General features: G+C 43.7%; 2 protein-coding genes across 5 annotated transcripts in view; one reads left to right on the top strand and one right to left on the bottom strand.

The window, feature by feature from the left end:
* Nucleotides 1-6655: 6655 nt before the first annotated feature.
* On the bottom strand, nucleotides 6656-54999 carry LOC311241772 (thioredoxin reductase 1, cytoplasmic-like). Its single transcript, XM_084330679.1, has 15 exons — nucleotides 54955-54999; nucleotides 54199-54333; nucleotides 50497-50569; nucleotides 50199-50306; nucleotides 46881-47023; nucleotides 44133-44248; nucleotides 41558-41786; nucleotides 40931-40964; nucleotides 40504-40598; nucleotides 39343-39419; nucleotides 34638-34797; nucleotides 28642-28749; nucleotides 23830-23925; nucleotides 22491-22625; nucleotides 6656-7361 (listed from the first exon to the last, which is right to left on the bottom strand). Exons 2-15 carry the CDS (start codon nucleotides 54280-54282, stop codon nucleotides 7296-7298), a joined length of 1524 nt encoding a protein of 507 aa, XP_084186805.1. The 5' UTR covers nucleotides 54283-54333; nucleotides 54955-54999; the 3' UTR covers nucleotides 6656-7295.
* Nucleotides 55000-62270: 7271 nt separating this feature from the next.
* Nucleotides 62271-72089, top strand: part of nfyba (nuclear transcription factor Y, beta a) — a 12359-nt gene continuing 2540 nt past the window's right edge. Inside the window, exons 1-6 of one of the 4 annotated variants that reach the window (XM_084330252.1) lie at nucleotides 62271-62330; nucleotides 64904-64997; nucleotides 65101-65231; nucleotides 66643-66840; nucleotides 71418-71496; nucleotides 71956-72035. In XM_084330252.1, the coding sequence (XP_084186378.1) occupies nucleotides 64904-64997; nucleotides 65101-65231; nucleotides 66643-66840; nucleotides 71418-71496; nucleotides 71956-72035 (582 nt within the window). In that variant the 5' untranslated portion in view covers nucleotides 62271-62330. Of the gene's footprint in view, nucleotides 62331-62408; nucleotides 62429-62492; nucleotides 62694-64903; nucleotides 64998-65100; nucleotides 65232-66642; nucleotides 66841-71417; nucleotides 71497-71955; nucleotides 72036-72089 lie in introns of those variants that run through there. The other 3 variants (XM_084330255.1, XM_084330254.1, XM_084330253.1) reach the window with 3 other exon arrangements.

Genomic DNA, 72089 nt, shown 5'->3' on the forward strand with positions numbered 1-72089 from the left:
ATAAAAAATGGGTCGACATAAAGTTGTCCTGCAAGCACCGGATCGCCAAGCACACCAGAGACATGCTGGCAACTGGAGGACCAGCAGGCCCGCATCTGTCCGACCTGGACCTGCGTGTCCAGGCCATTATAGGCACGTGGCGTCATTTCAGTAAAAGGCAAGGTATGGCGAGGGGGGGTGGGGGTGAAGGGGATTTCCACCAAGGGGAATTCCACCAAATTCCCCCTTGGTGGAATTTTTTTGTCAAATCAGTTGTGCAATAGTCACTTTTGGTGAGTTGTTTCTATACAATTCAGTTATATGACATTTAGGTATGACACAGGACTACACAAGCATTTTTTGTATAGAAATGTGTCAACAGACTAAAGCAGGGAACCACAATATTTAGCATACGAATTATGCAGAATGTACTATCATAACTGTCTATTACTTTTCTTGCAATTGAGCCAATTTTCCTTAGGTACGGTTTTGAGGTGTGTGTTCAACAGAATGTAGTATCAAAAACACATTCACAAAAAGTATGGGTTACTGAATGCTGAACTGCACTGTTATAATCACTAAGCCAGACCTTACCTGTGTCCCTGTATCACTTGTCTCTGCTGCCCTTTGATTAAAAAACGTCCCTATGTCCATTTCCTTTTTTTTGGGCATATTTCAGTTAGTCACAGTAAAAGTCACCTAGTAAACGTGAGATAATTGACAATATCAAATCATGCTAGGGCTGTACCGAATAGTTCGAAGCTTCGTTCATAATGTTGACATTCGAATTCTAAATCAACATAAAAAATTGTAAATAATTGGATGGATTATCCAAGGGGGGGGCCCGGGGGGGGGGGGGGAGCGAGCGAGAGCATATATGTATAGGGTATTAGATAGCAAGTATTAGGTGTATATACCTTGTATATTACATTTATTTAAATGGTAATTTCATTGGATGTGCACTGTTAATTAATGCTTGTATATCTAATTTTATGTTGTCATGTTTATGTTTATGTGTTTGTTTAAAAAATAGTAAAAAAAAATATATATAAATTTTTTTTTTTTTTTTTACATTTTTATTTGCCAAGGTATGGCGAGTGCCATACCTTGCCATACCAAATTGACGCCCCTGTTATAGGCACGTGGATTCATGCAAATCAAGTATTGAGATGCACCTGTAATATCTAATTGAAACATGCATGTGCAATCAGTGCGTCAAGCATTGCATGATCGCAACCCCCACGTCAATCACAATTAATCACCCCAATTCATTCCCAGATGCAACTGACTCCGAGGCGGACCTCCCGTCCACCAGTGCTGCACCCAGCCATGGAGCTCACATGGTCAAGTTACTCAAGTCGATGCTGGTGGAGCAGGAGCGGCAAAATAGAGTCCTGGAGTGGCTCGTTGCCGGCCAGGACCGGACCGTTGCCAGCCTGGAGCGGGTCGCTGCCAGCATGGACCGGACCGTTGCCAGCCTGGAGCGGGCCGCTGCCAGCCTGCAGCGCCTCGCCAATCATCGTCGAATGGGTCGCTACCACAATGGGGCGGCGTTTGGCAGCATAGATCTATAGATATCTATGTTTAGCAGCGCCAGACCAACAATTGCCCCCAGAATAAACATCCCTGTCTGACACCCTTTGAGTATTACTGAGTGATGTGTTTAGTTATTGGTATACATTGTAAACTGCATCGAATAATGACAGAAGCAAGCAAGTCAAATTCATAGGTCCAGATTTAATTCACCTATAAATAGGAATTAATTGCACGCATGTGAATATTCACATGCGTGCAATTAATTGCTGTCGGACTAAGACAGCATGCACGCCTATTATCCGGGCCCATTAATGGGTCAGGATGCATGTCCTGGTCAGGTGCTGGTTGAGGTGGCTGGAGGGGTAGTGGGACACCACGCTTCTCCGCGATGTTGTGAAGGACGCAGCATGCCATGATAATCGTACACACCTGGAAAGAATAAATAAGCCACAATAAATGACATGCAACATAATGATTTGTATTGGGCTGCGGTGGGCACTCATACATGTTTTAACACGGCACGGCCAAAACAATTGATCAGCTGTTGCCTTCATACACACCTTATCCGGCTTGTACAGCAGCTTGCCACCTGCTGCTGCGTCCAAACACATCCAGCGTCTCTCTTTATTGACCCAATTGTGCGCTCCACGGTGGACCGGGTGCGCGCATGGCGCTCGTTATACGCCGCCTCCTGCGCAGCGTGAGGGTTGGCGACTGTATGTCGTGTATGTCATATATGTTATGATGAATTGAAAATGGAGGACCCTGATGTAAACAAGACGAAAGTCTTTCTCTGGTCTGCATCCCCTTAACAATTGTGTGTATTGAGCCGTACTGTATTGTACCCATTCTTCAATCTGTTAATAAAGTTTTCAATTCAATCAATCAATCAAGTACTCGAGAGTTTTTTTTACCATGATGTTTTGTTTCTTCATTTCTCGATTGGTAGTATAGCCTTTTTTCTGTTTATTTAATTTGGTCACTTTATTTCTTAAAGAATGATATGCTAACCAATCTTCTGAATTATTTTCAGTTGATCTCTTTCTTTCATGTTGCTCCTTAGGTCAGTGTCTAGCCAAGGTGCTTTGATAGATCTTACAGTACGTTTTTTTATGGGCACATGCTTGTCACAGACCGAGGAAAATAACTTCATAAATTCTCCTAGGGCTTCTTCAGTATGAATACACTCAAATACACTGTCCCACTTTATGTTGTGCATGTCTTGAATAAATAAATTATCACAGAAATGTTTAGATTATTTTATGTATGATTTTAGGACCTGCTTTGGGGACTTTGACTTTTCTTGCCATAGCAATCACGTTATGATCACTAAATCCAATTGGCACTGAAACAACTTTTGAACATTTATCCACGGAATTAGTAAAAAAAAATATGATCTATACAAGTTGAGGATAATACACCTGATTTGTTGACGTTTATTCTAGTCGGTAGGTTTACCATTTTGGATAAGTTGCATACCGCGTGGCTATGTCATTAAGCTTTCTTCTCATAGAGCAGGTATGATAGCCAGTCTATGTTTAGGTCACCTACAAAATAAATGTCTCCTTCAGTGTCCGAAAACATTTTGAAGCATTGTACAGATTTTTTCAAGATATGCAGCGTCGGAATTGGGTGGTTTATAGCAGCAGCATACGCACGTCGCACGGGGTCCTGAATTGTCAGTTGGTTACTAGCCTGCCATAGCAACCACTCGTTATGGCGACATTGAATAAAGATCTCAACTTTACTCGTCCTGTCCTGAGATGATTATTTACATCAAGGAATGAACTCCAACAGTCCTTAAACCTGTGAGGCCCAAATTAAAAAGGCATTAGCAACTTCAGAGGCCAGAGGGCGGGACCTATAAACACATTTACCATCCAATAGCATTGTGAGGCTGAACAACAGGAGTCATTGACTATGTAAATGTAATTTAAAAAGTGTAAGACTTTTTTTTTTTAAATAGCTAAAAGTGATGTTGTAATTTTGCAACCGAGGGTGATGGGTTGCTTGAGATTGTCCCCTCTGTTGCAGAGTTTAAAACCTTGATCTCCAACCTTTGTCAATCAAGTTGTCAATCTAATATATATATTTTTTTGCTTAACTCTGTATGTTTTGCTTAACTCTCTCTGTATGTACACTCGACGTGCCTGTAAATTAAGGAAACCTCAGTTGCCTTTCGAGTTTAAATAAAGGTTATATATTAACTAAAGGAAATATAAATGAGTACTATTGAGTAGTAATAATACTAATCATATGTACGTGTTACAGTGTATATGTGACAATGGTCACAGTATAACGATTCAAATTTGAAAATAACAATCTAGCTTCAACAGAATCAAAATACGTGGCTTAAATATACCAACAGCATAACGTGTTATTTAATCAAATGTAACAGAACTTTACTTAATCTCTTTAGACGGGAGGTGCACCGTGCCAGGAGGTAGTGCAATACCTGGCCGATGCGTGGAGATGGACGGAGGTATATATAGCACCTATTCCACCTCCCCGTTCCAAAAACATTGTAATACAACTCTAGAAATGTATCTGGCTCGACAAGTCAGCCGATAAGAGCAGGTACTACAGTCACAATATACCGATATACTGTCAACTTCTAGGATAACTCGTGGTATATCACTAGGGATATTCAGGGGGGAAAACATGCAATGCTCCACTACGATTACTTTCATAGGATAACCCGTCACATACTCAAGTTCAGTTCGTCCGCCCGTGTGCGTCACAACGGGGGCTCTCGGAGACACGTCTGTTCACAACAGAGTAGGAGGGGTGGGTGGGTGGGGGACACTGTACAACTGTACAGGAAAAACTGTACATTTGTACAGGACGAAAGTCTTTCTCTGGTCTGCATCCCCTTAACAATTGTATGTATTGAGCTGTACTGTACCCATTCTGCAATCTGTTAATAAAGTTTTCAATCAATCAATCAATCAATGACAATGCTCCTGCAGAGGGCAGTTTAAGACAAAAAGAAAATAATAGCTACACACCATTCTTCTTAGAAAAACTTCAGAAATCAGTACAAACAACATACAGTATACACGTCACCTTAAACTTCGATGCCCCGAGTGGGAGTCGAACCCCGGTTTCAACTGTTGCCGTCTGGCAAATGCTACCTCTGCCTCAAGGCCTGGACCAGCAGACCCCAGGACCGTTTTTCCCCCTAGGCAATCAGACTCATGAACAAACAACACTAACAGCCGGCTACCGGCCTGTGAACTGAGGGAAACTATTTTATTACTGTCCCTGTTACCGGTCCCATGTTTTTTTTAAGACTTATTGATTAATCTTTGCACTAATTGTGTTGTTGCTGCTGCTAGGGCAAGGGGCCATGAAACTAAATAATTGCATTCCTCTACGCTATAAAAGGAGAGGGATGTGAAAAAATTTACTTGGAATATTCTCTGAATAGTCTCTGAATGTGCACACTGGTATGAAAAGACCCAACTCAGGCATAATAACATAACGACAAAACAGAGGAACTTTAACAACCCCTCAAGACGGGCGGCTGAGTGGCGCAGTGGGCAAGGCGCTCGCCACTCACGCAAGAGATGCTGGTATCGAGCCCAGCTCTCTGCGTTGCTACCGGCTTGGCCGGCCGTCATACTAACACAATTGTCAGTGTTAGAGGGTGGGGAAGCCAGTGGGTGGGGATTGGACGTTGTGGACAGTGACTCCTACAGGTCGGTTGGGTGACGCCGGTGCGGCGGAAACAGGAAGTATCGGGGGCAGCGTGAGCCTCCCACGCGTTACTCCTCGCCACTGAGAGTTCGAGCTGCTGCTGTGAAAAGATGCGACAGGCTGCCTCCTCGTGTACCGGAGGGGACACGTGATGCAAGGCTTCTATCCTCACTACAGCCGACCAGTGGGAGGCATAGTCTAGCAACGTTCAAGACAGGGGAGGGAAGAATTGGAAATACGAAATTGGGATGGGAGAAAAATAGAAAATGGGGAGAAAAAAGTGGATACAAAAAAAAATCAAGACTTCATGTTTACAGTGATAGATCGTCTGGATTGGGCAATATTCATATTGCTTTTCATACTGTACAAATAGCAGCAGATGGCTTCTTCTGAAGGTAAGAAAATTAACCCTGATCACTCCTGGTGCTGCCTGTGGGCAGAGCAGACACCACCAGGAATAATGGAAAGGAGAAGCAACTTAGTAGGGGTGGGAATCACCAGAGGCCATACGATTATCATGGTACTAGAGACACAATATTGTAATGTTGCGATATTGCAACACTTCGCATTTGCACATCTGCAATAAAAATATATAGACATCTGTTTTATCTAATGAGGTAACATTTTAAGTCTGTTCACCTCATTCCAATGTCAAGCTAAAAAGAAAAAAATATATATTATAAAAAAAAATATGGATACTTGTGTCAGTGTATTGATATAATATTGCTATGCGAAATATCACAATATTTTTTTTTTATCCACTTTTTTTCTCATTTTCTATTTTTCTCCCATCCCAATTTCGTATCATCCAATTCAACCCTCCCCTGTCACGAACGCTGTTTCTTGCCTCCCACAAGCCGGCTGCAATGTGGACTAAGTCATATATTTCACAAGTCCCCTCCGGTACTTGAGGTAACAGCAGTCGCATCTTTTCACCTGCGCAGCTCGATCTCTCAGTGGCGAGGAGTAGCACGTGGGAGGCTCACGCTGCCCCCGACACTTCCTGATTCTACTGTGCAGGCGCACCAACCGACCTGTAGGAGTCGCTGTCCACACCGCCCGATCCCCACCCATCAGTTTCCCACCCCCTAATACGGCCAATGTGTATTAGTACGGACGACCAGCTAAACTGAAAGCAATGTGGAGCGCTGGGCTCGAACAGGCAAGCCCAGCGTCTCCGTCATTTGTGGCGAGCGCCTTGCCCACTACGCCACGTAGCCGCCCTGCGAAATATCACAATATATCGTAATTTCCCCCCACACCCCTACAACATAGAGGACTAGCACAGACTAAAAACGATTCAAACAACAATACAAACAATAATAATAAAAAATTAAAATAGAAACACACACACAAAAGCCACTGGTATTATATTTTAAAGGCATGCATATAGACAATATGGCTGAATGATATGGAGAAAAATATTTTGCGATTTTGATGGATGATTCATGATATTAAAGGAAATTATATTTCTTGCGTCATAATTACATTTGAATTGAAAAAAGGGTTGAAATTATGATCATGCAAATATATATATAAAAACATACCTGCAGCACAATATTTCATTACACATATTTCACTTTTATCAAAGAAGCCTCCAGTGATTTGGATATCGCACTAGTAGGCTATATTGCAATTTCGGTCACATTTTTTATAATTGTTCAGCCGTAATACATTTACATTTAGTCATTTAGCTGACGCTTTTATCCAAAGCGACTTACAAGTTCTGTACGACAGGTCATCAGGAAGGGTACAACTCTATCAGCTGAGTAACAATATTCATCAAAGTGTTGCGTGTTACAGTGTATAGGTTAGTTTATTAGGACAAGTGCATGACAGTAAGGTTAGTTAGGGTTAGATTTATTTTTTATTTTTTAGACCAGATAAACAGGAGCTGAGTCAGCAGCAGAGCATCAGACTCCGCCCACCTGTCCTTCAGGCTTCAGGCAAAGTCATCATTGGACGGACAGTTGCCGTCCTGCCGCGCATCACTCCTCACCAAGGTCATCATGGCGGACTCCTCCTGCTGTCTGTGCCGTTGCCTTTGGCAATAGCGATTGACAGCAGGGGGGGGGCTAACCTCAGCAATTTCCCCTAATCATCATTGCTTCAGTGGCCCGTTGGGTTACAGTCAGTGTGGTCAGCACCTGACAAACACAGATAGAAAAGACAATAGATTAATATGATGTTGATAGCTGTTACACAATAGCCCCTGCCTAGACCTTCCTCAGTTGATAAAATCAGCACTTAAAGGGATAGTTCAGCTTTTTAGAACCCGAGCCCTATTTCCTACTCACCAACGGTGTTGTTGATCGGTGAAGTCCTTTCCCGGCACAATCCATGCTGTTCCTCAGTCTAGCTCCGGCTAGTTAGCCACAAACCGATACAAAGTCAGTGGGGTCAAGCTCCCGTCTGTACACGCTGAGTGAAATCTACTTTGTGTGCACTGTGGAGTACATTTCAGTGAGCCTCGGTCAGCTTGCAAAGACAGGAGCTTGAGTGGCTAACTATAGGCGGAGTGTTGACTGAGTCTTGGCTGAAGAAGCCTGATAGAGACCCTTCAATAGCTTTGAACTAGGGATGGCCGATATTATCGGCCGACAGGCCACGTGAGCGGATCGGCGCGGCCGAGAAATCCGCTCCTCGCTCTTTAAAGCTTGGTCCGCTCCGCTAATCGCTCATGTTGACCCCGCCCCCAAGTCGCTCTCCGCTCCCTCACCGCTCACCTTGAATCGAGCGCTCCCCGCTCCCCGCGCCAGATCGCTCGGCTTTTTTTTTTTTTTTTTTGGAGCATGGTGTAAATTAGCTCAAACTACAACAGTCTACACCCCTGGGCCCCTTAACAATTGTTTGTATTGAGCAGCATTGTAATTGTACCCATTCTGCAATGTTAAATAACGTTGTTTATCCATTCACTAGCTCTATTAAGCGATGATAGTTAGCCAAGCCACAATGCTATGGTCACTGCCATTAACGTTAGCATGTAAGCTAACGACAACAACAATGGAGTCGATACTTTTCTAACAGAAGTGAGTGAAGGAGGAGGAGTGAAGCCTGAACAGGATATCACAGGTTCACCCTTCTCAATTCTCATTGGTTGAAAATGGCCTTCATGTTTGTACATCGCCATCTGTTGCTTTGGCATTGTACTACATGTATATTATTACATCAGTGTTAAACCACTGTGTGAGCGTCCCGGAGTGGATTGGAGCGGAGGAGAACTCTCGCTCCGGACGTCGCGCCGACCCATTTTAAAAACCACTCCTCGCTCACGTCAAAACCGCCCGCTCCGCTCCCCGCGCCGCTCACGCTCCGATCCGCTCACATGGCCTGTCGGCCGACCGATATTATCGGCCGATATCGGCAGTAAAATGTGATATCGGAAAATATCGGTATCGGTAAAAAATAAAATAAAAACAATAACAATATTGCATCCAGTGAAATTATTAGTTACCTGAAATTATTCAGTTTTTTTGGGGGGGAAACCCTGCATATATCGGTATCGGTTGATATCGGTATCGGAAATTAAGAGTTGGACAATATCGGAATATCGGTATCGGTAAAAAAGCCAATATCGAGCATCCCTACTTTGAACCAATATAACATGTATAGAATAGACAGCATTGAAAGAGGCGGTAGAGTGTCTATTTATGTGAAATGGTCACTGTCATGAATGCTGTCACTGTCCCAAAATGTTCTGAGTCTCTTGTGTTGCAGGTTGATTTTGGGCCCCCCCCCCCCATCTGCCCCCAGTGTGACTTTAATCTTGATTGGTTAAGTAATGTTTCTAGTTACCCCAAGGAGTTAACTCAGCTGATTACTGAACCCACTAGTCCAAATCTGAAAAATAACTGGGTCTACGTTAATTGACTTAATTATTTCAAATAGGAGTGAAAGTATTTATTGCTTGTGGTTTTTTCAATCTAGGAGTTAGTGATCATTGATCTACATCATGTACCAGAACCCCAATCAAGGAAAACACAATCTATCACTATTACCAAGAGACATTTAAGTAATTTTAATAGACTACATAGTGGTCGTTTGGATGCAAATTTTTGCAGTTGGTTTCAGAGCTATTTTGTCCTTTCCCAGAGACTTCACTAGGAAAGCCCAAGGGATCAATCCTGGGTCCTGTCTTATTTACCATTCATATTCATGATATTGTCTCATATTATGAGTTGTATATGTTGACTGTGAATGAATCAGACATCAAAAAAAGTTACAGAATACAAATATATTGTCATCTGGCTTGATGAGAAATGTACATTTTAAAACCATATACACAATCTTGCCAGTAAATACGGCAAACATTGGTTTATCGTACAGAAATAGAACCAACTTCCCAAAGGTTATCAGAAAGAGGGTTGTTGAAGCAGTTTTTCTATTGTCCTGGATTATGGAATGATTTATAGAAGAGCTGCTCCTTCCACTCTGAAACCTCTAGAGTCCATCATTCTGCTCAAAGATTTATAACTGCTGATAGATGGTCACCACTGCATCCTGTATGATAAAGTGGTGGGTTGGTCTTCTCTGGCAGAGAGGCAACATAAACATTGATATCCGTTTATCTTTAAGGCCATTGTCGGGAAATTACCACCTTGTATCACAATGCTGCTAGATTGGAACTATGGACCCTATCTGACTCGCTCAAATGACTGGCTTATGCTTAAGTCCCCAGAGTGCAGACTGAGCTTGGAAAGTCAGCCTCTTGTTTTAATGCCCCGACTTCTTAGAATGATCCTCAACTCTCACTAAAAAGCAATACCCCACTAACCTATGGACAGTTTAAAAACAAATATGCCTATTTCAGTCGGTGATCTTCTTTGGGTTTTCTTTGCGTCTTTGTGGTATTTATTCAATGTCTAATTCATCATTCGTCTTTTTATCATTTTAATATACCAGTACAATATACCAGATTCTCTCTACATCATTGTAAATGAGAGCTTGCTCTCAATGATAATTCAAGATTAAATAATAATTTAAATAATCATAATTATTATATTTGCTTATTTCAGCATATTGTGGTCCCTTAACTCATTCAGCGCCAATCACGAGTAAAGTCGGGTTAACTCGCCAACCGTTCAGCGCCAATCACGAGTATAGTTGGGTTTTAATCGTTATTTCTTTGATTAGCTATATCCATTCATTTTCATCCATCCAGCCTGATGTTATCATTGGGAATGGGTCTGAGCTCGCAAAAGGGCAAATACCGCCGCCTACGCCAGCCGGTATTGCACTCTATTAGAAATGGTGTAGTTTCTTTTCTGGGCCGATCTGAGCCGTGCGGGTGGGGTTTAAATACTTAGGCGAGGCAGGCCTTTACAACGATGGCATGGAACACTAACCCCGCCCGCCCGTTCATGTGTAACGCTCGGTAATGTCGGGGACAGGATCGCTGTGGATAACTGGAATGGCGATCAGATAATTGGATTCTTTTTTATGCATTACATCAGAGACCAGGTAAGGACTCTATATATAAAATCTTGCGTTGATCTGATATTTCTTTCTACCGCGATCAAAGCTGTCTGTGTGTGTGTGGCTATGTGCCGTTGGGTGCAGGAGAACGAATCACCAAAACTATACTCATATTCGGTATAAAACGGAAATGTACGGATGAAAAAACAATCTGTTTTGTGCATGTTGACTGGAAGTACTGTAACTCACTGACAATCGACGGGTGTATTAGACCGATAGCTATAATATAAGATATATTTTAAGCACTCGCAAATCTCGCAATCTCCCCATTGATTAAAGCAATGGCGTTCTAGCGCCCCCTGGCTCATTAAGTGATGGCGCTGAATGAGTTAATAGTCTTGGAATTGCATACATTATGGCTGTAAAGCTGAGACTTGTGAATCCAATGAGTCCAGTCATATTTGTTGTGAAGGGCCAGATTAAACCGAATATATATATTTATTTATATATATATATTTAATTGTATTTGTATATTCTCTAATATTCCCTGATATCCCTTGTATATTCCTTGTACAATATGCATTGAATATCCATTCTAGCCTACTGAACATCCCATAATAGTCTCCATTCTACTATTGGTCGAGACCTTGGTGCCAGGCTGCCATACCCCCTAGACCCAGTTCAAACGTACCGCTCAACATGTACGAACAAGTCCTAGTTCCGCGTAGGAATCTGGCTACCGCACCACTAATGGGACTATTTGTTCATAGTGCGTATATATACTGCGCTACTAAAGTAGGACTTCCTTTTCAGTCCAGTTTCTTACCCTCCAATAGAGTTACAGACGTAAAGCCTCCCCGCGACGCCACGTGTGGGAGTAAGGCCAAGTTCGCCTACCATCGGTATTGAGACATCGTGTATATTAATATTTGAATAGTCATATTTGGCACTATATCGTCGAGTTGGACGTAGTCTATTAAGCTAATAATAGTCTGTTAATATATAGTGCTTCGTGCGGTGAGAATACTACCGTAGTCAGCACCCCATCGTTTCGGGCAGAAAACTGGCTGCTTATCCAGGGTGGTTGACCCCACGTGAAGCTGCACCCGAGGAGCCCCAGAGCCGACGAGCGAGTGGACCTGTATACCGGATTATTCTACCGACGACAGCCCGCCTTCCCAGGCACGGATTATGCTTTGTATACGTTGATTATTCCATGGATAAAGACCCCCGACACTGCCGTGTGTTGGAACCCCCCCCCCCTGGAGAGGACGCAAGGTGAGGAGACGCTCTGCAAGACGAGGTCGCTTCACGTCTCTCCTCCGTGGACCGGAGGACGCCGGCCCACAAAGAGTCCACCTGCTTTCATCTGTGGTCCAAGGATCGCCGGCGCATTGAACGGCACTACAGTGGGTTCACCTGGGATACCCTTGGCCGGATGAGGCAGCCGGATTCTACCCCCCCCCCCTTCCTACTCCTGTCGGCTTACAAGCGACCGGATTACCCCCCCCCCTAGTGCATCCAGTCTATAATCATTAAAGTACCATTGCTGTTATTCCTTAACTATTCCAGGTCGTATATGTACCACCTGCGCCTTCAGAGATTGGACATTCTCTATTGATATACCGACGAATACTCTTGCCATAAAAGTGCATACTAATTCCCATTCATAAATGTGATTGATTTGATTAAGTGCTTGCTCTACACACCATCGCTGTGTAGAAATAAAGACCTATTTCTAATTCGTACATTTGTGTTGGATCCGTTTCATCTACGTGACAGTGTTCATCATAATATATTTATGCCGAGTACTGGGTGGCCGAATATTAAGTACAAAGGTAGTGGTAGTAAGTATCATATCTAGTAATACAGTCAGGGAATTGTACCCCTCAGTTACAATTGGTCCTTCGAGCCGGAGGGTAATCAGTGTAATATTAATATAGTGTTATTAATATTGAAATGGCCTATGATGAACACTCCACGAAACAATCCTCCTAACCAACGCCCGCAGCGCGAACGACGGCTCCCTCAGTACTTAGAGGCTTACGCTGTCAGTCAACAACCTAGTCTTCTACTAACAGTAAACGCGGTAAAACTAGAAAGTAAAAGTATGTCTAACCCCAACGCCCAGACTACCCCGACCATAGAGGCCCCTACGGGCTCTAATGTAACTGACCAAGTTCACGGTGGGGACCAGTGGGAACCAGACATGACTTCACACCCCGCCAGTACTGAAGAAGTAGTCCCCGATGAGTCCCGGGAGGAATACAACGCTACCGAGAGAGAACTCGGCACGGAAGAAGACGGGGAGAGCACCGTGGAGATAGAGCTCCAAGGCTCCGCAAGGAGTACCCCGAGGGAAGGCTCCCCTATACAACCGCCTTCTCCCAGCGAGGCAGAGAGGACCCTACAGCAGGCCTTCCTCATCAGCCTGAACGCCGCTGCTGAACGCGACCGACTGCAGATCCAGCAGCGGAGCGAAGAAGAGCATATACGTCTAGAAATAAGACGCATTCAGAGAGAAGAGAATGTGGCCCGAGACCGAGCAGACAGCCAGCGAGCAGCTGCTGGTGCTCTACGGGACGCAGAGCGCGACAGACAGCAAGCGCAACTAATAGAACAGCTGATCAGACGGACAACACCCTCTCCCTCCGCCAGAGGCTCCAGGAACTCGTCTAGACACACCTCCAGGGCGGCATCCCCTAGCCGAGTAAACAACCCTGAACTTGACCAACAGACGAGGTCTATACCCCCCACAGACCACCTCCCCCCACCGGTCCAAGCGAGACCTAGCAACCGGGAAGGAGCAGCATATCCTGTGGAGAGGCTAAACCAGAGACTACAAGCACTGGATGACCTAACTGAAGACGAAGAGGAAGAGGAGGAGAACCACGCCCGACGACAGCACAGTACTCTACCGGACCAGGAGGTCCGGTACAGCCCAGGCTATACTCCCGCGGAGCTGCGCTACAGACCCCCGACTCTATACACGGGTGAGCACGACGCACGACCCGCACCGAGGAACAGCACCTGGACAAGCGGGCCATGGTACACTGCCGGTACCAGCCCATACCAAGGAGCGGGAGGAGACTCGCCTGGGAGGCCTCTCCCCCAACGCTCGCCGATGTATCCACAGTCAGCGTCATACATTGGCACGCCTATGGTACCCGACTTCACCCAAGAGAACCGGGCCCAGTATACAGAACTCCGCATGTGTCTGGAGACCATGTTGGTGGATGTATTGGATGAACGCCACAAATACGCCATCCTACTGAAGCACTTAAAGGTACCCCGCGCACATAATATAGCGCTCGCCTACGCGACTTCCACCACCCCATACACAGCAGCGCTGGTAGCCTTGGACCAGAGGTATGGGCGCATATGGGATTACGTGATCCAGGAGATCCGACACATCGACCGCTTACCCCCAGCAATAGACAATCGAGCACTGGACGACCTGTCCATCAGAGTGCAGTCCCTGGTAGGGATGTTGGGAGCGCAGAGAGAGAAGGGGAGGCATGAACTTTACGCCAACTCAAATGTGGAAAGGATCTTGGAGAAGCTGCCGCCCGCTCGACAGGAGCGTTTTAGGCGGCAGAGAGACCACCGAGACCCGAATGGCCCCGAACCGAACCTCCTCGATCTAGCAGACTTCCTGGCGAGAGAAGTCAGCATCCTACGGCTAGATACATTCGGACGGAGCACCCCTGGCTCCAGAGAAGGAACCAGACGACTAAATGATGGAAGAAGATCGGTGACTGTGATGCACCAATCGGAGTCAGTACCGAGCAGCAGGAGCCACAGTACCCCCTCCAGAACGGAGAAGTGGAAGATAGTGTGCCCCTACTGTGAGAAAGAACACTGGCTAGCGCAATGTGACTCCTTCCCCAAGCTGAACGCGGAGGAAGCAAGTCAATGGATAAAGTCCAACAAGCGCTGTTTTCGCTGTGCGCGCTCACACATGGCAGCCGAATGCCGCTTAAAGAAAAGGTGCACCAAGTGCGATGGAGCCCATCTGGACATACTTCACGACAGTAACAGACGGCGCCCTTCACCCGCACCATCCAGCAGCAAAGCGAGCGTCATGTACATCGATCCCGCCAGCAGCAGTGGAGCCCGAGTACTCCTAAAAGTAGTGCGTGTGACACTAAGCTACCAGAATAAAGTCCTGGACACTTATGCCGTCCTCGATGACGGGTCCGAGAAGACCCTTCTGCTCGCCTCCGCTGCGGCCCAGCTAGGGCTGCGGGGAAGCGAAACCCAAATGACAATTCGGACAATAAGACGAGATTTGAAGACGATAAAGGGCGAGAATGTCTCATTCTCTATCGCAGCAAGCGGCCAGCCTGAGCGACGGTACCAGATTACAGACGCTTTCACCAGCCAAGAAATAGGACTGTCGCGGTACACATACCCCGTCGCCAAGCTGATGGAGAAATATGCACATCTGCGCAAGTTACCGATCCCGCTCATAGACAATGCTATGCCGACCCTGTTGATAGGCTCCGACCATGCAGACCTCATTGTCCCGATAGACCGGGTTCATACCGGACCCCGAGGCTGTCCTGCAGCAGTCGAGACCCGTTTGGGATGGACTCTCCAAGGCCCGCTCGCCAAATCTCTCAACCGAAGTACAGCCACTAGATGTCTCCACTCCCGAGTCACGGAGGGAGAAACCGCACTCCTGCAACACGTAGAGCGGCTATGGACCTTGGAACAAATGCCCTTTAAGAACGGAAAGAAAGACATTCGCTCTAAAGATGACATTTACGCCATTCACCTCCTCGAGACAGGGACCAAGAGAGTCCCGGTCAACGGCGTGTTGAGATACGCCACGCCACTCCTGCGGCGAGAAGGAATGCCTACTTTCCACGCCAAGACAGACGCCACAGAACGGTACCTGCTGAACACGGAGCGGCGCTTAGCCAAGAACCCCGCCCAAGAGAGTGTATACCGCGCTGAGATTGAGAAGCTCATCACAGCGGGACACGTCACAAAGATGGACATTAAAGTGGCTGACCAGACCACTGAATCGTGGTACGTGCCTCACCACAAGGTCCATCACAACGGTAAAGACCGCATAGTATTTAACTGCAGCTACCAGATCGGATCCCAAAATCTGAATAAAGAGTTACTGCCCGGTCCCACACTCGGCCCCTCCCTACTCGGCGTTCTACTCCGCTTCCGCCAGGAAAAGGTGGCCATCAGCGGGGACATTAAAGGAATGTTCCTGCAGGTGAGATTAGTAGAGGAGGACAAGCCCCTGTTACGGTTCCTATGGAGAGAGAAGCCAGGAGATGAGCACCCAGCCATCTACCAATGGGAAGTCCTCCCCTTCGGAACGACGTGCAGCCCCTGCTGTGCTACATTTGCACTACAGAAACATGTAGCAGAGGACCCAGCAGCGGACGAAGAGGTCCGACACAGCGTAAAGAACAGCTTCTACGTAGACAACTGTCTACAAAGCCTTTCAACCCAGGAAGAAGCCGAGGCTCTCCTGATTAAACTCCGCGCCTCATTGATCAAAGGCGGCTTTGATCTCAGGCAGTGGGCCAGCAGCGATCCGCAAGTACTGCGCAGCCTCTCCTCCGAGGACAAGGCAGCCAGCAGCGAGACCTGGATGGCTACAATCCCGGGAGAAGCCCAGGAGATGACCCTGGGATTGGTGTGGCGATTCAAAACAGATTCGCTTCACTACAGACACAAGCCCCTGACTACGGAGCAGGGAAGGCCGGCGGCGGCGCCGACCACCAGACGGAGTGTGTACACAACACTCGCCCGACAATATGACCCGCTAGGATGTATTCTACCGTACACCACCAGGGCAAAAATGATTGTACGAGCATTGTGGGACAAGGACCAGGGCTGGGACGACCCCATTCCCGCACACCTTGCATCCACCTGGAGAGAGTGGGAGATGGAGCTCCACTCACTCCCAGGCGTTAATATGCGCCGAAGCTACTTCTCACCCACCGTGAGGCCAGAGACATGTAAAATGGACTTACACGTCTTCAGTGACGCCTCAGAGGTCGCATACGGATCAGTAGCCTACTTGCGGGCCCAAGAAAAGGGGGGAGAGATCCACACAGCATTTGTCCTCGCCCGCTCGAGAATAGCCCCACGCAAGCAACAATCTATCCCACGTCTAGAGCTCGGCGCAGCCCTAGCCGGAGCGCACCTAGCCACGCTCATCCAACGTGAGCTCACCATACCGGTGTCTAGAACAATCCTGTGGTCAGATTCCACGACAGTACTCGCCTGGATCAAATCGGACTCATGCAAGTACAAAGTCTTCGTGGGAGTCAGAGTCACCGAGATTCAAGACTTAACCGAAGAGTTAACCGGAGAAACAGAGTGGCGCTACGTTGATACAAAACAGAACCCAGCTGACGTCATCACCCGGGGAATGCCCCTGGATGACCTCACCCGTCGCAATGTCTACAGTGACGGCCCCGCATTCCTAAGACTCCCGGAAGGACAGTGGCCCAGGCCTATCCCGAGGGAAGCAAGTCCAGAGGAGGTGGAAAATAAGAAGTCTGTGTTCTGTGGATTGAGCACCGTAGCCTCCACCGACCCTAACATAGACGATTGCACGTCCATAGAGAGTGCACAACAAAGAACATTCCTGCGGTACCACCCGGAGTGCAAGTCCCCCGCTGATATGTCAGCAGCTAACTACGAGGAAGCAGAATTGCTTCTACTGCAGCGAGCCCAGAGAGACTCGTTCCCCGATGAATTGGCCTGTCTACAGGGAGGAAAGCCCGTCCCATCCGACAGCAGATTAATTCATCTGGCCCCCCGAGAGCGACGCTCATACCCTCATCAGAGTGGGTGGTCGCCTACGCAGAGCCCCCAATCTACCGGATGACATTAAATACCCGATCGTATTGAACAGCCGACACAAGGTCACAGAGCTGATTATAAAGAAATACGATGAGGATGTACATCACGCAGGAGCAGAAAGAGTCTTCGCGGAAATCAGACGTTGTTACTGGATCCTACAAGGAAGAGAGGCGGTACGACGCTTCCAGCGAACATGTCTAGACTGCCGCAAGTGGCGCGCGCAGCCCAGCATACCAAGGATGGCTGACCTTCCTCCATGTCGCCTCCGAATCGGTGACAAGCCATTCCACTCAACGGGTATGGACTGCTTTGGCCCGCTGCACATAAAGAAAGGAAGAGGAACCGAGAAGCGGTGGGGTATTGTATTCAAATGCATGACCACCAGAGCGATACACATCGAGCTTCTCCCGACCATGAGCACAGACTCATTCCTTATGGCCTTCCGTAGATTCACATCACGGAAAGGAAGACCGTCTACACTATTGTCCGATCATGGGACAAACTTCAAAGGCGGCGAAAGAGAGCTGAGAGAGAGCTTCCAAGCTATGGGCCCAGAACTTAAGACCCACCTCGCTCCAGCACAGGTTGATTTCCAATTCAACCCCCCAAACGCACCCCACTTCGGTGGCACTTGGGAACGAGAAGTGCGCTCCATAAAGACAGCCCTGTACGCAGTACTTGGGGCCCAGACTGTGGCGGAAGAAGTCCTAATGACAGTCCTCACGGAGATTGAGGGAGTACTTAACTCGAAGCCCCTCGGATATGTCTCCAGTGATGTGGCGGATATCGACCCAGTTACCCCCAACACACTCCTGATGGGGCGGCTAGATCCTGCATTACCCCAGACAATGTACCGGCCTGAAGAAGCGAACGGCCGACGAATGTGGAGGTACAGCCAAGTATTAGCCGACAAGTTTTGGAGCAGTTTCCTACTGCACTACCTACCGTCTCTACAGACCCGCCAGAAGTGGGTAAAGGAGAGAGACAATTTGACAGAAGGAACAGTCGTCATGATTATTGATCAATCACTGCCCAGAGCTATGTGGCCGGCCGGCCGCGTAAGCAAAGTGATCACCGGTGCCGACGGCAAGGTCCGAGCAGCTGAAGTGCTTGTCCAGGGTCGCACTTACACCCGTCCCGTGGCGAGGCTCATAGAACTGCCCCGACTCCCAGACACAATCGATGATGACCATGACCCTATAACCCTATGACTTTGTGAAGTTGACTGACCCCTACAGCAAACCCTTATGTGTAAATAGACAACGCGATTAATCTGTCTCTGCTTAACTGATTAGGTCTGGGACCAATCAGGGGGTGGCTGTTGTGAAGGGCCAGATTAAACCGAATATATATATTTATTTATATATATATATTTAATTGTATTTGTATATTCTCTAATATTCCCTGATATCCCTTGTATATTCCTTGTACAATATGCATTGAATATCCATTCTAGCCTACTGAACATCCCATAATAGTCTCCATTCTACTATTGGTCGAGACCTTGGTGCCAGGCTGCCATACCCCCTAGACCCAGTTCAAACATACCGCTCAACATGTACGAACAAGTCCTAGTTCCGCGTAGGAATCTGGCTACCGCACCACTAATGGGACTATTTGTTCATAGTGCGTATATATACTGCGCTACTAAAGTAGGACTTCCTTTTCAGTCCAGTTTCTTACCCTCCAATAGAGTTACAGACGTAAAGCCTCCCCGCGACGCCACGTGTGGGAGTAAGGCCAAGTTCGCCTACCATCGGTATTGAGACATCGTGTATATTAATATTTGAATAGTCATATTTGGCACTATATCGTCGAGTTGGACGTAGTCTATTAAGCTAATAATAGTCTGTTAATATATAGTGCTTCGTGCGGTGAGAATACTACCGTAGTCAGCACCCCATCGTTTCGGGCAGAAAACTGGCTGCTTATCCAGGGTGGTTGACCCCACGTGAAGCTGCACCCGAGGAGCCCCAGAGCCGACGAGCGAGTGGACCTGTATACCGGATTATTCTACCGACGACAGCCCGCCTTCCCAGGCACGGATTATGCTTTGTATACGTTGATTATTCCATGGATAAAGACCCCCGACACTGCCGTGTGTTGGAACCCCCCCCCCCTGGAGAGGACGCAAGGTGAGGAGACGCTCTGCAAGACGAGGTCGCTTCACGTCTCTCCTCCGTGGACCGGAGGACGCCGGCCCACAAAGAGTCCACCTGCTTTCATCTGTGGTCCAAGGATCGCCGGCGCATTGAACGGCACTACAGTGGGTTCACCTGGGATACCCTTGGCCGGATGAGGCAGCCGGATTCTACCCCCCCCCCTTCCTACTCCTGTCGGCTTACAAGCGACCGGATTACCCCCCCCTAGTGCATCCAGTCTATAATCATTAAAGTACCATTGCTGTTATTCCTTAACTATTCCAGGTCGTATATGTACCACCTGCGCCTTCAGAGATTGGACATTCTCTATTGATATACAGACGAATACTCTTGCCATAAAAGTGCATACTAATTCCCATTCATAAATGTGATTGATTTGATTAAGTGCTTGCTCTACACACCATCGCTGTGTAGAAATAAAGACCTATTTCTAATTCGTACATTTGTGTTGGATCCGTTTCATCTACGTGACAGTGTTCATCATAATATATTTATGCCGAGTACTGGGTGGCCGAATATTAAGTACAAAGGTAGTGGTAGTAAGTATCATATCTAGTAATACAGTCAGGGAATTGTACCCCTCAGTTACAATATTCATGTGTGATGATGATATGAGTCTCCATTGTAGCCCATTGAATATGGTGATACCATTTTCAAAAATCACAAAATAAATACCATCCTATGGACAATTACAAAATATGATTCGAAATGTATCTGCTTCAGTTTGTAACCGTTTTGAATTGAGTTCTTCTTAATTTTCCATATGTGTTTTTGTCCTATTTATTCTATATGTCTAATTATTTAACCAGAATTTTTACCTCTTTTAATAGGTTTGAATCTTGACAGAGCCGTCTGGGTTTTCTGGTGAGCTCGGCATCGTTGTAAATTAAGTTTCCCTGAGATTTAAATAAAGGTTTGAAATTAAATGAAATGAAATGAAGTTCCCTTGTTATTACGTTTTCTAATTAAAAGTTTTGAAAATGTCAAGAGAATTTACTAGATCATACCTGGCAGGGCCAATCAGAGAAGAGGCGGCTGTGTGTGTGTGTGTGTGTGTGTGTGTGTGTGTGTGTGTGTGTGTGTGTGTGTGTGTGTGTGTGTGTGAGGGACGTTGTTAAATATTGGACATGAATAATTCATGCAGGGGGCATTAGCAGCAGGAAAGTCATTACGAGCAGCCGCTCTGGGACTGACCCTGGGGAGCAAAGCTTTTTGAAGGGCTAAAGACGTGAGTTAATATAACAAAGCCGAGCTCTCAGAACCAACGTCTCGGTACTGAGTGAGATACAGCAGCGCATGAAGGAGGTAACTGTGACAGTAGAGGAAATTCAATTAAATTACATTGGTGTCAGAAGCGACAGGCGACCATTTGAAGACACACTCTAGTAAAACCTACAGTAGAGTAAAATAGTCCTCTGTTCTTTTCATACGCAGAGACTTACAGAGATTTACATACTGTAGTGATTTACCATATTATTAGTGGAATATTATAGAAATGTAAAGACCCCCTTCACTCAAGAATGTGTTGTTTTAATGGTTAGCTCCTCTTGGAGGCATGACTTTGACTATACAGATTGTTATTTGTGCGGAACTTGTCACCAGAACGTCTTTTTCCCATCCTTTCCCTGGAGAGAGGGAGAGCTTATTATTATTATTATTATTATTATTATTATTATTATTATTATTATTATTATTATTATTATTATTATTATTATTATTATTATTATTATTATTATTATTATTATTATTATTATTATTATTATTATTATTATTATTATTATTATTATTATTATTATTATTACTTCCCTGAATTTCTTTTACATCACAATTTCATTTAACCTTTATTTAACTAGGCAAAAACAGAAAAGAGACAGATGATATATACATCACAGAGGTAAGGTAAGGTAAATAATTAAAACACACATCCTAAATAATTTAAAAACAACCTGACAAATTAAATCGGAGTTGCATGTGTGATGTCATTAATAGGTCGAACCTCTCATGGTCCGATATGTGGCAACTTGACACCTTTAGCTTCAGCTACACAGAATGCTGAGTAGGTATTGACATGTCTTGAAAGAATATAAGCTGCTGACTTGGAATTCGTGGTAAATATCAATGGGTGCTTGTTGCCAATTTGCATATTTATTAGGGATGCTCGATATTGGCTTTTTTACCGATACCGATATACCGATATTGTCCAACTCTTAATTTCCGATACCGATATCAACCGATATCAACCGATACCGATATATGCAGGGTTTCCCCCCCCAAAAAATTGAATAATTTCAGGTAATTAACATTACATATCTCTTGTTGTGGAATTAACACAACATTATGCATACTTTTGACAATAAATAAAATCAGAATTTGTTCTTACTTGCTTGCCTGGGTAAATAAAGGTTATAGAAATGTAAAAATATAAAAATTAAAAATTAAATGTTTGGTATCTGTTTTGAAAACAGATACCGATATTTTCCGATATCACATTTTAATGCCGATATCGGCCGATAATATCGGTAGGCCGATAATATCGGACATCCCTAATATTTATAGATCCTTGCATTCTCAACGAGGGTAAAGGTGTAGAGATGCTGCCAAGACATTCTGATTCGTTTATTGAACAATTTGGTGAAAAATATAATATGCTATTCAATATAGAAAATGTAAGGGTTTAAATGACAACTGGAGGGGATCTTTAACCCGTCCACCGCCGCACTACCAAGCGGTTAACCCTTTCACTGTCACACAACAGCAGGTTGACCCTTTCACTGCCACGCTACAGAAGGTTAACCCTTTACTATCACACAGTGAAAGGGTTAAACAGTGGTGTGGAAACTGGGGGGGCACACTGACCTGAGCTGCCAGAGGATGGACGCCCACGGTAGCATCCAGCTGTCGTTTGGTGAAACCACACTTCATTGCGACGGCGAAGCCCTGGACAATGTCCCCGGCATTGGGACCCAGCACGTGGAGACCAACCACGCGCTCCTGTTGAGAAGACATAATATGAGAACACACCCATCAAAGATTAACTATTACGCTGTTATGGATATAAACTGTGATATTGTGGTCTTTGTAATTATGTATCTATGTATTTAACTGCATGTAGTATGTATGTATTGTAAGTGATATTATTATGTTCTATGTTGGAACAATGCAATGTAATGCACTGAAAACTAATTCAACCAGCCTGGTTGGGTGGTCATTAAAGAATCTAATCTAATCTAATATACACTAGGGATCTCACAATTAACCGATTTCACTATTAACCACAATTAAAAACATCATGGTTATTTGAAGGTGTCCAATGGAGTTTTTGACCACTAGTTGATGAAATTGGTGCTATAGCGCACAGGATTTATCTACCATGATTTTCCATAGATATCATGGTATATTGTTATCAGAAAATTCCTTCTGAATATTGTGACATATATTTCGTTCTTTTAATATCCAAATTGGCCAGCCCTAGATAGACACATCAACACAGACATAGACAGGCCCCTGATTAGGCCCCTGATTCATGGCCGGTAGGTTGAAGAACTATGTCTTCCATAAATAGACATTTTACCAGCCGTACAAAAAAAAAACTGCCTTCTTTTTTCATAATCTTTTACTGTTGTCGAAAATTCAGAGGCTGTTATTTTCCGCTGATTCACCACTGTCCTACGCTTCCATTGCATCTGAAAATGTGTCTTAAACACTACATAAACCCACAAAGTCACCACATCTGACAAAAAATGCCAGGCTAACATCCGAGGCGCATAATACATTTGTTTTGCTCTATTGTATTATGTACAATAGAGCAATGTATTATATATAACAATGGCAAAACTTTTCAGAAAACACACAAGACACATACGATGTTAGCATCATGGCATTTTAGTCAAATGTGGTGACTTTCTTCAGTTTATGTGGTGATTAAAACACATTTTCAGGTGCACTGGAAGCAAATGGCGGTGGTGAATCAGCAGGTATTAACTACCAAATCTTTCAGTAATGGTAAAAGAGTGAAGGGCCCCTTGGTTTTTGTATCGAGGCAAGAATCCCACATCCCTCAAAAAGACCGACATGGTGCTTTAAAACAGGTGCCAATATCTAACGTTAAAGCAATTCTATATGCAATGTCAGGGATCTCAATAGACTTCTAATATGCATGTTTCTGGTATCATTGGAAAGATTAAATGCTGTTTACATGGTCTGGGATGTTGCAGATGATTTTGACATAACAAGAGTTCTTATTTCTCGCAGGGACGATCCACTCCAGTGGCCAGTAGTAGCCGTGGTAAACCTGGAAAAGAAAAAACTCAATTATAAGCTACATGAAGCCAAGTCAAGTCAAGTCAAGAGTTTTATTTGTCACGGCATACAAGTATACAATGAAATGCGGGTGGTCTTGCCCGCAACGATGTGCAATACAGTAGTAACAACATATAATAGAATCCAATAAAACAACATTGTGCAGTAAACAGTAACATAGTAGGGCATATCGGTATTTGTACATAAGTTATTTACAGAGCATGGAGGACATGCTAGGTCCTGTGGTAGTGCATACACTGTTAGCTACGGATGAGGCACTGGGTCTTTCTGTACATTGCTATTTTATACAATCTCAGGTTATACTACTATTTTTAAAGTGACCTTTCCTTAGTGGCCATAAGTGTGGGCATGTGCAGCATGAGTGTGTGCTTGCTCATGTTAAAGTGGCTGCTAGTGTGTGAGCGTGTACAGTGTGTGTGCTCATGTGTGCTTGTGTGTGGAGAGTTCAGTGTTCAAGGCTCTGATGGCCTGGGGGAAGAAGCTGAGCCGAAGCCTCTCTGTCCTAGTAGCTGGGGTTCGCAGGCGTCTGAAGAAGGCGGAGAAATGGCAAGTAGGGAGGGGATACCTGCATGCAACTTGCACTTAAGATGCACTCACTGCCCAAAGGTTGACGCCAGAGAATTGGAGCGGTGGATTTTGAAGTGAGCATGGAGTGGGTTTTAAAATGGGTCAGAGCGACTCCGGAGCGAGAGCTCTCCTCCTCTCCGAGCCGCTCCCAGCCGCTCAGTGCACACGATCACACAGTGGTTTAAACTGATGTAATATACATGTAGTACAATGCCAAAGCAATAGGTGGCGATGTACAAACATGAAGGTAATTTTTAACCAATCAAAAGGGTGAACCGTCACTACACATCCTGCTAAGTCAAAGTAGAATCCGCCATCTTTAAATCACCTCGGGTGAACGCAACATTTATTTTCAGTGAGAAACAAACAAAGTGCAATAAAAAAAAATGATACATTCACTGTGTTCTGCCTCATTTATTGATGAAACGAAACCAACATCAACACAATATACCACCAAGAGCAGAGAGTTTAGTCTCTCAAAACGCGCTGTTATTGTTAGCTTACATGCTAACGTGAATGGGATCGGCCATAGCATTGCGGCTAGGCTAGCTACCTTAGCATAATAAAGGTAGTTGAATGGATAAATGTTATTTAACATTGCAAAATGGGTACAATACAATACGGCTCAATACAAACAATTGTTAACACTTTCCCCGCCAATCACGTTGTACGACGTGTTTCAAGTTCATGCGAATTCTGCCAATCCACGGCGTACGACGTTATTGAGATCATATTTCATATTTTCGCCATGGTATTCATATTTCCCTCACGCAGCCTGGTCTGATGCTGTGTGAGCTGGCACAACTCTGCAACGCTTCAATACTGCCCCCTGGTGGATGATCGGCGAGTTGCCAAACCGGAAATGGCCGGTTGGATATCGGTGCGTCTCCTAAATCCGTCCGGCCACTCGCATATCGTCGCGGGACTCTAGCCACACACCGTGGATATGGATCGCTGCCATAACTCAATAATCGACATGATTTGGGCGTGTATTAGTATTATACAAACCAGAAATGGATCTACTCGATCCCCATCAAATAACTGGGATGTTTTTGCTCCAGTCTCATCGCCCAACGGTAAGAGGAGGCTGACGTCATTTTCAGCGTGAGTGTTTATTATTATCCATACAAACTGCTCTGATCTATATATCACCCATACTACATAAAGCATTTACTGACGATCACGGAATTATAAACGACCCCCCCCCCCGTTCACCCGCGCATGATCAGTCATAACGTTTAGGACCATGTACAGTTGAAATTTTTAATATAGCGTGAATCTTTAACAAACAGCATTTGATAATCTATATATGCATTTATGCCTATATCTCACGTTCTAGGAATTACTGCAGAAAACGATAAAAACATATTTATATTCTAGACGGTATTTTCGTATGAATGTGTGAATGAAAAAGTAAAACGTTCCTACAACCTGAACGATAGATAATCGATGTTGAATGGGCCATAGTAATGTCAATTTAGCAATACAGTTTAAAAAGTTATAGCCCTGCAAAGAAGGTGAACATCTCCATACACTTACAGTACTGGCAGAGAATGGTATAAGATGCTGAAAGTGCGTGGCAGGGAATGTGTTAAGGGGCCCAGGGGGTGCAGAGTCATCAACACAATATACCACCAAGAGCGGAGTTTAGTCTCACAAAAAGAGCGCTGTTGTTGTTAGCTTACATGCTAACGTGAATGGGATCGGCCATAGCATTGCGGCTAGGCTAGCTACCTTAGCATAGTAAAGCTAGTTGAATGGATAAACGTTATTTAACATTGCAGAATGGGTACAATACAATACGGCTCAATACAAACAATTGTTAAGGGGCCCAGGGGCTGCAGACTGTTGTAGTTTGGTCAAATCAAGCTAATTTACATCATGCTCCAAAAGAAATTTTTTTTTCTGCTGAGCGGGCTGTGGAGCAGGGAGCGCTTGATGCGCAAATGAAGACGAGCGGTGAGCGAGCGGAGTGGCTTGGGGGGGGGGGCAACAAGAGCGAATGAGAGCGGAACTCAGCCGTCTAGAGTGAAGAGCGGATTTCTCGGCCGCTCCGCGCCGCTCACATGTTGACGCCCAGACACATCCCGGACGCCTGAATATTTTCCACAACAAAGTTAGTGTTTCCGCATCTCTGATTGGCCAGGTCATAGAGCCAATCAGAGCAGTCTTAGAGCAGGGCGATAGAACTCCTGCCCTGATTCCAAACTCTAACCTTAACCAACTGCGAAAGAGTCGCCTAAGCTTAACCAGTGATAAACTAGGCGTTAGGTAGTTTGCAGGCTGTTCGACCCGGAAATAGGCACAGAACTTGCCGTCCCACGATTGGCGCACATGTCACATGACCTGGCCAATCAGAGCGCAAAACTCGAACGCGGAAACACAAGTTTGTTGTGGAAAGTATAGACGCATCCCGGGCACAGCGAAATAAGAACATACAGGCAGAGGGAGGGGTCTCTGTAGATAACGTCACTGCCACACACTAGTAGGGTTGGGTACCAAACTCTGTACTTTTAAGGGTACCGAGTCGACCCAATTACATCGGTAGCAGAGTACCGATTCACGCTAGATCAATCGGTACCATATTTATACCTTTACATGTTTAGTATATACTAGACAAGAGGGAGCCTTTCCCCAAATATATATATATATTACTCTCCAATTTCCTGGGTCTTTGGAAAGACCAGACAAGGTCAGACGAGTTTGATCATATTTACTGAGGATGGCCAGATAATGTTGCTATTTAAAAACATAATACATGATCATGAGATTTAACAATAAATAACAATGTTGAAATTGAGAAGTTATTGAGACTTATCTTTTACAACTGAAATAAAATGTTATTACAGAGATAGTTAAGTACCGAAAAAAGGTACCGTTGGGTACAGATACCGAATTCCAAGAACTGGTACTGGTACCGATATCGGTTCAAATGTGAACGGTACCCAATCATACACACTAGTGGGCCATAAGTGATGATTGATTGTATCCCTCTGTTTGGTTTTAAGCATAATTCTACTCATTATGCCTTGAAGATAAAAAGAATACTTAGAACAGATAGGGTACTGTTGTATAGGCGTTCCATGGCATTTGGAATGCACATGACATACCTAACCCAAACGTGCACAATTGCTCCCATCTTTAACAGTGAATTTACACATCCCTCCAATTTATAATCTCTAGATTACAAGATTTGAAAACATCCCTCAAAATCATCATCAAAGTTAGCATGAAAAAAAAAACACAAGACAGACTTAAAGGAACACGCCAATATTATGGGAAATGTGCTTACCGTCTTCTCCAGAGTCAGACAAGAAGATAGATACCAATTTCCTCTCTGTGTGTTCAGTAGAAAGCTATCCGGCTGAAAGCTAGCCTAGCTTAGCACAAATGTATGGAAGCGGATACAGACCATTAGCCTAGCTTAAAACTCCGGGAGAGGTGTGTTTGGCCAACAGCTAGGCTAGCTGGTCCGTATCCACTTCCATTAATTTGTGCTAAGCTAGGCGAGCTTGCAGCCAGATAGCTTTCCACTGAACGCAGAGGAAATTGGTATCTACCTTCTTGTCTGAATATATGGATTTTATGGTGTTTTTTTTGTTCTGGATCTATTGTGATGTTTCTTCTTGACTTGACCTGTAAAGCCCATGGGGGCAATTCCATGTGATCTCGGGATATACAAATTAGGGATGTCCGATAATATCGGCCGACCGATATTATCGGCCGATATCGGCAGTAAAATGTGATATCGGAAAATATCGGTATCGGTTTAAAAACAAAAAAAAACAATAACAATATTTGTTATATATATATCCAGTGAAATTATTAGTTACCTGAAATTATTCAGTTTTTTGGACGGGGAAACCCGACATATATCGGTATCGGTTGATATCGGTATCGGAAATTAAGAGTTGGACAATATCGGAATATCAGTATCGGTAAAAAAGCCAATATCGAGCATCCCTAATACAAATACATTTGATTTGATTTGAATCTGGAGAAGACGGTAAGCGCATTTCCCATAATGTTGAATTCCTTTGAATTCTTCTTGGACTGAAGGGAGTTGTCCGGGGCATTCAGCTGGTCTGAGGTCTGCAGTATGTGTGATGTGATATCGTACCTCCACACTGGCCTCTCCAAACTGAATATTGGCTCTCTCCTCTGACAGGCCGCAGGCAGCGTATTCCACTGGCGTGAACAGGACAGTGGGGATGTTAGTGAAGTCACACTGTGAATGAGATGAAACACACACACACACACACACACACACACACACACACACACACACACACACACACACACACACACACACACACACACACACACACACACACACACACACACACACACACACACACACACACACACACACACACACACACACACACACACACACACACACAGAAAAAGAGAATGGCTTATATATTGATTGAAGAATAATCATCAACTATATAGTTCGTTTTTATAGTGTAACGTTTTGCTACTTAAAATCATTGAAAGTAGAGAGAGAGAGAGACAGAGACAGAGAGAGACAGACAGATAGAGAGAGAGACAGAGAGAGAGAGAGAAAGAGAGAGACACACACACAAACACACGCACGCACACACACACACACACACATACACGCACACACGCACACACACACGCACGCACGCACGCACACACACACACACACGCACGCACGCACGGACGCAACATTTGTGAACATGCACAACTCTCTCCTAAAGCTAGAAATAAGAGAAAGAACCCTCAAGTCTGTGATGTCTCCTGGATGCAAAAGTTGCCATAGACAATCAATGGGTGACTTTTGTGTGCTCTTACACCCAAATGAGGGTTAGATCCTGCTTTAGACCAGTAAGAAACTCTCATTTGTATCTGAGAACTCAACTTAACATTTTTTACGGCTCCACAAAGTACCCCATTCGTGTGAGGCAGCCCCACGCTTAACCCCCAGGTGACACCACACGTTGGCTCTCTCCGGTTTCTAGCTTCAGGAGAGAGTGGCACATGTTCACAAATATTGACCCAAGTGTCCCGTGGCACAGGAATAACACGTACGTCAATTCTCAAAAAGGTGCGGCATGCCCCTTTAAAGAAACACCGACCTGCCTTAGCCCAGTGCACGGCGACAGGGGCGTAATATGAAAAGGCGTGTGGTCAGTGGGCGGAGGGGAGGTCGTGCCCCAGCGCTGGACTCCCCAGCGTGTGTCGCTCCGTGGCTATTATTGTCCATGGGAATTCAGGGCATCCTAAATGGTTCGTGGGGCCAACTGGTGACCACCACTAAAAGAACAGACCTGGAATAACACAGCCAACTGACTTTCTCACAAACACATGCATGTATAAATCCTTTAACCTTTCAATACGGACACAAGGGCCCTTTCATCTCTGTTTAATTTTGTTTTATGGTTTGTTTTTTTGTTCTTTTAAGACATGATATAATTAGAATTGTGTTTATCACTTTAGCACATAAGCCATTATAAGCTCTTGTAACAGGGGGTTTTAGGACGTGGCGATGACAGGCTTATTATGTTGGGATAGGTGTTGTGTAGCTGTTAATAACACCATGCAAGGTGCCAACCTGCTCATCGGGAGCAGTTAGGGGTTAACTGTCTCGCCTCAAGGACACTTTGACACGCTGCCCGGGAGGAGCGGGAATCGAATGAGATGAAACACACACACACACCGAAAAAGAGAATGGCTTATATATTGATTGAAGAATAATCATCAACTATCCAGTTCGTTTTTATAGTGTAACGTTTTGCTACTTAAAATCATTGAAAGTAGAGAGAGAGAGAGAGAGAGAGAGAGAGAGAGAGAGAGAGAGAGAGAGAGAGAGAGAGAGAGAGAGAGAGAGAGAGAGAGAGAGAGAGAGAGAGAGAGAGAGAGAGAGAGAGAGAGAGAGAGAGAGAGAGAAGAGAGAGAGAGAGAGAGAGAGAGAGAGAGAGAGAGAGAGAGAGAGAGAGGTTCATCTCTCTCACCTGGTTCATCTCTCTCTCTCACCTGGTTCATCTCTCTCTCTCTCACCTGGTTCATCTCTCTCTCTCTCACCTGGTTCATCTCTCTCTCTCTCACCTGGTTCATCTCTCTCTCTCACCTGGTTCATCTCTCTCTCTCACCTGGTTCATCTCTCTCTCTCACCTGGTTCATCTCTCTCTCTCACCTGGTTCATCTCTCTCTCTCTCACCTGGTTCATCTCTCTCTCTCACCTGGTTCATCTCTCTCTCTCACCTGGTTCATCTCTCTCTCTCTCACCTGGTTCATCTCTCTCTCTCTCTCACCTGGTTCATCTATCTCTCTCACCTGGTTCATCTCTCTCTCTCTCACCTGGTTCATCTCTCTGTCTCTCACCTGGTTCATCTCTCTCTCTCTCACCTGGTTCATCTCTCTCTCTCACCTGGTTCATCTCTCTCTCTCACCTGGTTCATCTCTCTCTCTCTCACCTGGTTCATCTCTCTCTCTCTCACCTGGTTCATCTCTCTCTCTCTCTCACCTGGTTCATCTCTCTCTCTCTCTCACCTGGTTCATCTCTCTCTCTCTCACCTGGTTCATCTCTCTCTCTCACCTGGTTCATCTCTCTCTCTCTCTCACCTGGTTCATCTCTCTCTCTCTCACCTGGGTACTGCATGTCTGCTCCTTTGCAGCACCACAAACATGGGAACTCTCTAACTCTTCCCCCCCCCCTCCCCCCCCCCCCCCTCCCTCCCCCTTCTCTCTGAGTACCCGTCTCCTGGCGCTGACTAAGGTGATGGATGCCTCGGGGTCTTGGCCAAGCTTGTAGTGACTGCTCTACATGCACCTCCGAGGCCTTGGATCAGTTATTCACCGCCGTCTGTCTGTGGTCCTGTCAACTGATTAACAGACTGTTAACAGATTAACAGTCAACGCGGTTTCATTGCTGGGTTAAGTACTTCTATTCTATTCACATAATACGCTTACTTCATATATCTACTCCATTCACATATATGCCTACCACTTGTATCTATTGCTATGTCCGCCTACTACAATCTCATGAGCTGTCTAACGCCTGTCCCGTCTCCCTGTCTTCCTATGACTTGCTGTCCTGGAGTGTTGACCGGAGTGTTGGACGTCCCGTGACGAAGGCCGGGAGATTGCGACCCCCTCTGCGTGCCCCCCTGTCTCCGGAGGTCTCGTAGTGGTGACCGGAGTGCCGGATGTCCCGCGATGATGTCGGGGAGTTCGCGACCCTCTCTGCGCCACCCCCTATCTCCCTGTCTCCGGCTGTCCCTGAGCAACGACCGGAGTGTTGAATGTCCCGTGACTAAGACGGGGAGGACGTGACCCTCTTTGCGCCGCCCCTGTGCCTCAAATAGATCCGCTATCAACTCTATCTTTAATCTTTCAAAATGTTCAGTTGCTATCGCTATTAGCTCTATCTTTAATTTTTCAAAATTTACAGTTGCTATTGCATGCACTCATCTGTGTTTCACCACACACATGAGTGCATGCTTACCAACTGTCCGTCTGCAACACTACTATCACCAACATCTAAGAAGGGAGATCCCCCCTTGAATGGCCCTTCTAAGGTTTCTCTCCTCCACACTGCCTGTGGAGCTTTTTTCCCTATTGTTAGGTTTTAGTGAGTTTTTCCTTACCTTCGCGTGGGGTATGTCTGGGAGTGCTTGCATTCTTTCATTTATTTGCATTCATCTAAAAAATGTTTGGACCTTATGGTGTTCTTGTTCTGTTCTTGACTTATTGTTATGTTGTCTTCTTGACTTGTTTAAAGAAGACCTGTACGGCCCATGGGGACATTAACGTGTGTTGTCGGGCCCTATAAATAAATTTGATTTTGATTTGATTCATCTCTCTCTCTCTCACCTGGTTCATCTCTCTCTCTCTCTCACCTGGTTCATCTCTCACTCTCACCTGGTTCATCTCTCTCTCACCTGGTTCATCTCTCTCTCTCACCTGGTTCATCTCTCTCTCTCACCTGGTTCATCTCTCTCTCTCTCACCTGGTTCATCTCTCTCTCTCTCTCCTGGTTCATCTCTCTCTCTCTCACCTGGTTCATCTCTCTCTCTCTCACCTGGTTCATCTCTCTCTCTCTCACCTGGTTCATCTCTCTCTCTCTCTCACCTGGTTCATCTCTCTCTCTCTCTCTCTCACCTGGTTCATCTCTCTCTCTCACCTGGTTCATCTCTCTCTCTCACCTGGTTCATCTCTCTCTCTCTCTCACCTGGTTCATCTCTCTCTCTCACCTGGTTCATCTCTCTCTCTCTCTCACCTGGTTCATCTCTCTCTCACCTGGTTCATCTCTCTCTCTCTCTCACCTGGTTCATCTCTCTCTCTCTCACCTGGTTCATCTCTCTCTCTCTCTCTCACCTGGTTCATCTCTCTCTCTCTCACCTGGTTCATCTCTCTCTCTCACCTGGTTCATCTCTCTCTCTCTCACCTGGTTCATCTCTCTCTCTCACCTGGTTCATCTCTCTCTCTCTCTCACCTGGTTCATCTCTCTCTCTCACCTGGTTCATCTCTCTCTCACCTGGTTCATCTCTCTCTCTCTCACCTGGTTCATCTCTCTCTCTCTCACCTGGTTCATCTCTCTCTCTCTCACCTGGTTCATCTCTCTCTCTCACCTGGTTCATCTCTCTCTCTCTCACCTGGTTCATCTCTCTCTCTCACCTGGTTCATCTCTCTCTCACCTGGTTCATCTCTCTCTCTCACCTGGTTCATCTCTCTCTCTCTCACCTGGTTCATCTCTCTCTCTCACCTGGTTCATCTCTCTCTCTCTCACCTGGTTCATCTCTCTCTCTCACCTGGTTCATCTCTCTCTCTCTCACCTGGTTCATCTCTCTCTCTCACCTGGTTCATCTCTCTCTCTCACCTGGTTCATCTCTCTCTCTCTCACCTGGTTCATCTCTCTCTCTCACCTGGTTCATCTCTCTCTCTCACCTGGTTCATCTCTCTCTCTCACCTGGTTCATCTCTCTCTCTCACCTGGTTCATCTCTCTCTCTCTCACCTGGTTCATCTCTCTCTCTCTCTCTTACCTGGTTCATCTCTCTCTCTCTCTCACCTGATTCATCTCTCTCTGTCTCACCTGGTTCATCTCTCTCTCTCACCTGGTTCATCTCTCTCTCTCACCTGGTTCATCTCTCTCTCTCACCTGGTTCATCTCTCTCTCTCACCTGGTTCATCTCTCTCTCTCTCCTGGTTCATCTCTCTCTCTCTCACCTGGTTCATCTCTCTCTCTCACCTGGTTCATCTCTCTCTCTCACCTGGTTTATATATATATATTTACTTTATTTTGTTTTGTTTATTATCACTTATCTAAGGAATAAAATCGTCCCAGATGTATACGTCAGCTGACCGGTATTATGTTTAGCTGGTACCTCTGGTCCTATAGGTTCCCTATAGGCTTGACATGCTTTTTTCATGATATTCTTTTCTTCTTCTTCTTTTAGCACACTTATAGCATATTAATGACTATCATACCAAACATGTGCTTTGAATTAGCACATAAAAAGCACCAAAAATACATTGCAAGATGAAGACTCTCAGAAAAGTACTTTTAACACACTTAATATACAAAAGCATATACTTTCAGTATGTAAACATATACACATGTTTGACTTGGGACGCGTCTATTTTTTTACCAACGGATTTCCAGTTCCGCGTTCGCGTTCTGCGATCTGCTTGGCCACTGACGTTTCTGGCGCGATCCGATTGGCCACTGACGTTTCTGGTCATGTGACATGCGCGCCCAATCGCGTGACGAGCTGTGTCTTAGCCCATTTCCGGGTCTAACAGCCTGCAAACTACCTAACGCCTAGTTTATCACTGGTTAAGCTTAGGCGACTCTTTCGAAGTTGGTTAAGGTTAGAGTTTGGAATCAGGGCTGGCGTTCTATCGCCCCCTGCTCTAAGACAAACTCTAACCTTAACCAACTTCGAAAGAGTCGCCTAAGCTTAACCGGTGAAAGAAACAGGAGTCACACGATTGGCCGCCGCACATGTCACACGACCAGAAACGTCAGTGGCCGGCCAATCAGATCGAGGGAACTGGAAATCCGTTGGTAAAAGTATTGACGCACTTGGCGACGGCAGATCTTCCCAGCAGGGTAAGTAAACACAGGGCTAACTTCCTGTCAGTACCGTGGCGGTGGCTCCTCCGCAGAGCCGGCGGGCCAGCAGGGTTCCGGCGTGCGCGGAGAGGCCGGCGGTGGCGGGGCGGTGGCCGTGCTGCACTGACCCCACGGCGTAGACGTGATCTGCACTGGTCTGGTCTCTCTCGTTCACCAGCACCCTGCCAGTGCTGCAGACAGAAACACACACACACACACACACATATCCAATGGAGTTTTTTAACCAGTTGATGAAATTGGTGCTCTTCCAGCATGAGGAGGACGAGGCATGCGCAGGGGGTGATGACGTAGAACACAAAAAGAGTGCACTGGAGGTGTGGAAACACACGCCTGTGTGCTTCAATTTGATTGGTCCATATTACGATCCTCCTCGAAATCTAACAAACTAGCTGCCCGTCAATCAAAGGAGGTGGGACTCGTTATGACTTCGCCCAAAGCCGAAAGTGAAACGTAACGCGCTTTCAAGAGCAAAGAAACAACAATAGGTTATATGAGGTAGGAAATGTATTCAGCGTGTAGACTAGAGAACAACAATAGGTTTCATGAGGTAGGAAATGTATTCAGCGTGTAGACTAGAGAACAACAATAGGTTTCATGAGGTAGGAAATGTATTCAGCTTGTAGACTAGAGAACAACAATAGGTTTCATGAGGTAGGAAATGTATTCAGCTTGTAGACTAGAGAACAACAATAGGTTTCATGAGGTAGGAAATGTATTCAGCTTGTAGACTAGAGAACAACAATAGGTTTCATGAGGTAGGAAATGTATTCAGCTTGTAGACTATAGAACAACAATAGGTTTCATGAGGTAGGAAATGTATTCAGCGTGTAGACTAGAGAACAACAATAGGTTTCATGAGGTAGGAAATGTATTCAGCTTGTAGACTATAGAACAACAATAGGTTTCATGAGGTAGGAAATGTATTCAGCGTGTAGACTATAGAACAACAATAGGTTTCATGAGGTAGAAAATGTATTCAGCGTGTAGTAGACCATAGAACAATAGGTTTCATGAGGTAGGAAATGTATTCAGCGTGTGTAGACCATAGAACAACAATAGGTTTCATGAGGTAGGAAATGTATTCAGCGTGTAGACTAGAGAACAACAATAGGTTTCATGAGGTAGGAAATGTATTCAGCTTGTAGACTAGAGAACAACAATAGGTTTCATGAGGTAGGAAATGTATTCAGCGTGTAGACCATAGAACAACAATAGGTTTCATGAGGTAGGAAATGTATTCAGCTTGTAGACTAGAGAACAACAATAGGTTTCATGAGGTAGGAAATGTATTCAGCTTGTAGACTAGAGAACAACAATAGGTTTCATGAGGTAGGAAATGTATTCAGCGTGTAGACTAGAGAACAACAATAGGTTTCATGAGGTAGGAAATGTATTCAGCTTGTAGACTAGAGAACAACAATAGGTTTCATGAGGTAGGAAATGTATTCAGCTTGTAGACTATAGAACAACAATAGGTTTCATGAGGTAGGAAATGTATTCAGCGTGTAGACCATAGAACAACAATATGTTTCATGAGGTAGGAAATGTATTCAGCTTGTAGACTAGAGAACAACAATAGGTTTCATGAGGTAGGACATGTATTCAGCTTGTAGACTAGAGAACAACAATCGGTTATATGAGGTAGGAAATGTATTCAGCTTGTAGACTAGAGAACAACAATATGTTTCATGAGGTAGGAAATGTATTCAGCTTGTAGACTAGAGAACAACAATAGGTTTCATGAGGTAGGAAATTTATTCATACCGTAATTCCTCTAATAGTAACCGGTATTCAATTAAAAACCGGGTCTCTATTAATGACCGGGTGCGCTGTTGAGCTAAGCAATTATAAGCCGGCCTCCTAATACAAGCCGGGTATATTTAGTTATTGTTGTTATATGCTGGCCTGGCTGTGCAGTAAATACCATATAATGGTATGGTGTTAATGTTTACCAAGAGTAAGAGCAAGAGTAAGGCCCCGTTTAGACGGAAACGCTAGCAGGTGAATCCGCAAAAATATTTTTTCGGATGTGCCTTTCGTTTATACGGAAACGGCGTTTTTACGGGGTGAAACCGCAAAAAAGTGAGACTACCTTCCAGGGTGGAATTCCTAGAAACGCAAAACCTTTGCGCTCTCGTCTAAACTGTCAAACCGTATAAATCTGTTAAAACGATGACGAAAGGGTTGTCACGGCTCTGGTCGCGCGTACTGCTTACGTCACAGGTAGCAGGTATGCGCCAGTAGCCGAGACGTAAACAAAGCAAGTATGTCTGACTATATCAACGGAGATCACTTGAAGGCTACATTGGCAGTACTTTTAAAGACACAATAATCTGTCCCGCGGCTATCACAACTATTATGACTGGACCCACTGTCTGTGAGTGACTCTGCTTTGGTCCAATCACATTCCCCACCCACACTCTGCGAATCAGAGGCAGAGTAGGGCGGGTCTTCACAGCACGTCATGTGACATATGCGCCAATCGTGTGACAGCAGGGCTCCGTTGTCTCGAGTTGTTACAGCCTCGTCTAGACGGGGAATTCCACCCCAAAACGCTTGTCTAAACGCAAAATTAAAAGTGAAACCGCAAGAGGACTTTTGCGGTTTCTGTTCAGACTTCCATCCCAAAACGCTCGTCTAAACGTAGCCTAAGAGTAAGCCTACCTCAGAATTGTATAAAACGAAGTTATTATTATTATTATACCAGTATTGTGATTGCACTATTTTACTTTATTTAACTTTTTTTGACCACCTGTAATTGCACTGTTTACTACCGTATTTCATACAGTACTTGGTTTCAATAAATGCACCCAGTACATTTTACTGGGTTCAAACTGACACAAAATGTTGATTTATTCATTATGATCTGTTTGAAAATTAGAAATATAGGCCTCTCTCTTATACATGCCTCCTCCTAATACAAGCCTGGTATCCGCTACAGTTGAAACAAATACAAGCCGGGGTTACTATTAGAGGAATTACGGTAGTTTATCAACCTTTTATTTTACCTCTGCATCGCTGCATAGAATTCTAATGTTGCAGAGGTTCCACAACATGTTTTTAATGTTGTCTTGGAAAGCAGCCTCTCTGCTACACCGCCTGGCTATCTTTTACGGCCGAGACTGCAGTCTCTTGGCCCTTTTCCTCCAAAGGCCTGCAATCCTCGAGCCATTAACGGCAAGGGCTGTCAAATATCAAGATCATTATACTACAGTCAAAGTATCTGATATGTGGGGCCAAGGGCTGGTACTACTTGGGCAGTTAGTCCAAGAAGGCTTGGTCCCATATAGGGCTGAAGACAGAGCGAGGCAAAATAGAGACATCTGCAGGACGGGAGGCGTGCTGGAGATAAACGTTTAGCGGAAAGTCTTCACGCATCCACTGAAAAAAGACATAGATTATAAAAGATTGATTCGATTCAATTCAAATGAAACAATTTGATATAGATTTGTGTGTTCCATTATACAGGTTGAACAGTCAACCTATCTCAAGCATTTTCATTTAATTTCAAACCTTTATTTATACTCGTGAAGGCACTGAGGTTTTTCCCTCATTTACAGTGACAAAAAAACAGTCATAAATAACAGCATTTCAAATCACAACAACATGTCAAGAAGACAGAGGGGAGAATCTCAATCTTTAGAGCGTGTTGGGAGGTCATTCCATGAGCTATGAGACTTGGCTGACAGAAGGAGCACGTTCAGTGTTAGACTAAAGACTGCCGAGATGCAGCACTGAACGGCACAGGAAGTCCTTCATTCCGACAGCCATCAGACTCTATAATAATGCATCACTGTGCCTCACTGCATCACTGAGCACAGGGTGACAGTACCATCAAATCTTCCTGGACTTTTACTTTACTCTTAAATCGACACCGTACAATTCCACACTTTCTACCGTACACTGTATATTTCTGTATATTTTGACTGTATATTTTATATTAGAATGTATATACATAACATAGAAAATGTATATCCCTGACCGTATTCTATTCTTAGACTTATTTCTATTGTTATTCGTGACTTCTGTTTTTGACTACTGTGAGCGTTCTGTAGCGCCAATACAGATTTGCCAAGTTCCAAGCAAAAGAACTAGCCAGTCACTAGAACGGGTCACATACATAGGTTCTACAATTCCATTCCAACAATGCTGTGATATAAGAAGGTAGCTTAACAATAAGGGCCTTGAAGATAAACAGAGAGGGCCAACCAATCGTATCATAAAGGATGCAATGGTGAGCATCACATCTATCACCAGTAATGAATCTGAGGGCAGAGTGATAGACCGAGTCCTATGGGGGTCGAAGAGTTGAAGCTGCAGCCTATAAACTACATCACCGTAGTCCAACACTGCTTCCACAATAGTACATAAGCAGCACACCTCTCTGATCTTTATTGATAAAACACGAGTATTTAGAATATTGGAATATATCACATCTATCAATAAAGCTTTCAGGCACAGGCACACACCACATAAATTGTACTATGCAATGGAACATACACATACAGTATACAAACACATACATGCATATATATTATATCCAGTTTAATCACCTGTACGTTGTATATATTGCTATTGCACTTTACTGTTGCCAAACCTCTTTTCATTGTTCTGTACTTGTGCTGTGTAAGGACACACACACACACCTACACACACACCCACACACACACACACACACACACACACAGCGGGAAATATGTATCTACTAGACTTACTCTTGGTTGCATTTCACCCCGACAACCTCAAGGCCAATGCCACTGGCACGAGGTTCTCTCTCTACAGCAAGCAGAACCTGCAAAGTAGTAGTAGTTTTAGTAGTCGTTTTATTCAGTCATCACACACAATACAATATGCACAATAATCCTTCCAGACCGTCAACGGTCTTTGATTCTGGCAGTGACTGAAAAGCTACAGGCTGAAGCATAATGCATAACACCTGTCCTATATTCAAATGTGAATTTTAAAAAATTATTCACATTTGTAACAATTACTCATTCTTAAATGTATATCAGCATTGTTCCATAAGTTAACCCCAACAATAGAAATAGATTTTGGCGGCTACGTGGCGTAGTGGGCAAGGCGCTCGCCACGAATGCGAAGACGCTGGGCTCGACTGTTCGATCCCAGCGCTCCACATTGCTTTCAGTTTAGCTGGTCGTCCGTACTAATACACATTGGCCGTATTAGGGGGTGGGAAACTGATGGGTGGGGATCGGGCGTTGTGGACAGCGACTCCTACAGGTCGGTTGGTGCGCCTGCGCAGTAGAATCAGGAAGTGTCGGGGGCAGCGTGAGCCTCCCACGCGTTACTCCTCGCCACTGAGAGATCGAGCTGCGCAGGTGAAAAGATGCGACTGCTGTTACCTCAAGTACCGGAGGGGACTTGTGCTATGTATGACTTAGTCCACATTGCAGCCGGCTTGTGGGAGGCAAGAAACAGCGTTCGTGACAGGGGAGGGTTGAATTGGATGATACGAAATTGGGATGGGAGAAAATATAGAAAATGGGAGAAAAAGTGGATAAAAAAAAAAAACATTTCATCACATGAGACTTTATAAACAGTGGATGTATGTGATCATAGTCATCAGCCGATAAGAAAATAAACCAATAAAGAAATCTATAGAAATGTCAAAAAATCGGGGCGGCAGGGTGGCGCACCACGTGCGGTGGTGCCACACGGCCGTCGCGGGTTCGACTCCCGGACCCGGCGACCTTTGCCGAATGTCTTCCCCCCTCTATCCTCCCATACTTCCTCTCTCTCTCTGTACCGGACTGCCCGGAGAAACCAATAAAAATATCTACCAAAAAAAAAACATAATTTAAAAGAAATGACAGAAATCAAACTGTTTCATCAAAGTGCTTTTTTTGACCACCTACTGTATCAAACTCCTGTGTCCTCTGGTTGTCCTTTGACACAATGCTCACTCTCAGTCTGCCAGGGCTGCCAGGCCGAGGTGTCACCGCAGAAGATGCTTGGAAATTGTAAAAAATTAAATATTATTATTATTTTCTTTCTCTTTCTTTTTTAAAAATACCACAAAATAAAAGTTTGCCGATAATTAAATACACAAATTGGATTTTATCTGAACATAACACGGTCAAAACCAACGTTTATTCTATTTAAAGGTGCTCTAGATATATCTTTTTATATATATATATAATACATCCACAGAGCTTTTAGAAAGGTGTGATATTGCTTTCCCCCAAAGATGATTGATTAATGAACATTTAAAAAATGGGTCCAAAATTAATGTTAAAATGTTGACTATGGCCTAAGGCTTGGTAAAAGCAACAACTGGCATACCCATGTCACTGCTGCAAGCTTCAGCCTGCTCCACCTAACACACACACACACACACACACACACACACACACACACACACACAGAGGGGGAAAACAAAGACACATTATATGTTGGGTCTTCTCTACCACAAAAAAATCACATTTCCTTATTGGTATCAAACATTTAAACACTTTGAGTGCCAACGACGCTATATGTCGTTAGTTCATGCCAAAATGGTATAAAACGGAAATTAACCGATTAAAAAACAATCCGTTTCGACAATGTTGACTGCAAACAAGCCATTAATAAGCGACGGCCAGATTAGACACATAGCCATTGTTTAACCTTTATTTACCCAGGGTAGGTTCTCTGAGCACAGATGCTCTTTTTCAGCTACGCCCTGCTTCACATTCACACAGTTCCATTCACACCTGGGAGCTGCCCAGTACAACCACAGTCTGACACCATTGGCCACTGAGCAACTCCACTGGAGCAGTTGGGGGTTAAGTGCCTTGCTCAAGGGCACTTCAGCGGCAGATTTTTCCTGCCGGTCCCGGGCATCGAACCGGCGACCTTCCGGTCACAAACCCGCTTCTCTAACCATTAGGCCACCGCTGCCCCCAGCTTGACTCCTATCTCCCTCAGTACCTTGCTGAGAGAGCAGTGATAGATGAAGTTGACTCCATGAACCAACATGTGGTTCTCTATCTTCTGAGCCATCTTCTTATCGAACCCTGGAAGAAGGCCACCATGCTGCAACAGGACGGTGACCTCTGACCCCAGGCCAGACAGGAAGCCAGCACACTCCAGACCCTCGGCAGACCCACCTACCACCAGGGTCTGGCCTGGGGCGTGGGGCAGAGAGAACAGGTCATCGCTACGGGAGTGAGAGAGAGAAATAGAAAAGAGAGAGCATAGGATCAGACAAAAGAGAGACTGGGAAGACTTTGTGAACGCCTGGATTCAGTCCCTGAATCACTAGCTAGTTTTAGTTTTAGGGACAGTGCACATTAATCAACATCTTCAGTTTCAATATCAATGTAAATGTGCCAGAATTAGCTAATGAGCTAGTTTTCATCTGTGGTCCCTGCCTACCATGCATGTCTTTATGGTGTGGGAGGAAACCCACACGAACACGGGGAGAACATGCGAACTCCACACAGAAAGGCCCCCTGCTGGGGTTCGAACCCAGGACCTCCATGCTGTGAGGCAGCAGTGCTAACCACTGAGCCACCGTGTCACCCGGTGCTTTCTGCACCGCCTACTTTTGGATCATTTTGTAATTCAGGGTCTCTGGTCCCACTGCCCCTGATCGGTGCTTTCTCTGGTTGGACCTCCAACCGTGCCAACCACCGGTCTGACTGAGACAGAGCACCCGTCTGGAATGCTTTTAATGCATGCGTACTGCGGTCATAGACCCTCTTTGTGATTGTAACATTACTGGAGCAAGTCACACTAGACCCATTTGACTGTAGTTAGCAAAGCCAAGATACATAGCATGCTAGTCATTAATGTTACCAATCGGTTGTGATGCTGTGTATCAAATGGAACATCGAATAATCATAAGAAACTCACCATACCATTGTCCCGCTAACACTGCTAACGTTAGATTGCTAACTGCAGTCAAATTCTATTTCACTAGCATGAATGGCTAGGTAGATAGCTTGGCTTCAGTCATATGCTTCTTGTCCTTACTAGTGGCTAGCTCTAGTAACGTTATAATCACAAAGAGGGTCTATGACTGTAGTAGTGTAGTACGCATGCGTTAAAAGCATCAAGACGAGTGCTCTGTCTTATTCTGGGTATGTTCCCCACAATAGGGCATCTAGCCTCTGCCCTACTGATAGCCATCAGGTCTGTTGACCACAATAACACCAGCTGAACTGGAAAACACTTTCAGATTGTATAATGAAGTGAAACGGATTGAAATCAGCCAGACTGGAAACCACTTTCAGACTGTATAATGAAGTTCAGTCCGAGTATTAGCCAAACGTTGTGAGAGATAATGTTGAGAGTTAATGAGAGGAGACCAAAGTACCCGATAAGACACACACACCGGTACGGGTTTGAATACACAAACAGAAGCCTAGAAGTTTAATCATTTAAAAGAAAAGTTCTAATAATTTACTCACTTACCCATTGTGTTGATTGCCACTAAAAACATTGTTACTCATGAAATGAGTACCACCATTAATGGTGTGCTTCCAGCCTTAGCCTCTCTTGTTTGCTATGGTAATGATTTCAAATGGGGATAAGATGAAAGTGCTGCAAAAATGCCATTTCGCTGCTGTCGGGACAAAACCTCATAACTCCAAAAACCCAACTTTTCAGCAGATGAAAAAAACAAACACAGATTTGAGGGTGAATAGAGTTAGGAGGTTTAGACAGATGATCGGTTTAACGCTTTCCCATTGTTTAAACTTTGTAAAACCCACACACACATATGGAGGATGATCTACGGAGTTGATTTATATAAAAAAAAAAAAAATTAAAATGGAGTTATGAGGTTTTGTCCCAACAGCAGCGATTTGTAGATTCCACAGAGGAAATTAAGAGTAGTGACTTAGTGCATTATATTTAGTTCTAAACTGTGGCTGTCATGGGTAATAATGCTCTGGGTGGCAATCGACATATCTATATATAAAATGTTACATATACAGATGGGAAAACACAGAACCTTCCCTTTAGAGTATGTTAAAGGACCATGCCAGTCTAATTTTGACTTATTGCCATTAGCAGAGATTGCCCCTATCTTCAACACATTTTGTCTACGTAAGTGTATACAGTGTGTACTTAGCTTAGCTTAGTGTAGATAGCTCTCAGTAGATCTCAGCCTACATTTTTAAACTGCCATTCACCGCCATTCATGTTGAAACGGTGTGTAAAAAACACTCTAGGTAGTTGCTAGGTATAGATAATTCACCCTTTTGAATGTCACTACATTGTTTATTTGATCTCAAATTAAACAGGTTCACTCTGTGTCCCCCAGATCCCCTCCCCGCTCAACAGGCCAGTGGGAGTCAACCAGGACTCACACCCCACCGGCTAACCTGCCGGCCAAACATCTGACTGAGCCGGTCTCCATGGTGACAGGCAAGTGTTTAGACCGCTACGCTACCCAGGTTCCCCAGCAGCACAGGATTGTTTGAGGTCCGAAAATAATAACTGCGGCATTATAAAAAGTACTTTTCTCCGACCCCGGTGGTGAGTTTAAGAGCTGCACCTGATGAGGCAGTGTTCCTTGTCCCCGGGTATGTCTGGATATCGAGGTTTGTCTCCGGTGGCGATGACCAGTGTCTCCGCCGTGTGACTCGTCCTCCTCCCGTTGATGTCTGTTGCCTGTTGGGACAAGCAGCACAGTACAGGAAGTGACATCACAACAAGGCAATCAGTGGGAGAAATATTAATGGGAGGTGATGACCTCGCTGAGAACTCAACACCACCACGCCATGACCTCACTGAGAACTCAACACCACCACGCCATGACCTCACTGAGAACTCAACACCACCACGCCATGACCTCACTGAGAACTCAACACCACCACGCCATGACCTCACTGAGAACTCAACACCACCACGCCATGACCTCACTGAGAACTCAACACCACCACGCCATGACCTCACTGAGAACTCAACACCACGTCAAGACCCCAAACATTACAAAGTTGTTCAATCAAATAAGCCTCCTCTACGTTTACAATTATTATTATTATTATTATTATTATTATTATTATTATTATTATTATTATTATTATTATTATTATTATTATTATTATTATTATTATTATTATTATTATTATTATTATTATTATTATTATTATTATTATTATTATTATTATTATTATTATTATTATTATTATTATTATTATTATTATTATTATTATTATTATTATTATTATTATTATTATTATTATTATTATTATTATTATTATTATTATTATTATTATTATTATTATTATTATTGTATAGTATTATCAACTTTCAGTCCCATTCCATTCATTTCATAGCTCTCAGGTCTGCATATTTGTCCACAGCTTATGACCGAAGTAACCAGGGGGACCAACATCTTGCTTCCTCGATGTCTCAGTCAATACTCCAGTAGTTTTTATTATTATTATATATATATATATCTTTTTATTTCCTTGACTAGGCAAGTTAGTTAAGGATGGATATTTGCAGTCAAGGGTTCGGCAACAATTCAATATCATTGTTATTGTATTTCACGGATACTTTTGCCATGCCATTAAGACAGTGGCTCAGGGGGTAGAGTGGTCGTCTGGTAGTCAGAAGGTTCCCGGTTCGATTCCCGCTCCTCCCGGGCAGCGTGTCAATGTGTCCTTGAGCAGGACTTTTAACCCCTAATTGCTCCCAATGTGCAGGTTGGCACCTTGCATGGTTGCCTCCGCCATCGGTGTGTGAATGTGAGGAACAAAAATGTTAAAGCGCTATATAAATGCACCATTTATTATTAAATTGTGATGGTTAGGGCCGTTACCTTTTCACAAGATCAAGTTCGAACAAATCCAAAGTAAAAGATCATTTGTTTAAGTATTTTGAACTTTTATGTAAATTAGAATCCTCTATTATAACCTACAGACAATTTACGAAGGCACTTATTTTTTCAGTCTATGGAATGCACTAATTTCTGGTGAAAGAACGTCACGATTGATAAGATGAGCGACATCCTTATATTTGTAATGGTGGACATAACTCCTGTAGCGAGTTTTATGCCCATATGATTTGATCAGTTTGGATGAACTCGTGTAGCCCCAATCCACAGTTCCCACCTCTGCTGTGCTCAGCAGTCAAATCAAATCAAATCAAATGTATTTGTAAGGCCCGACAACACACGTTAATGTCCCCATGGACTTCTTTAAACAAGTCAAGAAGAAAAATCACAATAAATCAAGAACAAAACAAAAAACACCATGAAATCCAAAATAAAATGTTAAATAAATAAATGCAATCATCAGTGAGGCAGAGAGGAGAAACGGAGGGAAGCAGACATGAAAACAAAGGTTTTTGGGAACAAGGCGCCTGAATATGAATTCATTCATATACATTTTGAATTTGATCACATAATTTCAATCACACACACGCGCGCGCACGAACACACACACACACACACACACACACACACACACACACACACACACACACACACACACACACACACACACACACACACAGTAGTATAATCTCTGAACTCCATTGCCTATACTCTAGGCTCTGTTACCCATACTGTACAAACTCTGAACTCTGTTGCCTACACTCAATTTAAACCTACCTGTTTTCACTCTCTACAACTGCCGTACACTGTAATCATAACTACCTACTTCATCCTACAGTCTACCCATATAACACTGTATGATAGTCATGTACATATACCGTATATATACTTATCTATATCTGCTCTGCACATATATTCCTGTTTACATACCTGTATACATACCTGTATATACTATATCTATATATCCCATACATACTCTTACTAGTTATACCAATGGCCAGTATGGCTTACTACCATAGTGTATTTATACCTGTAGCACTATACATAATAATACTGTACATACATCCGATTAGCATATTTACTCAGTAGCTTGATAGCTTCTTATATATATATAATATATTCCATTTGAATCACTTGTTACACTGTATATTGTTAATGCACTTTACTGTAGATGCCAACTTATTTTTGTTTTACTGTACTTGTGCTGTAGAATCAGAATACATTTTAATCTATTCTAATCTACAGTTTGATCAATTAACATTATACTAGGTTCGGTTGATAGTGACAGCCCTAATAGTGGCACGCAATTCGTTCACCTAAAATTGAATGAAAAAACAAGCACATATTGAATCAAGTTCCTCACAAATTGATATCTGCAATTTTAGAGGCAATATTATTCTTAAATGACAAGAGATTTGGTTTGATTATATCACATCAAAAACGTCTATATGTGCCTAGTACCTGTACTGTGTGAGGCCCCACTATCTCTCCGTGGGCGTGGAGGACAGTGACGCCGCACGCCCTCAGCTCCCTCCTCAGCTCCAGGCTCCGGGACCTCACACTCTGCTGGACTCCCTCCACCATCTCACCCCAGCTATGGGACACTAACAACATTCATACAGCACTTTTGTCTTTAAAAGCGGAACACCACCCATCTTAAAAGGAACACGCCAACATTTTGGGAAATTAACTTACCTTCTTCTCCAGAGAGAGACAAGAAGATAGATACCAGTTTCCTCTCTGTGCGTTCAGTAGAAAGCTATCTGGCTGCATGTTAGCCTAGCTTAGCACAATGAATGGAAGCGGACATGACCGGGTAGCCTTCGGGGGAGAGGTGTTAGTTGGACAATGCCTAGGCTACCCGGTCATGTCCGCTTCCATTCATTGTGCTAAGGTAGGCTAACATGCAGCCAGATAGCTTTCTACTGAACGCACAGAGAGGAAACTGGAATCTATCTTCTTGTCTCTCTCTGGAGAAGACTGTAAGCTAATTTCCCAAAATGTTGCCGTGTTCCTTTAAGAATTCACATAATGTTCTTCCTGTGCCCCAGGACAGGACAGTGCCTCAGTCAGTGTTTGTGAACATCCACCACTCTCTCCTAAAGCTAGAGATCTAGAGAGGACCGCCCCAGGCGTGATGTAATTGGGATGTAAAAATCTGGGGCTGCTCCATAGACAATGAATGAGGCCATAAAATGTTTGTGTGAGCTCTTACACAGCAATGAGGTTTATATTCTAGCATCGCTAGAAGGTTTCGTCCAGAATTACAACCTCATTTGGGTGTAAAAGCTCACACAAACATTGTATGGACTCGTAAAAAGTCAGAGCCCCCCATTCGATGTCTATGGAGCAGCATCAGATGTTACATCCCAGTTTGGAGAGTTCACAGAGGGTTAGGAAAGAGTGGTGCATGTTCACAAATACTGACTGTACTGTCCTGTGTGTGTGCTGCTGAATCAATACAACAAGCTAACTTGGCACAGTGTTTAACGAGAGATAGTAGTGGATTCGTGGAACAGCTCTGTCTCCTCTAACGTCACTTGGTAGATGATGAGCAGGCTGTGAGAGTGAACACTTTAAAATAAGTGCACCGCAGAGACAGAGAGCAGATCTCACTTAAGCAAACGGAGACAATGCAGACAGACAATAACATTAGTGTTAATTAAATGTAAATTTAAGTTCAGCAATTTTGTGACTCATTTTTTATTATTATTATTAAATTGTTGTATTTGATCAGACGCACACAAAAGAAAAACTCTGCATTATATATCGCCCATCTGTAAATATTGGCATTGGCCATTGGCAAACCCATATCGGTCAACCACTCATCTCTCTTGTTGTAACAACATGGCATGAGATGACGTGACATGAGCTATCTGCTGGATTCTGCCACCGGTATCCAAACAGAAGCTCACAAGTGCAATACCTTACAGTGCATACCGGTAGTACCATTCAGCCCAGGTCAGTCTGGGTCAGCCTGGATGGCCCCAGTGGCAATCAAACCTATAGTTCTCCCATTATTAGCATCATGCATTCTACCTACTGAGTAACACAGAACCACAGTCGCCACCAACACTCACTTAGGTTTGGTCAGGAATCCCAGTCTACAAAAACCCATAATATCATATATGAATAGGCTACACTACAGCAAAGGAGACTAATAAAGCTGGGCAATTAATTGAGTTTAAATTTAAATAACGATATTGGCTTCCCGCGATCATGAAAACAAGATAATCAAGATTAAAAACAATGATTGTGCCGCATGGCCACGTTGCTCTCATTTGGTCTTGTGTTAAGTTAAGATAAGATAAGATAAGATAAGATGTTCCTTTATTGATCCCCTTGTGGAAATGTGGGCGTCGTAGCGGCATGGGGGAGGGGGGGGGAGGGGAGGTACATGTATGGGCAGGGTAATAGTAAAGGCAGCACACTCTTCTTTCACAGCGGTGCACTCCATGTCACACCCTACGCCCGCCTGTCTACTCTCTCTCTCTCTTATCTCTCTAATTACAGACTCGGAGTCAGCTGTGGGGAAGCTCTGGGAGCAACTGATGGACATCCGTGTGCTGATTGCTGCACCTACTTAAACCTGGCGCAGATGTCATCATGCTGCCAGATCGTAGCTTAGTATGTATTACCCATCCCTCACCTGGCTCCCCGTGCTGCCGTCTCTACTCCTGGATCCCTTGCCTGGCCTCTACCTGTCTGACAACCCCGTGCCTTGCCCTTGCCTAAACTCCGGACCATCTGAGGAACAGATCCTGTGTATGACCCCCCCCCCCCCCCCGCCTGGCTGACTACCCTGCTCGTTCTCTTAGCCCCTGGACAGTATGCGTATCCCCGTGGCTTTACCAACCACTGCTTGGACAATTATACAATAAAGTATACCTGTCTTTTGGGTTATACCAAGTCCTGTTTGCTGTGTCTCTGTGTTTTGCACATTGGGTTCCACTAGTTCAGTCGTGACACTCCGCCCCTCCCCCCCCCCCCCCAAGCCTGAACAGTAGTTTCAGCTCGTGTTGAGAGAGCGGAGGAAGCCATGGCGCATGTTCCAGTTATTTTGAAACGTCTTTGGTAACTTGTAGAAGATGATAGAAAGGCAACTTTTGGTGGTCGAGAAGAAAGGTTAAATAAATTCAGTTGTCATGTTAAATAATTGTGATTTCAATAGCAATCCAAATAATTATGATTTTTGCCAGAATCGAGCAGCCCTAAAGGAGACTCGATATTATTTCTGTATATGGTGTAAAAAGTAATTTTTTTTGCCTGTCTGCATTTATCAATATTGAGAGCTGCATGCTTGTGGTGACAAGTGGATATACCCGGAGAAGCTAATGCTGGAAATGTCCTGCACTTGGAACTGTGATGAAGTTGTGTGTGGTTTAAGGGGGAAATGTTCTACTAGAGTGAAAAATTGCTTAAAAAGCGATAATGTGTAATTTGTGGCACCTGCTGGCCTTGAGCGGTCTCTGTGTTTTCGATGTAATTTTCAAATTGATTGACTGACCTTTTGATAAAAACACTAGACAACGGGTAAATATGAGCTTTTAATTGCATTTACTGTATTTTATGGCTATGAACTGTTGTTTATGTTAGTAATTGACAATAGTGTAAAGCCAATCTATATTCTGATGAAAAAGTGTAAAGCTTATTCCAACATCTACATGTCAAACTCTTCAAGACTGTATGTTTTTATTTAATTTTTTTATTGCAGCTTTAAACTAAAGAATGCATAATGTTTCAAGAGCTTTGAGAAAGAGACAGTTGTTGTTCTCTCACCCTTCCCTTCCAACTTCCAGCCGTATTTCTGAGAATCCTGGATGGCTTTGCCAAGAAGGGCAGCGTGGTGCACCAGCTTCCTGACGCTACTCATATCTTCACCCATATCTGGAGGAGAGGAGAGGAGAGGAGGGGGTGAGAATAGGATAGTCGAGGAGAGAAGAAGACAGAAAGGGAGAAGAGAGTAGAGGAAAGAAGAGTAAAAGAGAGAAGAGAAGTGAAGAGAGAAGCGAGAGGAGAGGAGAGGAGAATTGTGTACCACCACAAACTGTTTCATCTAAATGAATAAAGTACACACCCCACTTAGTGCCCTTGGCAGAGGGAGCTGCCCAGTCAAGGAGGAGCACCCTCTTTTGGAAACCAGCAGCCTCCTAAACAAGACAGAGAAAGAAAGAGAAAGAAAGAGAAGAGAGGGGGGATTTGGGTTAAGTATTTACTATTTACACATCTCTAAAAATCCATCCTGACCCCCTGAAGCCCCAAATAGGCACAAGGACTAGTGGCTTGCTGGTTGGCTGGGCTACCTACTGTATCTGTTTCAGCAGTGTGACGTCAGTGAAATCATCAGCTCTGATTGGTCGTGAAATCAGCAGCTCTGATTGGTCTACTTGTTGATCGTATTGGGGAACAGACAGACATACAGACAGACAGACAGACAGACAGACAGACAGACAGACAGACAGACAGACAGACAGACAGACAGACAGACAGACAGACAGACAGACAGACAGACAGACAGACAGACAGACAGACAGACAGACAGACAGACAGACAGACAGACAGACAGACAGACAGACAAACAGACAGACAGACAAACAGACAGACAGACAAACAGTGGCTCAGGAGGTAGAGCGGTCATCTGGTATTCAGAAGGTTCTATTCTGGCTCTTAACCCCTAACTGCTCCGGTTGGCACCTTGCATGGTTGCCTCCGCCGTTGGTGTGTGAGTGAATGGGTGAATGCGAGGCATTAATTGTAAAGCGCTTTTGGATAAAAGCACTATTATAAATGCAGTCCATTTACAAACACTGTTCTAGACGGCAATGTAAAAACAGTTGATTGCTTGACACAAGGACTAAGAACAACATGAAAATTGATATAATATATATTGTATTTATTGCTCCTATGTCCGCCCACTACAAACACAGGAACTCTCTAACCCCTGTCCCCATCTCCATATCGCTCTGAGTGGTTGTCTCGTAGTGATGGCCAAGGTTGCAGTGACTGTTCTACCCCCACATTGGTTATGAGCACCATTGAGATCATGGATCAGCCTCATACCATCTTCTGTCCGACCTACAACGTCTAAACCAGTGGTTCTCAAGTGGTCGAGCCTCGCGACCCAACATTTTCCTTAGTCATTAAGTCACGACCCAAATTTTTTAACCACTATGATTTATTTCATTTTTGCAGTAATACACAATCTTTCGTGCACTGTTAAAAACATGAAATAAACACAAAAAAGTGCAACAAAAGTGCAACTAGGGCTAAAAACCCAATGAAATAAAATAATAATAGTAATAATAATAATAAATAATATATGCTTTCTTAGCAGACTTCTTAGCTTAACATAACAGACCTACAGTAAGTTTGGGGGAACTAATGGGATAACTGGGGTTGCAACAAAAGTGCAACTAGGGCTAATAAAACACAATGAAATCAAATAAAATAATAATAATAATAATAATAATAATAATAATAATAATAATAATAATAATAATAATAATAATAATAATAATAATAATAATAATAATAATAAATAAAATATATCCTTCTTAGCTTTATTATTATTATTTTTTACACACATCCGCGACCCACTCAAAATGGCCCCGCGACCCACTTTTGGGTCGCAACCCACCAGTTGAGAAACACTGGTCTAAACCATGCCTGTTCTAGTTCATTGCTGGGTTAAGTACTTCTATTCTATTCACATATATGCTTACTACATGTATCTATTCTATTCAGATATATACTTACTACATGTATCTATTCTATTCAGATATATACTTACTACATGTATCTATTCTATTGCTATGTCCGCCCACCACAAACACGCAAACTGTCTAACGCCTGTCCCCGTCTCCTTGTCTCCCTGTGAGTGGACGTCTCGTGGTGATGACCATGATGATGCGATCCTCTCTACGTCGCCCCCCATACTTCAAATGGATCCGAACGGAATACATACTCATGTGCAAACGGAATATGACTCTGATATTTTGAGCTTCGAGCCTTGAAATGTAGCCGTTATCCTATTTTCATACTAGCGCTCGTTTCCCTGTGCTTTCTCTTTTGTTGTTGTCTTAGTTGTTGTTGTTTTGTTTGTTGTCTTAGCTCTATTCAATTTCAATCTTCCAAAAATGTTCTTATGTACCCCAGTTGCTATTGCATGTACATATTTGTTTTATTACACGTATATGTACATACATACATAACATACCAACTATTTTGCCTGTTTTATTCTCCACCCATCGATCATCCATAGCAACACTACTATCACTGACATCCAAGAAGGGGGATTCCCCCTTGAACAGCCCTTCTAAGGTTTCTCTCCTCCACATTGCTTGTTGTGCTTTTTTCCTTTTCCTTTATTTTGGATTTCATGGTGGGTTTTTGTTCTTGGTTTATTGTGATGTTTCTTCTTGACTTGTTTAAAGAAGACTTGTCCGGCCCATGGGGACATTAACTTGTGATTGCGGGTTTTACAAATAAATTTGATTTGATTTGATTTGATTTGATTTAAATATGTGGGGGGCGACAGTGGCTCAAGAGGTAGAGCGGTCGTTTGGTAGTCAGAAGGTTCCCGGTTCAATTCCTGCTCCTCCCAGGCAACATGTTGAAGTACCTTTGAGCAAGACACTTAACCACTAATTGCTCCCGATGTGCAGGTTGGCACCTTGCATGGTCACCTCCGCTGTCAGTGTGTGAATGTGAGGAACAAAATTTTAAAGCACTTTGGATTAAAGCGCTATATAAATGTACCATTTATGTGTTTCTAGTAGGGCTGACTAAAATAAAAAAATAAAATAAAAAAGTATAATATATATATATTTTTTTATCATTCCATTTGGGCTGTGGGGGTGCTTAATGTCTGAAGGAGTCGACTGACGGCTTCTTGTCCTCTGCAAAACCATGCAATTGGTCCACTGATGGATACATCTTGATATTTGTCTAGTCTAGTGTGTTCATTAGATGGGTGAAATCCTCTTTCAGTGCCTCTGTGCCTGATTTTGTAGGCAGTTAGCCTCTGGTATGCGTGCCATTAGCGTTAGCCACGCTTCTAGGACTCTTTTCTTTTGGAAAAAATGACAAAAATTTTTTTATTATAATTTATATATTTTTTGTATTCGACTAAGAGGTTGGCAGTCGACTACGGCTCCTTTCGACCGATTAGTTGACTAATCGACTAATAGGGGTCAGCCCTAGTTTCTAGTATCTGCTGTGTTTTCTGTCTGTAAAAGGTATGTGAATATACCCAACATTCATAATATGGTTAAAATGGATTTGGGCTTTAATCCCTCATGAGAGAGATGTGACAAAAAAACAGCGGTATTTTGTTGTATGTATGCTTTCAAAAAGCACCAGGGCTTTTGAGGTGATGAAATCAGTGGTTAAGTTATCAGTGGCAGTGGTTCGGCAAAAAATAGTTCCAAGTATATATCGCCTTAGAAAAAGAAAATGTCTAATAATTCTTTTTCTCTCCAACGTGGTAAACACACAGGTCACAACATATTTACAGGAACGTTTTGGAGTTGTATTTGGAGTGTATTTGGAACTAGGCTACACACTGGCACACCTACTTCCAGTGAATGACGCTAAGCTAGGCCAACGGAGCGGTTGTTCCCTAAGCCTAATGCATGCACAGAGAAGAAAGGGGTATGTATCTGCTAACTCCAGGGTAGAGATGGCACATAAGCAAATTTCCCAAAAAGTTGCAGTGTTCCTTTAATTACAACTAATCATTTCTGTGACTTTAGAATAGACGTAAACACAGTGAACCAACCTTGGCCACGGCCAGGCCCCCCGAGCTGCCTCCGATCACCAGCACATCATAGTCAGGGAGCCCTGGGGGGCTGTACTGCTCCATGTCTCACAGCTCAAATGTCAGGAGACAACCCTTCTGCTTCTCTGTTTGAGTCTTGGAAAGAGACAGACAAATGAAACAACTGACACATACCAGATAGATAGCCTGTATGTCCACCCTGCTAACAGAGATCCACTGATTTAAGATTAGCAATACTTTCTAGTGCAAGCAAGGCAAGCAAATATGGACTCTGTCCCCTCCCTTTCAAGTCTAGACCGGTGTTACCTCTCTAGTGACCGCTCATAGACGGTTTCAACTTGACAACATAAACACTCTAAATAGACCCAAGTTTATTTCCTGTTGCAATGTTTGCATGTTAATGCAATAACTGACAGGAAATAAACTTGGGTCCAAAACCTAGCAACAGAATTCCAGTGAAACTATAGGCAAAGTGGGTTTTGAGACTGCTCCTAATTTGATTTTTTTTCCCACATTTAATTTCTTGGTAATGATGACATCTTCTGGAGAAACGTTGAATTACATGTTTTATTTTAGAGGACACGTGTACCACAGCTGCTTGGTTCGGTTCAGTGTTTAGGAAAACAGCTAATAAACACTTCATAAAAACACATAGGACTAAACGTTCATATTTAACCTGCCGTTTTGCATGCACCTACAGTTACGACTCCACCAAAAAAAATTAAAGGATAAACTTCCCAGAGAAAAGTAGGCTACCTTGCAGCTGACAGGAGAGTACAGTGCTGTTTCTACACGAATCCGTTTGACCCAGAAATAGTGTGGTGAGTACGCATGCGCAAGTAACCTCGTTCCCAGCTTTATCTCGGCTAAAAAACCACTGATTCACAATTATACTTTTTAAATAAATAAAATGGACATAACGATTGTCCTATTCAATTGGTTGATTGTTATTTTTTTTTACCAGCCTACATTATCCAGACAATTCACTCTGAATAATCCTGCACGTTTCAGCTTCGATTGGATGCACAAATACAAATAGATATATGATTACAACAACAAACAAAGAAATATTTTTGATCAGGTATGATGTTTTTATTTTATTTAGACGATGTGAGGGTGTTTTTGTGGGAACAGTCTGTACAATAGCGAACAACGGACATGATGGTGCATTCGTTTACAGTGTGTGAGGTGGGACGTTGGAAGTGGGGAAAACCGTCATCTCCGACCTACGTTAATTCTCAGAGCTACAAAGTCGGAAATACATGGGATACTTTTTTGGCAATTCTTCCTCACAATTAGTCTCTCACGAATTACAGCTGACAAAGACGGTTTACAACGACATATAGTTAATGTGCTTAGACTACTTAGTTAATCGTACAACAGCTAACAACATTAACGTGTATAGAAAGTGTTGGTGGCCGTGTTGAAATAATGTCAAATGAGGCTTAGGCTTACTTGTATTGTATTAAAAAAAAAAAACATAGCAGAGTTTAGAAGACTTTACACGCTGTTTCATTAGATCCATTCCTAGTAGTTCACTATGAATTGAAAATGGGGGACCCTGATGTGAATGAATGAATGAATGAATGAATGAATGAATGAATGAATGAATGAATGAATGAATGAATGAATGAAAACTTTATTTAACAGATTGCAGAATGGGTACAATACAGTACGGCTCAATACACACAATTGTTAAGCCGTACTGTATTGTACCCATTCTGCAATCTGTTAGTCGGAATTTCCACACCTCCTGAGATATGATCGAATGCAGCATTTGATGGAGGTAGGTATAGGTAACGTTGAGGTAACAGCAGGCCCCCTCGCGGCCGCAGCGGGTAGAGCACGGTCTCTGTGGTCGAGCCGAGTAGGGTCCAGCTGCAGCGCCGGAGAATCCTCTCAAGGGGCAAGCCTGTGGCAGCCACGAACCTACTTTCTATAGAAGCAGCTCGGAGGTGCGCTGTTTTAAGTGAGCGTGTGTTATTGCTTGGATTGATTGATTGATTGATTGATTGATTGATTGAAAATGTTATTAATGTACGCCTGGTCGAAAAGTACCTCGCGGAAAAAAATCTAATCTACGAATTCCAATCTGACTTCAGAACATCCCACTCCACTGCCTTCTCTATTTAAACGACCACATCAAACAAGAGGTGGACGCGGGCAAATACTGCGGCACAATACTACACTGTCAATCACACCATTCTGATTGACAAGCTAAAAGCAATTGGTTTTGATAGTCTATCAGTGAGCTGGATCCAATCCTACCTGGAGGGGAGAGAACAGATGGTGGAGGTAAATGGTACCCTACCCCCCCCCCCCCCCCCTCACAGTGAGCTGTGGTGTTCCACAAGGAAGCATACTAGGACCGCTACTGTTCCTAATTTATGCAAATGACATGTCGTCAGCTTGTGACTGCAACTTGTTCCTGTTTGCGGACGACTCAGCCCTGCTGGTCTCTGACAGGAACAAGTTACAGGTTGAAAAAACCCTCAGCTCGGAACTAGACAAAATCTGCATATGGCTCGCTGATAACAAACTATCATTACACATGGGCAAAACAGAGTCCATTCTCTTCGGTTCAAATAACAAACTCAGCAAGACCGCCGACTTCTCAGTTAAAGTGGGTGACAATATTGTCACAAGGAAAGAAGAAATTACCTGCCTGGGTTCCATCCTAGAGGCTAATCTTTCCTGTGACAAAATGGCAGCCAATGTAATAAAAAAAGTCAACCAACGAACTCGATTCTTGTACCGGATCTCCTCTCTGGTAAACAAGAATACCCTGAAGACTCTGGCAGGAGCACTCATTCAAGGGTACTACGACTATGCTTGCACCTCATGGTACCAAAGCACCTCAAAGGCGCTAAAAACAAAATTACAAAAATCTCAAAACAAACTGGTCAGACTACTGCTTTGACCTTACTCCTAGAACCCACCTCACCCCTGCCCACTTTGACAACCTAGGATGGCTTAGAGTAGACGACAGAGTACAGCAACTTGCAATGGGCCTGGTCTACAAGATACACTACACGACCAAGGTACCCATGTACATGTCAAAATACTTCCCAAAGGTCAGTGAATACCACGATCACAACACCAGAGGGAGCTCCACAAATCATGTTAAACCCAGATTCGGCTCAAACAAGGGACTAAACACATTTCGCAATTATGCCACATCAATGTGGAACGCCCTACCCAAAGCTGTAAAGGAATGTGAATCACTACCCACTTTCAAAACCACTCTCAAAGAACACTTACGGGAGACTACAATTCGAAACTGGCCCCTATAAATGTCCTAACCCAACCCCTCCAATGTACAGTAAATGACCAAGTATGGTTTTGTCAATATTCCAATGTACAGTTTTGCTTGTACAGTTGTACAGTGTCCCCCCCACACCCCTCCTACCCAACCTCCCCACCCCACCCACCCAACCACCTCCAATGTACAGTCCCCCCCCCCACCCACTCAACCCCACCCCACCCCACCTACCCAACCCTCCTCCAATGTACAGTTTCTACGTCAAATGTATATACTCTCTTTTCTGGACTCTTTTTGTATCACAAACAGTACTGTATTTGCAAATCTGGTATTTCATAAATGTATAGATAGCAGTACTGTCTATCTGTATGTCGTGTATGTCATATATGTTATGATGAATTGAAAATGGGGGACCCTGATGTAAACAAGACGAAAGACTTTCTCTGGTCTGCATCCCCTTAACAATTGTGTGTATTGAGCTGTACTGTATTGTACCCATTCTGCAATCTGTTTGTAGCAGGGTTAGGGATGGGAATTGATAGGATTTTATCGATACGATTCCATTATCGATTCTGCTTATCGATTCGATTCTTTATCGATTCTCTTATCGATACCTGATCAATTTATAATTTAAATAAATAAATTGGAAATGCAACAGAACTAAGCTGGTTAGAATAACAACATGCAACTTGACATTTCTGATTGTCATTTATTGTTGAGCCCCCATGTCAGGGGCGACAGTGGCTCGGGAGGTAGAGCAGTCTTCTGGCAATCCGGAGGTTCCCGGTTCGATTCCCGCTCCTCCCGGGCAGCGTGTCGATGTGTCCTTGAGCAAGACACTTAACCCCTAACTGCTCCCGATGAGCAGGTTGGCACCTTGCATGGTTGCCTCCGCCGTCGTTGTGTGAATGTGTGAGTGATTGGGTAAAATGTAAGGAACAAATTGTAAAGCGCTTTGGATAAAAGCGCTATATAAAAAAGCAGCCATTTACCATGTCAGAAAAATACAAAAACTGTAAAAAATAAAACATTAACTATAGCCTACACTTAAATAAAATAATGTATTTGAGATTCTCTTAAAATGTATTTATTTTTTTATTCTTAAACTAATTTAATCTATTGAATAACAGTCGTTATTCCTCTGACTTCTGTCTCACACACACACACACACACAGACACACAGAGCTCCCTCCCCGGGCCCCTGTCCTGTAGGTATTGGCTTGTGTTGCTACACGGACACATTTGTATGTTGCACCATGGTACTTCCTGTCTGACGGACTCAGAGTAGAGACTTTGTAAATAAACAATCCGGCTCTTATTATATGTGAACTAAAGAGTACAATGTTTACACAACAGTCCCCACCCGCTGTTTTATTGTATTTGTACCTGTACTATCCGCTGTCAGCTGTTTATCTCTCTTTGTGAGCTTGATTAAATAGCGTTAGCTCACGTTAGCTAGCGATAGCTCCGCGGCTAATTTTAGCTCAACCTAAACTAAATCAATGACTATGTTCTAAAGCATTCAAGTAGTTTTCACTGCACATAGAAGTAGCCAAGCAGCGGGAGCATTTCGGGAGCATATGACCAAAAGCCAGGCAATTTCGAGCCCTTAAGGAATCAAATACAGTCTGCCATGGCTATATGCTAACGCGCGCAACTGTAGGAAAAACCTGGCAGCGTTAAGGGAATCGAAAGTCACAGGAGCCACACGGTTCCAGGCATCGGCCAATTAGGAACCGGTTCCCAACGGGAACCGGTTTTCGATTCCCATCCCTAAGCAGGGTGGATTATCCCTGCTTCGTGGGAACTGTGGTGCACGGTCACTAGGTAGTGAGACACAGTAGCACTCTGGCCAGCTGCACCTCCGTCTTTGGGATCCGGAGCGTCAACTGGAGGCTGGCAGTGGGAGTGTATGAGGCCCAGGATTTACAAACCTGGTCCGGTACTCTGGTCTTCCTCCCTCTCTCTGGGGCAGTCAGCACTCAGCAGTACTCCCCAACACACCCTCACCCTCCACAATTGTCTCCTTAGCCCTCCCACACCTAATGACTGGATGGTAAAGAAATAACTTGGTTCCCCCCGCAAGCAGTACCCTCCCTCAGTAACACCAGAAACCTTACAGTGGAAATGGAAGGTGGAATAGGAAGGGGTTAATGATAGATATATTACCCGCATCAAAGGGTTAGGATTAGGGTTAGGCTCAATAAAAGACACACACACAGTGCTCCCGTTCTGGATGAATGTTATTATAACTTAGCCTAGTTACAACAATGCTACGTCTGGTGATTATTGCACCATGGGTATCAACACAATGATTACACTGGCATAAATCAATTATAGTATTACACTCAGGCACCAAGTGCTCTCACGGTACCCAGACTAAGTGCTGCCCACGTCTGGGCTGAACACAGTATCTACCTTCTCTAAGGAATTACCCATATACTGTTCCAGGTTGGTAATATGGGGAAGGAAGGGGGAGCATAGGGAAGGAGAATAAAAGGGATTCACTGAACGGGAAATATTATGAAACACACACCTTATCACGCTCAAAGAAAAGGAATGAAATAAAAGAGTGAGCCCACAAAATACCGGTAAAGTCCTATCTTAATGCCGGCATATATTGTTCGGGGTACCCCTATGAAATGGTAGTAGCAACGTTACTTTCGCCCGCAGGCTGCACCACACTGTGTATTGTATAAGGAATCGGGAGCATCAATGCTCATTTGTACTCATCCGAAATGGCCGCCTCGCCACTCCACTGTTGTCCGGGAGGCAAGATGGCGTCGAACGCTCTCGGCGAGGATGTTAGTAGGCGGAGCTGGGCAGAGAGGCAGCGCCGGCTGAGAGCGTGTGCTGAGAGCGCCGGCTGAGAGCGTGTACTGAGCGATGACGACCCCTGCTGGATGGGCGGAACTCCCGTCGGCCGCAGGCAGCCTGGTGCAGGTCTGAGTGAAGTCCTCCGGAGCAGGCCGAATGCAGGCAGCCGGTTGCAGTTCTGGTCGAAGTCAGCCGGAGCAGAATGGTTGTTGGCCCACGCTCGTCCTGGTGCGCGCACTCTATACCGCACACTGTAACTACTATAACTCGGTAGTTAAAGACTTGGATACTTGGTTAACCGCACGTTACTTATACCGCACACAGTAACTATCATAACCCGATTGCTAGTGCCTGGCTCTGCACTAATTGTTCATATACTATCGCTGGTACTGCTAGGACATTGTGTCCACTAGCCAGTACTTGTTATCACCCGTTGTCCTCTCACGGGGCCCTCTGGCATAACGTCAGCAACAGGGCTATCCAGAGCCCCCGTTAGCTGCGGCGACTACTCGTTGTCCAAGTTCACTGCCGAAAAAGGACGGCTTCCGCTTGCCTCCTCCCTATATCACCTCTCAACCCTCTCTGCCACTCTCTGCCTGCTACCGCCCCCTGCTGGTCCCGCCTGCCAGTCACAAGGGGAGACGCATTGTAGAATAGATCCAGTACTGTCATTTATAATCCATATTCCAGTGCTCTTATGAAGGGGACGCTTGTGTCATTGTTCGTGTGAGTATCAATGAAACTAGTTAGAATGTCTTTGTGTACAAAAGGGATATAAAACACCAGTCAGCAGTCCTGAATAATATACAATATTTTTCAGACTGCTACATGTTAATAAAGTTTTCATTCATTCATTCATTCATTCATTCATTCATTCATTCATTCATTCATTCATTCATTCATTCATTCATCCATTCATTCATTCATTCATTCATTCATTCATTCATTCATTCATTCATTCAACTGCTCCGGTTGGCACCTTGCATGGTTGCCTCCGCCGTTGGTGTGTGAGTGAATGGGTGAATGTGAGGCATTAATTGTAAAGCGCTTTTGGATAAAAGCACTATATAAATGCAGTCCATTTACAAACACTGTTCTAGACGGCAATGTAAATCCCCTTAACAATTGTGTGTATTGAGCTGTACTGTACTGTACCCATTCTGCAATCTGTTAATAAAGTTTTCAATCAATCAATCAATTATGCTTAGGCCCTCTTTCGAAGTCGGTTATGCTTAGAGTTTATCTTTAGAGCAGGGCGATAGACCACCAGCCCTGATTCCAAACTCTAAGCATAACCGACTTCGAAAGAGGGCGACTTCGAAAGAGGGCCTAAGCATAACCAGTTCGAAACAAGGCGGACATTAATAAAATGTTCAATCAATCAATCAATCAATCAATCAATCAATCCAATAACACACGCTCACTTAAAACAGCACACCTCCGAGCTGCTTCTATCGAAACTAGGTTCGTACTTTACGCCAGACGTACATCAGCGCGCGCCCTCTGTGGCTGCCACAGGCTTGCCTGTATGTCATGTATGTCCCTATGCCATAAATGTCATGATGTCATGTATGTTGTGTATGTCATAAATGTCACTATGAATTGAAAACTGGGGACCCTGATGTAAACAAGACGAAAGTCTTTCTCTGGTCTGCATCCCCATAACAATTGTGTGTATTGAGCCGTACTGTACCCATTCTGCAATCTGTTAATAAAGTTTTCAATCAATCAATCAAACCCATTCTGCAATCTGTTAAATAAAGTTGTCATTCATTCATTCAGCCCAGTGAGAGGAGGATTCTCCGACGCTGCAGCTGGACCCTATTGTCGAGCCGTGGAGTAGTGACTCACAGGCCCCCTCGCGGCCGCAGCGGGGTATAGCGCACGGTCTCCGTGGTCGAGCGAGTGACTCACGGGCCCCCTCGCGGCCGCAGCGTGGTAGTGCACGGTCTCCTACTCCGCTCCGCGCTGCAGGGACTGGTTCTCTCGCAGCCATCTTCTGTCCAACCAAACAGCCGTGTGGAGAAGGTAACCAACCAGGGCTTCATCGCAGGTCTGTGCCTGGCTCCGGCCAATGATTGCTAACCGATTCCTCGTTAGCTTCGAATGGAAATGTCCGTCAATCTCGTCTGATTTTTATTTGTTGTCTGTGTGAGTGAATGAGAGGGTTGTTGCAAAGATCAGGAAGTATCCAGCGGCGGGGGGGGACGAAACTTATTAAAAAAAAATAGGGATAAATAAATCGTGGCCCCCGCCGCGTCGTCGTGTGAGAGCCACGTCCTCTCTCTCCCGTTCGAGACGACAAAGGGAACGGGCCGACGCTTTGTTCATTTATTTTTTTTATTTTTTAGGCGGACTTTGTGTTCAGAATTCCCGCAATGGATGCGAGGTGGAGAAACAGGGTTAATGTCGCCAGGTAACTGTAACAATAGACCGTCGTCTCGTTAACGAGGACGGTGACCATTAGCATTAGCCTCCGTGTTGTTAGCATCAGGAGCTAGCGAGCTGGCTAGCAGGCGGGCTAACTACCAGCTAAGACCAGCTAACTCTAACTAGCTAGTTATATTATGTTACTTTATATGTATATATATGCTGGGTTGTTTTCTATCATGTCTATAGCCCAAGACTTAAGAACGTTACTGTTGTTGGCTATTATAGACAAAGCAGCAGGGCCATGTTTGTTGCTAAAGGGTTAGCTTATTATAATTGTAGCTAACGTTGTGTTTCTTGTCATGCTGACCCCGCCAGCTAAGCTACACCATTAATAACGTTGTTGTTGTTTTTTCATCGAGGCAGAGGATTAATGTAGCAGCTGATTAGCAGACTAACGTTAGCTGGTCAGTGGTTCTCAAACTTTTTCCATGTCAAGGACCCCCCCCAGATCAATGCATAATAAGGGGCCCCCATCGATTATGATTTAGTTGAGAGTCCCCATAACTATCTGTAGGTGTAACAGGCCCAGGGGCCCCCCATCTAGATTATGATTTAGTTGAGAGTCCCCATAACTATCTGTAGGTGTAATAGGCCAGGGGCCCCCCATCTAGATTATGATTTAGTTGAGAGTCCCCATAACTATCTGTAGGTGTAATAAGCCAGGGGCCCCCCATCTAGATTATGATTTAGTTGAGAGTCCCCATAAATATCTGTAGGTGTAATAGGCCAGGGGCCCCCATCTAGATTATGATTTAGTTGAGAGTCCACATAAATATCTGTAGGTGTAATAGGCCAGGGGCCCCCATCTAGATTATGATTTAGTTGAGAGTCCACATAAATATCTGTAGGTGGTTTGTTTGTTTTTATTGTTTTTCTTTTTATACCACACATCATGACATACACACACACCAGTACATAAATCCACTGACACCAATGATGAAGGACCACAATGGAAACCTAGCCTATGGCTTTATTGTGTTTTATTTTAATCCTATTGGTAAATTGAACCTAATACACCACAGGTGATATATGTATACCTGTTCATCTTGTGTTCAAATGTATAATGTGTTATTCCATTCTAAATCAATAAACGATTCTATCCATCTGTCTGTAGGTGTGGGGATAACGAGACATTTGCATTATTTCATCATGTTAACTTCTATTCTAGTGAAGGAACTATCAGTGAAATTGCAATTCCACATTGTTCTGTGTAGCCTCTTAATTTAAGTACCCCAGGTGGTCTGGGTCCCCATTACATAAATAGGGTTTTAGGATTCATATTTAAATTTGTATTTCTAAATTGCATATGATGCGTCATGTAATGGACCGTCTTCTCAAAAACTCAGACCAAGTTGTTTCATGATGATAGGACATACCAATGCAGAGACAGTTTTAGTTGCTGGACACAGAACATAATAATAATACATAAATATATATATAAAAATAACCAAAGTGAGCCAAATTATTCTTAATTCTATCTCATACTGAATAACCTTTGATATGCTGGTCATATTGTAATGACATTTTCAGGGTTGGTGGAGAATATTGAACCTGATATGGGAAAATGTACTTTGAAATAGTACAATATGCAAATGTATTATTTGATCAATGCATTCATTATTTCTGTGCATGGAAATATTTAACTAGACTACTCTGACACACACACACACACACACACAGAGATCAGGAAATCATTTTAAGATGACATGTTTAATCCTAAATAACAATGGGATAAAGCACATTTTACCCACGAAACACCTAGAGTATTGTAAAGAAAGAAAGAAAGACTAATGATATTTAGAAGGTGGAGAGAGACGGACTGATTATGAGAACTGTATGGAAGACTTTTCCAGGTAAAACTTCATAAACTACTGACAATCCCTGTTCTTATGTATGATTCATTTACCCTGGAATGTTTTACAGACTGTCAGTCTCAAAGTTAAAATGGCAAAATCTAAAATAAATATAGGTTATAGCCAGGCTATTAAGTTTACCTCTATTTCTCTCGATTCTCTCTCTCACTAACACATCAACAAACTTTGAGCCACTGCGCTCTTAACTAGACATTTAATGAATAACTTCTGTACGTCCGCCATTATGTTTATTCAAATCAATTCATATCATTGTGTGGCGTGACGCTACATTTGTCATGCGACTCTAACACCCTGTGGTATGGTTACTTTTCTATGGCAGATGGACGGGGATAGCTCTACGACCGACGCCTCCCAGCTGGGCATCACTGGAGAATACATGACTCCAGGACACTATGTTCTCCAGTCTCAGGACGGTGAGGAACATTAAACCTTGCTTTGTTTGTGTTGCATAATTCCCGGGAGTCTCCCGACTCGGGCCAACGGATGATAATTCATTAATCTGTGTGCCCTTGACAGATGACGGAGATGAGGGTCTGAATGATCACGAAGATGGTGGCATCAAGGAGAACTTCAGGGAACAGGATATATATCTTCCTATTGCCAACGTAGCTCGCATCATGAAGAACGCTGTACCACAGACTGGAAAGGTACGGTGTGTCTCTTTGTTAGTTGGGCGACCTCCAGTATTATGGTTGTTGCTGAACAGTTGAGTTAGGAATGCATTTACCTTCTTCTCCAGAGTCAGACAAAAAGATGGATACCAATTTCCTCCCGGAATTAAGCTATGCTAGTGGTCCGTATCCGCTTCCATTCATTTGTGCTAAGCTGGGCTAGCTTGCAGTTAGATAGAGTTCTACTAAACGCACAGAGAGGAAATTGGTATCTATCTTGTCTGACTCTGGAGAAGATGATGAGCACATTTCCCCATAATGTTAGCGTGTTCCTTTAACACATTAACTGCCACGATTATATCCATCAATGTTTGATCACTGCCAGCACTGTAAGTCTATGGAGATGTTTACCTTCTTTGCAGGGCTATAACTTTTTAAATTGTATTGCTAAATTGACATTACTATGGCCCATTCAACATCGATTATCTATCGTTCAGGATGTAGGAACGTTTTACTTTTTCATTCACACATTCATACGAAAATACCGTCTAGAGTATAAATATGTTTTTATCGTTTTCTGCAGTAATTCCTAGAACGTGAGATATAGGCATAAATGCATATATTAGATGATCAAATGCCGTTTGATACAGATCGACACTATATTAAAAATTTCAACTGTACATTGTCCTAAACGTTATGACTGATCATACGGGGGGGGGGTCGTTTATAATTCCGTGAGCGTCGTTAAATGCTTCATGTAGTATGGGTGATATATAGATCAGAGCAGTTTGTATCGATAATAATAAACAAAAACAATGAAACTCACGGCAGCTTCCTTTTAGCGTTGGGCGATGATACTGGAGCAAACAGATCCCAGTTATGTGATGGGGATCGAGGCGATCCATTTCCGGTTTGTATGATAATAATAACAGCCCAAATCATGTGGATTATTGAGTTATGGCAGCGATCCATATCCACGGTGTGTGGCTAGAGTCCTGGGATGATAAACGAGTGGCCGGACGGATTTAGGGGACGGACCGAGCTCCAACGGGCATATCCGGTTTGGCAACTCGCCGATCAGCCACCAGGTGTATTGAAGCGTTGCAGAGTTGTGCAGGCTCAGACAGCATCAGACAAGGATCCGTGAGTGAAATATGAATACCATGGCGAAAATATGAAATATGATCAGAATAACGTCGTACGCCGTGATCTGGCAGAATTCGCATGAACTTGAAACCCTTTTCTATCACGTTATTGGCGGAGAAAGTGTTAACAATCCTTAAAGCGGAGCTATGCCCATTTTTAGAATTCATGTTATTCCTATGGTCTAAGACAGTCCCAACCATATTGGTGAACATGAACAACTCTCCGAAATCCAATTTGCGATGTCATCACAAAGCCTTCTTCTATTCCTCTTTCCTCACACGTCTGTGCCTCTCTTCCACAGATAGCAAAAGATGCCAAGGAGTGCGTGCAGGAGTGCGTGAGCGAGTTCATCAGCTTCATCACGTCGGAGGCGAGCGAGCGCTGCCACCAGGAGAAGAGGAAGACCATAAACGGAGAGGACATCCTGTTCGCCATGTCCACCCTGGGCTTCGATATGTACGTGGAGCCACTCAAGCTCTACCTGCAGAAGTTCAGAGAGGTGAGCGTCCAACCCACCGTCTTATCACTGAGGGAATGCTCATTTCTCTGTCATTATTCAAATTTTCATTGAAAAACATGAAAATGATCATGGTGTGATTTTTGTTTGTACTAAACAATGACATTTGTAGAATTTGATTTGTAGACCAGGACATCTCTGCAGCACCACAAACAATACTTCATTATACACAATATTTTGTAGGGCTGCAACGATTTGTCGATGTCATCGACCATGACATTTAGCCGATTTGCATATTCACGATCGACGCATCGTATTGTTAATTGTATGTGCATTTTGCGGTGGAAATTGCAGACGTTCAAAGTCATACAGTACGTGCGCAACGTGTAATCTCGACAGTGCGCGTTTCGCTCGCATTTGATAACTTCTGTGTTTCACGTCAACTCCGGCAGCTGTAAGAGAGGGGGGTGTTATATTATTTCAAGATAATAAAGTAGCTATAATGAGTCGATAGATAAAATGCAGTAATAGAATGTAGGTTATTCACCCTACTCATGTACAGTAGGCAGCCACACTACACAGCATTTATAGACATAAATAAACTTCATGGCTCATCTCCTACTCTGGGTATTCAGTAGGTGGTGTCAGAGAGGCAACTACCCATGTGACCTAAGGATAGTAGTACCGCACTTGAAAAACACGTCAATCATTTAGAAATGTTCAATTGTCAGTATATTAAAAAAAATGCTGGTAAATTAATAGTTCAGATTAATCGACTAATCGATAAAATAATCAACAGATTAATCAATAATAAAATAATCGTTAATTGCAGCCCTACACGTGAGACACATTTGCAGGTTCAACAACGATCACAAATCCCAGTCCAGTTTCATATAACATTAGTTCTGGTTGCGGTAGACTACAGTAAACCGATGTCCCTTTATACGAAATTCCCCCACTACAAACGTTAACAATGAAGAGTGACGTGGAAACGTTGAGGCAGCAGTATTTGATTTTATTTTATTACGGATCCCCATTAGCTGGTGCCATGGCAACCAGCTAGTACCAGTGAAGAAAACAAACCAATCTTTCAACGAAGCAATAAGTATGAAGTACACAGTACGAGCTCGGAGCTACACTACTATGTTTGCTAATTATGTTAACGTTAGGTAACATATAACCCTAACAGTATTAACGTGAAATTATCCAAAGGAGTCCGTCTGCCAACAAAGATATTGTTACATCAGAGAACATATTTATTCACAAAATGGATCACCATTCAACCTTATTGAAGACTCCTACTTGTGATTAATGTTACTTCCTTTATTTTGCTGCAGCTAACGTTACATTGATCCATTGAGTCAGTCTATATCGGGTTTTAATTATTATTATTATTTTCTTCTTATTATTATCTCCCCCCCCCCCCCCCCTCTTTTTTCCGATTTTTCTCCCATCCCACTGTTAGTCGTTATGCCAATTCCCACCCCCCTTCCTGGTTGTTGCGCACCCCCCCCCCCCTACTGTTGGTCCGAGAGGCCGGAGACTGTCACATGCTTTCCTCCGACGCATGTGCAGCCAGCTGGCAGCCAGCCTGGCAGCGCAGATTCTCACCGGGAGAGTGTAACGTGTGGAAGGTCACACTACCTCCCTCCAGATCCTACCCTCGCTGTGCAGGCGCCCCGACCGAACTGTAGGGGTCGCTGTCCACAACGCCCAGGACCCACCCATCAGCTTTCCCACCCCTAACACTGCCAATTGTGTTAGTGTGAACGACCAGCCAAGCTGATAGCAACGCCGGGAGCTGGATTCGAACCCAGCGTCTCCAGCGTTGATGGCGAGCGCCTTGCCCACTACACCACCTAGCCGCCCTTTAATTCATTTTCAATGAGAAGTAGGGTTGCCATGGTAATGTGGAATTTCCCATGACAACATATGACAACACCGGACATTTGACTAAATGATGCTCAATAGTGCTTACATTGATCTTTAATGTTATATGGCTACATTGATCCACTGTGTCTGTCCATCTACATCCGTTTTTAATACATTTTCAATGATTATTATCCATTTGTTGGACAGACAGAGTTGACTTTAGGTTTGAATAAAAAAAAGAAACCAATGGACACTAATACTTTCCGTCACTTTTCTATCTGTTCATTGATGGAAGGACCAATGTAGCTGCAACCTTTTTAGCGCATTGTGCAAACATACCTCTTCTGGTCTGGACTGGTCCTCTGAGCTCCTCTCCAGGCGAGCTTTCGCTGCTGTAGGGTTTAATCCAAAAATATTTCTGAATCCTCCCCTATCATTGTGTAACATGTCGTGTTGCCTCAAGAGCAGGGGTCTCAAACTCGCGGCCTCACTGTCTGCTCTGGTCCAATCACATTCAGCGTCCCGTCAGCGTTTTTCCCCCCCACCCACAGTCTGCGAATCGGAGGCAGAGTAGGGCGGGTCTACTCTTCACGGAATGCGTGTCGTCTCTTTCAACTGGTCCGAGTCAGAACGAGAGTTGACAGCTACAGGTAGTCTAATCTGCAGGTACTGTAGCTAGTAACCTCGTTCCCAGTTTTATCTCTGTGAGATAAATGTAGCTAGTAGCCTAGTTTCGCCAACAGGCAGCTAGTATAAAAATATGGCATGTTCAAAGATGGCCAGTAAAAGAAAAGTCGACAGTGAAAATCGCTGCAATTCAAAGGTGAATGGACTGAAAAATATGCGTGCATCCTCCCAGAACCAAACCAATGTGCCTAATATGCCAAGAAACTGTAGCTCTTGTGAAGAGTTGCAATTTGAAACGCCACTACGAAACAAAACAGTTATTTTGATGCAACCTTTCCTCAAAATTCAGTGCTAAGAACCACACAAATAAATGGAATGAAATCATCATATCAAGCTGCAAGCAGAATTATTGTTAAATGTCACAACGAGAAAAAGCAACCAAGTCTTCACTCGGTGGCATGGGTTTTGGGTTTTTGCTAAACACAAGAAGCCATTCTCTGATGCATACATAATAAAATAATGTATGACTGAAGTGATGGAGACCATGTTTGAAGGCAAACAAAAGCAAATCCCCCTCAGATCGCACAGCAACCAGAATAACTGAAATACTGGCTGATGATTTGATTAAACAGTTTTGTGATAGAATAAAAAAAATGCACAGTGCATTTCCATAGCTGTGGATGAGACCACTGAGAAGCCTATATGTTCTGAAGGACCGTTCATGTTCTGAAGAACTGTTCATGTTCTGAAATGTTATTGCTAAAGATTGAGAAGATTGGATCAGTTGTACTTCTTTTTGGAATACTTGAAACCCTTTTTTGTGGAATATTTGATGCGACCCAGACTCTACCTCCAGTGACGCCCAGGTAAATTGAGTTTGAGACCCCTGCTCTAGAGCCTTCTTTCTCTTCTTCTGGTGTAGTTAAAACTAAGTGAAAGTGAAACATAAAAAAAAAGCTGCTGCTGCTTGTCTTGTAGCAGGGTGTCTGCAGATCCTTAAAAAATCTTACATTTGTTTATCAATAATTAAGGCCTTAATTTGTCTTAAAATATCTTAAATCCATCTTTCAGAGGTCTTAAAAATGCCATAGACAGGAAAGATAAAATGTCATGTCATCTTATGTTTTATTATGAAATCTGGGGGAAAACGGTTAACGGGAGATAAAGTCGGACTTTTTATTTACCGTGTTGTAGCATCACGCAGACCGGAATGGGGCGGAACCAACACGGGTCCTTATGTTGGCCGGGAACTATTTCAGCAACGGAGTCTAGCTAACGTTAGCAAGGCCACAGCCTAACCATTGTTTCATGCATTTCTCTGTGGCGGCACATGTATTACGCAATATAGACATTTGAAATGTTTTGACAGTTACATTTGGCTGGTAAATTAGAATCTTGTCGGCAAACGATGGTCAGCCAAAAGAATTGCTAGCGGAAACTCTACCACTTTGGATTAGACCTTCAACACACAAGTTTCAAGTTTCAAGTTTCTTTAATAGTTGTCATACAGAAGTACAGAATACTTTCATACAAAATGCTTCTTACTGTTACGCTCCAGAGACTGTGCTAGACAAGATAGTATCAAATAACATAGTATAGCATGTAATTTAGAAGTAGAAAATGAGGTCACAGTGTTCAGTATAGACATATGTACAATGTTCGATGCAGAATAGACGTAACTGAGTTACCATATAATATACAATACTATGCAGTGTACTAATGTACAGTACTATATAGTGCAAAGCAGAAATGGGGTGAGGTACAATTTAGGTACAATTTACAGTAAGGTGTACGAGTTGGGAAGTCAAATAAAATAATGGTTATTTTATGATTTAATATAGTGCCGATTACACACCATAGGATACAAGATTGGGGTAGTATTCATGTGTGTAAATTAAATAATATTAATAAAATAAAATAAATAAATAAAATGAAAATAATAATAATAAATGCAGTTAATGTGTGGGAATGTGCCAAACCTTGGGTTGCACTGATACAGTAATTGGTGCACCCTTGTATGAACCTGGAGACAAATGAAAGTAGCCTCTCACTTTTCGCATCCCATTGTGTGCAGTAGGTTCTTGGAGAATGTGATAATGAATGTCCCCTGTGTTTCCTAGGCGATGAAAGGGGAGAAGGGTATGCCTGGTGTGTCGGTGGGAGAAAGCATGGGCGAAGAACTCACAGACGAAAGCTTCAGTAAGTGGAACACGCCATTCACACAACCTAAGCCCCGCAGGCATCCGGAAAACGCTTCTATTCGGTCATTTCTAAACACCATTTTAATACACATCAGGCTTTTAATTTGATGTATTTATTAAAGGGGCATTTCACCAAAAAACAATGCTAATTTATTTTTCACATAATCTTGCACACATCCAACATTGCACACATTAATTTGGCTCGACAGTTATTGAGAGAAAATGAGTTTGAATATAGTCATCAGGGACATTCAATCTTTGTGTTGTGTTAATTACAGCTCAATTAAATGATGTAGATGAAGAAATGGCAATACCTTGTCTTATAGGGACTTGACAATATGCAGTTTAAATGCTTGAAATGGTCCTGATGTAGCTAATAAAACCCCTACTACAATAGTAATAATAATAATAATAATAATACAGTACTAATAAAAAATCCTGTTCTTTCCCTTGTCAGCAAATCCCCTGCCAGCAGGCATCATCACAGCAGATGGCCAGCAGCAGAACGTCATGGTGTACACCACCTCCTATCAACAGGTAAACAACACTACCATCTGATAGGGCTGTGTGATATGGACAAAATCTTCTATC

Source organism: Notolepis coatsorum (assembly GCF_963971535.1).
Source record: "Notolepis coatsorum genome assembly, chromosome: 15".
In the NCBI taxonomy this organism is placed as follows: Eukaryota; Metazoa; Chordata; class Actinopteri; order Aulopiformes; family Paralepididae; genus Notolepis; species Notolepis coatsorum.

Coding starts and splice junctions, on each gene's coding strand:
- LOC311241772 (XM_084330679.1), bottom strand. CDS start 54,282: ATGGAGCAGTACAGCCCCCCAGGGCTCCCTGACTATGATGTGCTGGTG. Junction 44,249..46,880: donor TGGGGCCTCACACAGTACAG/GTACTAGGCACA, acceptor TTGTCCCAACAG/GCAACAGACATCAACGGGAG. Junction 7,362..22,490: donor TCCATCCTCTGGCAGCTCAG/GTCAGTGTGCCC, acceptor TGTGTTTGTCAG/GTGCTGACCACACTGACTGT.